Source organism: Ictidomys tridecemlineatus, chromosome X (assembly GCF_052094955.1).
Source record: "Ictidomys tridecemlineatus isolate mIctTri1 chromosome X, mIctTri1.hap1, whole genome shotgun sequence".
Lineage (NCBI taxonomy): Eukaryota > Metazoa > Chordata > Mammalia > Rodentia > Sciuridae > Ictidomys > Ictidomys tridecemlineatus.
Window position 1 is genome coordinate 63,363,138 of NC_135493.1, and position 72,089 is coordinate 63,435,226.

The 72,089-nt window shown below is 33.0% G+C and overlaps 1 pseudogene; it reads left to right on the plus strand.

Moving 5' to 3' along the window:
* Window positions 1-26,983: 26,983 nt before the first annotated feature.
* On the plus strand, window positions 26,984-50,679 carry LOC101957828 (DNA-(apurinic or apyrimidinic site) endonuclease 2 pseudogene; annotated as a pseudogene).
* Window positions 50,680-72,089: the final 21,410 nt, after the last annotated feature.

Consider the following 72,089-nt stretch of genomic DNA (forward strand, 5'->3'; position numbering starts at 1 on the left):
AAAGGGAAAGGACAAATGTACTCTCTGATATGTGGATGCTTAAACCTATAAGGGGACAAGGAGGCAAAAATAGAATTCTATTGTTTTAGACCAAGGGGAATGAAGGGAAGGGAGGGGGCATGGGAATAGGAAAGAGAAGAAAATTAATTTGACATAACTTTCCTATGTTCAGGTACGAATGCACGACCAGTGAAACTCCACATCATGTTCAACCACAAGAATGGGTTCCTAATTAGAATAAATTATACTCCATGTATGTATAAGTCAAAATACACTCTATTGTTATCTATATGTAAAAAGAAAAAATAAAGTAATAAAACTAACATTTGTAAAAAGTACAAATGATATAATGTTCTAAAAACACCTGTCTTGCAAGAAATTGTAAAAAAAAATAGAGGAAAGGAAAGTATGCAGATAAAAAATAACTTCATAAAGAAAGAAATAGCATTAGTGCATAATTAAATATGATAATTATTTTTTCTTATTCTTAGCTTATCTAACATATAACACTGTATTAAAGTAATGAAAGCAACAATTGATTGAATATAGTTTATGGATATGAAATAAATGACAACATGGTTACAAGACACTGAAGAAACCAATTGAGAATAACCCATTGTAATATACCTATAAAGTGCTGCAGTAATTTTTTTAAAGTGGACTTAGGAAGTTGCAAAAATATATCACAAATTTGATTGCAACAACTAAAAGTAATGAATAAAGAATTATATTTGATATACCAAGAGAGGAGAAAAACTGGATGTATGTGGTATGCTACATTTAGCTTGAAGAAGGCACAAAATAAGTACAAAACAATTAAAGGAAAACAAAATACATGAAAGAGAAAACAATAATAATATGGCAGATATTAATGTATTCATATGGTAGATATCAATAATCTGAATACAACAATTATAAGTAAAAATTGAAAGGGTGATTAAAAACAGAACACAACTATATGTTGAATATAAAACCTCACTTGACAGGTACAAATTATTAATAAAAGAATGGGAACATATATACCACACTAAGTCTAATAAAATTGAAGCAGAAGTGGTTATATTTATCTAAGACAGACCAAGTTTAAATTGAAGAAAGTTACAAAGAATAAACAGGAGATAAAACAATGATAAAAAGACCAGTTCTCCAAGACAAACACTTCTAAACAAGAAAGCAATTTTAATAGACAGCATCAAAATATATGAGACAAAACTTGATAGAGCTAGGAGGAGAAATAAAGCATATCTACTATTATAGAAAGTTAATAACCCTCTTTAAGTAATTAGCATATCCAGCAGGCAATATACTCAGTAGAAATACCTGAAATAAGAGTAGCATCAATCCAACTGGACTTAATAAACATTTTTAGAATACTATAGCCAACAAAAGCAGAACTCCCATTTTTCTCAGATGGTAGTAAATATTTACCTAGACAGAAACTATTTGGGAAAATAAAATGCACCTTCAAAGATATAAAAGGATATCCATTGCACAAAATAAACTCTTATAAATCATTTCAATTAAACTAGCAGCAAATAAAACTAAAATGGTTAGAAAGTCTCAAAGTACCTGAAGAGTAAACAATATTTTTCAAAACAACACATAGGTCAGAGATGTCTCAAAAGATGTGAGAAAAAATGTTTTGAATAACACAAAAAATGTATATACAAATTATCATATACTTTATGAATAAAATAATGTTGTAAAATGATTTATGTGATTAAATATATATTCTAGAAAAGGATAATGATTTTTAAAAAACAATAATCTAAGCTTCTGCCTTAGGAAACTAGAAAAATAATAACGTAAAATCCAATAAAATTAGAACAGAACCACTGAAATTTAAAACATGAAATCAATAGACAAAAATCAATTAATTCCCCAAACTGGTTATTTGTAAAGATTAATAAAATTGATAAACCTCTAACTGGACTAACTAGAAAAGAAGGAAAAGACACAATACTAAAATCGGAGATGAAAGATGGGCCATCACTACTTATCTCATGGACATTAAAAGGGTATTTTAAAAATATTATGAACATCTCTGTGCCACAATATTTACAATCTATATAAAATGGGCTAATTCCTTGAAACACAAAATTTATCAAAATTCAAATTAGAAAAGTGAATATTTTGAAATGGGCATTGATTAAATAAACTAAGTCAATAATTCATAATCTTCTAAAACAGAAAATGACAGATCCAAATATATTTTTTTTAAAAAGAGAGTATTACACTAATACCAGCATTAGACAGACTAATACACAACAAGTAAACTACAAATCAGAATCTCTCGTGACTATTAATGCAAAAATGCTTGAACAAATATTAGCAAAGGAAATCTAACAATTTTTTAATAGAGAGAGAGAGAGAGAGAGAGAGAGAGAGAGAGAGAGAGAATTTTTTAATATTTATTTTTTATTTTTTTTCGGCAGACACAACATCTTTGTTGGTATGTGGTGCTGAGGATCGAACCCAGGCCGCACGCATGCCAGGCAAGCGCGCTACCGCTTGAGCCACATCCCTAGCCCGAAATCTAACAATTTTATTAATAATGCATCATGACCAAGTGGAATTTATTATAGGTATATAAAAATTACTCAGAATTCATTTTTAATTACAATTCTTATATATATATATATATATATATACATATATATATATACCACAATTTTTCATATCTCTGTTTATATATAAAGTATGTTGACACCCAATTCAATTCTTCATATATGTACTTTGGATAATTCTGAATCAATTAATTTAATAAATCACAACTTAAAGAAGAAAAATCACAAGATCACATCAATAGATGCAACGAAAGAGTGAGAAAATAAGTTACTAATCAATAACAATAATTCATCAGTTTAGGAATAGGCGAGAACATTATTGATATGTTAAGAACATTCCACAAACCCAGAGCTTACATAGGTTGTAATGGTGAGATACTAGTCTTATCATTAGTTAGGATTTTCAGTACAATCCTAAATATCATCCAGTTTCTCACCATTAAGAAAAACATGTGACATTGTGTTTGGCAATAATATTTAAATACAACACTAAGAACATAATGTAGAAAATGGAAAATTGATTGTTTGACCTCATTACAATTGAAAAGGCTTGGCTTTCAAAAGAAAATGGAACAAAAAGTCACATTGTAAAAGTAAATATTTGCAAAAAATGTGTGATAAATGGTATTCAAAACATGAAAAAAAACACTTAAAATTTAATATTATTAAAACAAATAATGCAATTTGAAAGCAAGCAGAATACATAAACATACAACTCACCAAGGCCAATGAAAGTTAGCATATAAGTGTATATAAAGTGTTCAGTGTAATATGTCATCAGAAAATAGCATAGGAAACAACAATGTCATTACAATTCTACTAAAATGGCTAAACCCTAAAAAACTAATAATATCAATTGCTAAAATTTTTAGAGTATGCAGAGCAACAAGAACGGATACTCATTGCTGGTAGAAGGTGAATATAGTGAAGGCACACTGAAAAATAATTTGTTGATTTCTTACAAAGATAAACATATTCTTACCATATGGTACAGTTATTATGTTCTCTGTTACACAAATAATGGAAAAATATCAATAGAAATGCCTAAACATGGTTATAGAAAAATTATAATTGATCCAAATAGAAATCAAAAAGGCTATACTTTCATAGAGGAATGAATAAAAAATTAAGGTGCATCTGTGTAATGAAATATTAATCAGAAATAAAAAATGAATGAACTACCAAGTTATAAAAATGGACAACAGAATCTTCAGCATATATTGTTAAGTGAAAAAAAGCTAAACTGAGAAGGTAAAACTATTATTTCAATTATGTAACATTGTGGAAAAGGCACAGTATAGAGATGGTAAAATTATCAGTGATTGATATTTCATTCTCTTCTCCCAGGAGTTAAAGGGGAGAAAAAAGTAGCTATAAAAATGAGATATTGGGGCTAGGGTTGTGGCTCAGCAGTAGGGTGTTAGGGTGTTTTCCTAGCATGTGAGAGGTCCTGGGTTTGGTCCTCAGCACCACACATAAATAAATAAAATAAAAGTATTATGTCCAACTACAACTAAAATAATAAATATATTTTTAAAAATGAGATACTTAAGATAATGAAACTTCAGTATGATATTGATTGTTATGGTGAATAAATATCATTATATATTTGGTAAATTCATAGAATGCAAAATACTTAAGAGTAAACCCTAATATAAACTATGAACTTTAGTAAAAATACTTTATCAATAACAGAATAATAAAAGAAGAAACTCTTTGTTCTGGGGATGGAGAAAAGAGTTTACAGAAACTGTATATTTTCATCTCAATTTTTTGTAAACCTAAAACTGCTCTAAATATTTGCAAAAAATGTGTGATAAATGGTATTCAAAAATAAATTATATTAACTTAAAAAGCATGCATTATAACAGAAAATTGAAATATCATTAGCTTCTATACTAGAAACCTAAAAAACCAGATTACAACTAAAGAAAACTGAAGGAAATATGTGAAACTTTGAGTGGAAATAAATAAAATTAAAAAAAAACAGGAAACAATAGAAAATCAATTAACATAATTTTGTTTAAACAAAAAAATGAAAATTTCTAAATAGGCTAAGCAAGAAAAGAAAAGACACAAAATACATCAGAAGTGAAAGAAAGATCATCTTTACACATCACATGGACATCTAATGAATACTAAATGTATACTCTGGACAATTACACATCCAAAAATTATACAATAGTTGTAACAAACTTGTTTAAAGAAACTTAAACTACCAAAAGCTTTTTCAACTAGAAATAGGAAACATAAAATTAATTAAATAATTTAAAAATATTTCAAAATTGCTTATCCCTACCTCTCATTAGATTTTTCCATTCTAAAATATTTATTTGTCTGTTTCTAGGTTTCTCAATAAAGTAGCTTACTTTTCTCTCTCTCTTCATTTAAAACTAATTAAGTAACAAAACTATATTTTTTTTCATTTTATTCATTGGAAACAGGAAAGTCATTCTCTGTGGCAATGGGAAGTTAGTCTGGAACACTTGGAAATACAATTTAACTGAGAAAAATCGAAGAATAAACTGAATGATAAACTTGAAATAATGTACATTTATACACACACACATAATGTACAAAGGATGTTTATACAAATATATTTAGAAGTAATTGCAATATTCAGACAAATTGGCATATCTATCATCTCACATAATTATATCTTTTTTTGATGAGTGCATAAAATCAATTATCATAGCAAATTTTCAGTATATAATGTTATTTCAATTTTTTAAAAATTATTGCTTCACATTAACTGTACAAATTATTACATTCCCTTAAGACATTCCTGTACATTAATATAATGTGTTCTGCTGGAAATAACTCTCCCTAACTTCTCTCAACACCCCTCCCATCTTGCCTTAATGCCCTTCTCCTCTGAGTCCTTCTAATTTCACTTTTTCTTCTTTTCCTTTTTTTTTGATTCAACAACAACAACAAAAAAGAAAACATGTAATACTTGTCTTTCTGAGACTGGCATATATTGCTTAATAAGACAATCTCAATTTCCATCCATTTCCCTGCACATGACATGGTTTTTTTCAACTTTATGACTGAATAGTACTCCCTTGTACATATACATTTTAAAAAATCATTCTTTGTTGATAATAATCTAGTCCAACTCAGTAACTTAGCTATTCTGTATACTGCTGTGATAATTATGGGTATAAGGGTATCTATAGACACGCTGAATTTTATGCCTTTAGGCATATATCTGGATTTTATGTTCAATTATCTCTAGGTTGAGATGGAATCTCAATGTAATTTTGATTTTTATTTCCCTGTTGGATAAAGATGTTGAACATTATTTTCATATATTTATTGATCATTTTTACTCTTTCAAGGTATCTATTCAGCTGATTTATCTGGTTGTTAATCAGAATACTAGTTCTTTCTGAAGTTAATATATCTCAGTTATTTATATCCTCTGAAAATCAACTATCTGTCAGATGAATAGCTGGAAAGAATTTCTCCCATTCTATACACTGTTTATTCATGCTGTTGATTTATTTTGTTGTTATGTAGAAATGTTTCAATTTGTTGTATTCACATTTACCACTTCTTGCAATTAATTCTGGAGCAAATCATGTCCTATTTAGAAAATAACTGCCTATAACATAAAATATCTTTAAGTGTTTCTCCTTTAATATCTCTGTATTACTTTCAAAGTTTCAGATCATACATTAATATTTTTATCCATTTTAGAAAACTTTTGTATGGGATAGGAGATAGGGATCCAAATTCAATCTTTTACAGGTAGATGGCAGTTATTCCTGCACAATTTTGGAAGACCCAATACTTTCTGCATTGTATGCTTTTAACACCTTAGTGGAGAATCAGTTGGCAATTTATATGTGGCTTTATTCCTGGATTGTTTGTTCTGTTTCAATTGTCTGTCTATTTTTCTGCCAATGTCCTGCTGTTTTTGTTACAATAGTTCTATGTTTTATTTTAAACTAAGTATTGTGGTGCTTCCAATACTATTCTTGCTGAGCATAGCTTTAGATTTTTGGGAACTGTTACATTTCTATATAAATTTTATAATTTTTTTCTAATTTTGGGAAGAATGCATTGTTATTTTGATTTCATTAAATTTTTAGATGGTTTTGGCTACTGCACTTCACTTTAACACTATGAATTCTTTCAATCTACGATCATAATAGGAATTTCAATTCTCTAGCATCTTCTTCAATTTTTTTTCTACAGGGTTTTATAATTTTTATTGTAGATGTCTTTACCTACTATGATAGTTTTATTTCTAGGAATTTTTTTGAGGCTATTGAGAATGGGTTTATGTTTCTGTTTGCTTTCTGAGTGGGTTCATTACAGTTGTATAAGAAAGCTACTGATAAGTAAATGGTGATTATGTAAACTGCTACTTTGATAATTTTTATCAGTCCAAAGAATCTTTTTTTTGTAGTTTTTTTTTTGGTTCCTATGTGCAAAATCATATCATCAGTAATAGTTGATTAAATTATATCATTTACTATTTACATTCATTTCATTTCTTTCTTTTGCTTGATTTTTCTGAGTAAATTTTTCAGTATTATAGTGGATAAAAATGGTGAGATTGGACTTTTTTATCATTTATGATTTTAAATAAAATGCTTCCACTTTTTTCCTCCTTCATTATAATATTGACAATTAGTTTGATATATTTAGGAATTTATTATTTTGAGGAGTGATACTGCAATTCCTAGCTAATTGGTTTTTTATCATGAAATAATGTTGAATTTTATCAAAAGACTTCTATGCATCTATTGAGATTGTATGAGTTTTACTCCTGATTCCATTATGTGATGCATTACTTTTATTGACTTGCACATGTTGATCAAAACTTGCATGTCCAGAATAGAAATTACTTGATTGGGGTATATGATTTTTGGTGGTATGTTGAATTAGATTTATCAGTGTTTTCTTTTTGAGGTTAAATATGTTTATCAAGTATTGGGGTGTATAGCTTTCTTTTTTTGTTATTGCATCTCATGAGATATTGTTAGAATGGTAATACTGGCTTGAAAAAACGAGTTTTCAAGAGTTCCTTCCCTTTTTTATTCTAAAAGCAATTGCTTGAGGGCCATTCATATTGGTTCTGATTTAAAAGTTAGGTAAATTTCAGAAGGGAATCCATCTGGTCATAGGCTTTATTTTTGCTTAGAGACATTTAGTACTGATTCAATCTCATTGCTTGTTATTGATCAATTCATAATTTATATCTCCTTAGTTGCAATTTGGTATGTCGTGACTAAAAATTTTGCTTTGTCTACTAGATTTCCCAATTTTTCACCATATAACTTTTCAAAATAAACCCTAAATATTGTCCAAATTTTCATGGTATCTGTTTTAATATCTAATGTTTCCACTCTACTTTTGGTAATTTGGGACTTCTTTATCTTTATTTTAGTCAATGGTTATTTATTTATTTATTGAAGCATCAATGAAATAAATAGTTGGTTTCTGAAAGTATAAACGACTTTTAAAAACTCCACCTAACTAACCAAAAGCAGAAGTTTCAAATTTATAAAATTGGAGCAGAAAAATGATATAATGACACTGATACCATGAAAATCCAGAGGATCATTAGAAAATATTTTGGAAAATTATGTGCTGAGAAATTGGGAAGTCTGGGCTGTGGTTATTGCTGAATAGTAGAGCACTTGTCTGCCATGTGCTGATTTGAGTAACAGAAATATTATAGGATTATTGACTGTCAAATATTATAGGATTATTACATTAACTAACATAGTGAATGTTTTGATTGAATAGACTATAAGCAATATGTCCATGGGGTAATATGAACTGCAGAACTTAGATAGACTTAAGTTAATGATGTAAGTGTCTACAGCCAGGTTGTAACCAGATACAATCCAGACCTCACCTAGTCAACAGCTTCAAGCACAACTGAACTAGGACAAGATTTCTGGGGGCTGATAGGACTAATAGGACCCAGACAGAAAGACTGAGACCTCTGTAGCTGTTGTCCCCCCTGCATCAGACTCCTCAGGCCTAGATCGAGTTCCAGTGATCCAGACTTAAGACATGTCACAGTTGAGCACCTGGTACCCTTGGGTGTACACTCAATTAGGACTTTGAATTAGAATGTGTATCTGAAGTGTGATGAGCATTAATAAAATAGATTTGATTGAATCTAACTGCACCTCAAAATGAATCTATAGAAACTGCTCATGTGAAGCATTAGGTTCAATTCTCAGCAGTTCATACACATAATAAAGTAAAGGTCCATTGGCAACTGAAAAATAAAAATAAAAAGAAATTGGGAAGCCTAATATGACCTATTTTAGAGAAATATGACCTAAAATAGGTCAGCAAGGTGCCCTGAAGAATCTTTCCCTTCAAAAAGCTCTGCCCTGAAAAATCTGTCACAAATTTGCATTTCTGTATCTTTGAATCTGTTATTGGTTTGGCTTTTCTGTTTCCTAATAATCCCTAAAGGCATCATTCCTACTGTCCATATAATAAGTCATAGACTTCTTTTTTTTTCTGGGTGCTAAGAACTGTACCACCACTCTCCTTGTTTATTATTGTACACAGGTTCTTTTCTGGACAAACTTCTTTTTTTCATGTTTCTGTTATGTTACTTTCTGCTCCTCATTTTCATTATAAAATTGGCTAAAAGCATCCAGTAATTTTCATGTTTAACTACCTTGAAATTTCCTCTGCCAGATAAACTAGTCCATTCTCTATGCTCAGTCTTTGTTTTTGTCAACGTTTTACTGCTGGGACCACAAAATCCTGACAAAAAATTTAGAGACAAACTAGTTTATTTGAGGAAGACAGTTTCAGTGGTCTCAGTCTGTAGACAGCCAATTCCATTGCTTTGGACCTAAGACAAAACAGAGCATCATGGTTGAAGAGTATGGTGGAGGAAACTGGCTCAAGACATCACATCAAGAAGGAGGGAGGGAGGGAGGGAGGGAGGGAGGGAGGGAGGAGAGAGAGAGAGAGAGAGAGAGAGAGAGAGAGAGAGAGAGAGAGAGAGAGAGAGATATCAGAAAAGCTCCACTCATCATGAAAAAAAATATATACATACCCCCAAAGCATGACTCTCCCTAATGATCTACCTCCTCTAGTCACACCCTACCAGCCTACAGTTACCACCCAATTATTTCTATCAGAGGATTAATGCAGTGGTTAAGACTCTCATAACCCAGTAATTTAACTTCTAAATTTTCTAGCATCTTGTCACACATAAGCTTTTATGGGGACACTTAATGTCCAAACTATACCAGCCTTCCACAGAGAAAATGGCTTCCAGTTCTTTACCATGGTTGAACAAGGCTGGTCTCTATTCCAGTTTTCAGTAAAGTCCTCCTTTCCATATGAAATCTTATCAGTGTTTTTTTGACTATCTGCATCTTTGTCAGCATTCTGGTATCTCAGGGTCAACAAGAATTGCCCATTAAGCACTGCTGTTGTCACCCCTAGGTTTTCCCTAGCATACTCCTCAAAACTTTCCCAAATTACTCCGACAAGATAATTCCAAACGCTGCTACATATATTCTCAGTTGTAGCAATAACCACTGCAACTTTTTATAACAATTTTCCACGTAATCACCTTTTAACAAGTGGCTGAGGTACTCAAATTATAAGAAGAAAATGTATATTTTTGGCCCACTGTTTTGGAAGTTTCAGTAAATGATTGGTTAACTTCACTGTGGTGACACATTATGATGGAAGTACATACAGGAACAAAACAAGATTATGTGCTTTTAAGAGATACCTACTAAATGAATCAACAGTTTTCCAGGATTTCACATTCTAGTCACACTTTTATGTTTAATTTATTTCTTCATCCTGATCAACACATTACTATTAACCATAGCTTCTTTTTTTCTGTAGATAGTATATAGGGTTTAAACAAATACACATTGAGTCCATGCAATTTATGGACTTAGATTTTGTGTTGGGCTATGCTCATCAGTATGTATGCATGTATGTATGTATGTAATATTTGAGCTCCTTGGTACTTGCAGCTATCATGCTTATTCAGTTCTTGTGCTTTTAACAAGAGAGGAATATTTTGGTAATTGATGCTCATAAAGAGTTCTGTTCCACTAAATCTAATTTTTCAAGGTCCATTTATAAAAGGCTACACATGATCTATTTCTTTTGAAGTTGTGGTGAGAGTAAAGAACAAGTTGTTAGCACTAGGACAGCTAGATCACAATTATGCTTTGCTTTGTAAAGAAACCTCAATAAGGACTTTGTAGGTTTTTTTTTCTCTTTTCTCTTTCACCGTAATAATCTATTCAATTTTTTCCATGTTGGTTCTGAAGCTTTTAATTTTTTTCATATCCTTTCAGTAAGTTACTTCAGATAGTTTTTGAAAAAAGATTGGACACAACTAGAGGTAATGCATATAAAATATTTTGTAAGATATATTAATATTTACACACTAAAGTACCACAATAAAATTATGAAAACCAGGTAAGGAATCAGAGTACTTGTTCATAGATAATGATGAGAAAGCAAACATTAAAGGGTGAAGAAAATGTTTACAGTGAGTCACCACACTACTTAGCACAGTGTGGAAAGATATATTGTTTGGGAAGAGGAAAAACAAGTGAGCAAAGGAAGTTGCAATAGATAAGATTCTAGTCCTGCCGTGATGAAACACAGTGCTGAGCAGACACTCACAACCCCTACATCCTTAGGGTACATATGTACTGAACCTGTAAATCCAGTCCATTATCAAGTGGGGATACATGACTTATGTGAAATGAAAAATAGTTGTGCCCTTCATCAATACCAGCTGACTGCAGTGTCTTAAGTTTGGATGAACCACTGAGGCATACAGGCCACAGTGGCTATTTTTTTTAGTAGTATTTTATTTTTACTTGTTCTTTTTAGATATACATGACAGTAGAGTGTATTTTTAAGAAATTATCTATGACTTATCCAAATTAAGATCCCATTCTTGTGGTTGTACGTGATGTGGAGTTTCACTGGTCATGTATTCATACATGAAAATGAAAAGTTATATTCAATTAATTCTATTTCCTTCCTATTCCCATGTCTCCTACCTTCTCTTTATTCCGCTTGATCTAATTCAGTGAACTTCCTTTAGCATCCACGTATCAGAGCGAACATTTGGCCTTGTTTTTTTTAAGGGAATGGCTTATTTCACTTAGCCTTGGATCTCCAGATCCATCCATTTACCTACAAAAGCCATAATTTTGTTCTTTATGAGCAAGTAATATTCTATTCTATACCACATTTTAATCCATTTATCTGTTGAGGGGCACCAAGTTGCTTTCCATATCTTTGCTATTGTGAATTAAGCTGCTATAAATATTGATGTGGCTGCTTCACTGTAGTATGCTGATTTTAAGTAATTTAGGTATATACCAAGGAGTGGCATAAATGATAGTTCCATTCCAAGTTTTCCGAGGAATCTCTACACTTCTTCTCCAAGTGGTCACATCAATTTGCAGTCCCACTAGAAATGTATGAGTGTACCTTTTCCCTCACATCCACATCAACAGTTATTGTTACTTGTATTCTTGATAATTGCCATTCTGATTGGAGTGAGATGAAATTTCACTGTATATTTAATTTGTATTTCTCTAATTACTGGAGATTGTGAACATTTTTTTTATATATCTTTTGATCATTCATATTTCTTCTTCTGTGAAGTGCCTGTTCATTTCCTTTGCTCATTTATTGATTAGGATATTGTGTATATGTGTGTGTGTATGTATTAATTTTTTTAATGTTTTATATATCCTGGAGAATAATGCTCTATCTGAGGTGCAGGTGGCAAAGATTTCCCCCCATTCTCTAGCTTCTTCTTCATGTTCTTAATAATTTCCTTTTTATTCTTGATTTCACTTCTTGTGCTTTAGGAGTCTTATTGAAGAAGCTGATTCCTAGGCCAATATGATGGAATATTGCATGTACATTTTCTTCTAGTAGATGCAGGATCTCTGGTGTAATTCCTAAGTCCTTTGAGTTGAGTTTTGTGAAGGGTGAGAAAGATTTAATTTCATTTTGCTACGTATGGATTTCCAGTTTTTCCAGCACCATTCGTTGAAGAGGCTATCTTTTCTCCAATATATGTTTATGGAATATTTCTAGTATGAGATAACTGTATATGTCTTGGTTTGTCTCTGTGTCTTCTATTCAGTTTTGAAAGCTCTCTAGGCTGAATGAGCTTTAGATGATTCAGAATTCCAGATATGTGTTGAGCTAGCTTTAAATGTCATAGGATTTCAAAACTGGATACATTAGCCATGGTTATCTTATACTTAGAAAGCCTCTTTACATTTCAGTTGTTTCAATTGCCAAAGGGTTAGGAGTCATACCATATAATATGGTCAAATTGCCTGGATAGGTTTTTGTTGTTGTTGTTGTTGAGGATTATTTCCCAGAATCACCCAGATTTTGAAGACAGGAATGAGCACCTACTTCTTCAATTTGTAAACATTAAACTATCACCAAAATAGTCAAGAACAGACAGGGGAAAATAATGTCAACAATCATAAAATAAGGTGCCAGTGAATAAACCTGAAGAAATATATATTTTGAGAAGTGCTTCCAAAAAAATTTTAAATATATATTTTAAGATGGCTAATTAACTTAAAAAATTACAGTGAAAAAATTCAGAAATTTGTTCAAAAATGCTGGAGAGAAATTTAAATTATAGAAATGCTCAAATTTAAAAATAATGGAGTCAAAATGAAATCTAAAAAACTAAATATATTACAAGGAATATTGTCAAATTAAACAAATAGAAGACAGAATCTGTGAAATCAGAGACAACTTACTTGAGGTAAAGGAAGATAAAAGAATACAAATTATTTAATAAAACTTATGGAATCCATGGGGCCAAATTAAAAAGCCATTATACAAGTCATTGACATTCAAGGGGGGGTAGAGAAAAACAATGGCATAGAAAGTTAACTTAAAGAGAACTGTTTGTTCAGTTATTTGGCCCATTTATTGATTAGGTTATTTGGGTTGTTTTTTTTTTGTGTGTGTTAAGGTTTTTTGAGTTCTTTGTATATTCTAGAGATTGTGCTCTACCTAATGTGCCTGTGGTAAGAATTTATTCCCAATTAGTAGACTTCTAGTCACCTCACTGATTCTTTCTTTTGCTGAAAAGAAACTTTTTAGTTTGAATCCATTCTGTTTATTGATTCTTGATATTAATTCTTGTGCTATAGGAATCTTATTAAGGAAGTTGGGGCCTAATCTGACATGACGGAGATTTGGGCCTACTTTTTCTTCTAATAGATGTGGTATCTGGTTTAATTCCTAGGTCCTTGATGTACTTTGAGTTGAGTTTTGTGCATGGTGAGAGATAGGAGTTTAATTTCATTTTGTTGCATATGGATTTTCAATTTTCCAGGACAATTTGTTGAAGAGACTATCTTTTCTCCAACGTATATTTTTGGTGCCTTTGTCAAACATAAGATAACTGTAACTATGTAGGTTAGTCTCTGTGTCATCTATTCTATACCATTGGTCTACAAATCTATTTTGGTGATAATACCATTCTGTTTTTGCTTTGTAGTATAGTTTAAGGAATGGGATAGTGATGCCGCCTCCTTCACTCTTTTTCCTAAGAATTGCTTTAGCTGTTCTAAGTCTCTATTTTTCCAGATGAATTTAATGACTGCTTTTTCTATTTCTATGAAAAATGTCATTGGGATTTTGATTGGAATTGCATTATATCTGTATGTTGCTTTTGGTAGTATGATCATTTTTCACAATATTAATTCTGCCTATCCAAATACAAGGTAGATTTTTCTATATTCTAAGGTCTTCTTTAATTTCTTTCTTTAGCGATTTGTAGTTTTCATTGTAGAGGTAACAGATACTTCTCAGAAGAAGATATACAATCAATCAACAAATATATGAAAAAAATGTTCAGCATCTCTAGCAATTAGAGAAATGCAAATCAAAGCCACTCTAAGTTTTCATCTCACTCCAGTCAGAATGGTAGCTATTAAGAATACAAACAACAATAAGTGTTGGCGAGGATGTGGGGGAAAATTGAACCAATTATTTGACCCAGCTCTCCCACTCCTTGGTCTATACATAAAGGACTTAAAAAAAAAAAAACATACTACAGGGACACAGCCACATCAATGTTTATAGCAGCACAGTTCACAACAGCTAACCTGTGGAAGCAAACTCAATGCCCTTTAGTAAATGAATGGATAAATAAAATGTGATATATATACACAATAGAATAATATTCAGCATTAAAAGAGAATAAAATCTTGGCATTTGCAGGTAAATGGATGGAGCTGGAGAATATAATGTTAGTTGAAATTAACCAATCCCAAAGCAACTAATCTCAAATTATTTTTCTGATTTAAGGATTCTGATTCATAATATGCTGGGGAGGGTAGGGAGGATTAAATAAATCTAGATAGGACAAAGGGGAAAAGGGGAGGAAGGGGAAGGGAGAGGTTATAGGTGTAGAAAAGATGGTGGAATGTGATGGTCATCATTATCTAAATTAGATGTATTAAGACACAAAGGATGTGATTCTACTTTTTGTACTACCAGAGATATGAAAAAATTGTGCTCTATATGTGTAGTATGAATTGTAATGCATTCTGTTGTTATATATTACAAATTAAAATTTAGAAAAATTTAAAATGTTTACTTAAAGAAATAAAAGAAGAAATGTTTACATACCCGATAAGATCTATATCTATATATATATATAGATAGATAGATATAGATATATAGAGATATATACATAATGATGAACAAAAATCATACATCTCCTATCAGATACAGTCAAAATATGATTAACCTATGAATTATAATCAAACTATCAAAATTAAAAATTAAAGAGAAAAATCCTAGAAACAGGATAAAAAAACAAATAACATATAAGAAAGTTCCAATATTCCTAGTAGAGGACTTCTCAATACAAACCTTATAATATAGGAAAGACTAAAATTATATAAATTGCTGAAATAAAATTTGCCAACTAAGAATACTGTACTCAGCTTTCTTTAAGAAATGAAGATAATATAAATACATTCCTAGACCCTCCCCCTAAAAAACTCTTTGGAAGTTAAATGGGTGTCATTTTAATAGAAATATTAAGGAGAATTATATAAGCTGAAAGAACACAGCACTGAGTAACATAAAAATCTAAAGGGTAAGCCTCATTGGTTAAATAACTATAACATGAAATTCAGAATACTTCAGTAAAATAAAAATTTTTAAACATATTTTTGTGAAGTTTAAATGACAAAATTGTTAAAAATTACTGAAAAAGTTTGTTAATTGATATATAATATAAATAGATATAAATTGTAATACCATAGATTCTAACTATGGGAGAAAAAGACAGCATTAAAATGTAAAGTGATAAATAATATAAATAGATGTAAATAATGACACCATATATTCAAACTCTGGGCCAATGTGATGGAGTTAAAGTGTAGAATTCATGAGTTGAAATTGAAGCAGTTATCAGATTAAATAACCAGCTAAAATTCTAAAATGTAATTTTAATTTCTTTCTTTAGCAATTTGTAGTTTTCATTGTAGAGGTAACAGATACTTCTCAGAAGAAGATATACAATCAATCAACAAATATATGAAAAAATGTTCAGCATCTCTAGCAATTAGAGAAATGCAAATCAAAAACACTCTAAGATTTCTTCTCACTCCAGTCAGAATGGCAGCTATTATGAAGACAAACAACAATAAGTGTTGGTAAGGATTTGTTCCCAATTAATAGACTTCTAATCACCTCACTGATTACCAACAAGCAAAAATATGTGACAAATACACTAAATATAAAAAATAAATCAAGGAAGAATTAAAACATACTAGTAGATAATTTTTAAACAACAAAGGAAGGCAATAAGAAAGAAACAAAAGAGGAAAGAACATACAATACAAATAAAATTACTAACAAAATGACAATACTAAGTTCTTACCAGTCTCTAATAGCCATGAATGTAGATAGATTAAATCTACCAACTAAAAGACAGAGTGACTGAATGGATAAAAATAAATCCAGCTTGCTGGAAGAGGCCATAACCGTGCCCACACAGGGAGGACAATTGCACTGTGGCTCCCCATCTAGCAATGTGTGGCTTCCCCACCACCTCCATCTTGGGATGCTACAGCCACCTCCATAGTCCTTCCCACATGATAGCCTCCACTGTAGTACAATAAAGAGTGATTGGATGCAGCAACCTGTTATAACTTCAAATGTTACAGTGCTGTTTCACCAAACAGACCGCCAAACAGGTTGCTGAATGTCATTGCACAAACTGCCCTTCCAGCCCCATTTCTGAAAGTGGTTGCCTCCATCTTGGGACACTGGCACCACCATCTTGGGTTACATCCACTTTTTCCTCCACCATCTTTAGTTTTGCCAGATTCCATTTTGGAACACCAACTGGGGCCTGGAAGCTCAATATCAAGGTACCTACAAGTTTGATGCTACTCTTACCACCAACTAGGGACATAGCCACTTTCATCTAGGGACAACCAGAATCTGTAAGACCATCACCAAGGTACCTGAAGGCCTGGTTACAGCGGAATTATCCTTACTAGGTGTGCTAATAGATACTATCTTGTTGGAGAGGCAGAAGAGATCCTTGCATGGGGTTGCCTCTTTTTCTTTTCTCTCCTGCTAAGAGCCAACTTTTTTGAATCTCCTTTTACACTTCCTATAACATAATACCTCTATATTCTCACATTCTAGCTCATAACCATATCATTCTACACACCCATTCTCCCTCTGATCACCATTAAAAACTGTAAATCCTTAGACAAACTTACTGTCTATAAGGTAGATGATAATCAAACACATCATTTTTATTTATAGTGACAAAGCTATAATTGTCCAAATAGGAGCTATTTAATTTATGGCTGCATATTGTTTGCATTGGGTGGTCAAAATATTGTTTTCTCTCTTAAAGTGAGGTATTGGTAACCTGAAGGGATACTACAAGATTATAGGGTAGAAACTGTAATACCTTGGATCTGCACTGCAAGAGAGGAAGACACATAGACAACATGAAAAACAAGGGAAGAAAATGCCCCCAAAAAACCGAGATGCTACAATAATAGAATCTATTGACAGCTCAGTAGATAAAAATCTCAGAAAATGAGTGCAAAATGTACATAATTAAAATGACAATAAAATAATGACATAAGAGAGAAAATATAGGCAATGATTGATCACTCCAAAAAAAAAAAAACACAAGAGAGCAAATACAGGAAAGAATTGATCACTCTAAAAAGACATAAGAAAGCAAATACAGGAAGCAAAAGATTACTTCAAGAGAGTTTCTGGAAAAAAAACAGAAATAATTTAAATTAAGGAAACAATAAAGCAAATAAAAACTCAATAGAATGCATTACCAACAGAGTAGATCACTTGGAAGACCTTAGATAATGAAGATAAAATATACAAACATAAAAATAAAATAGGGCTCGAGATATGGCTCAAGTGGTAGCGCACTCGTCTAGCATGTTTGAGGCACTGGGTTTGATTCTCAGCACCACATAAAAATGAAATAAAGATGTTGTGTCCACCTAAAAAAATAAATACTTAAAAAAAATAAAATAGACCACACAAAGAATATGGTAAGAAACCATGAACAGACCATCCAAGAATTATTGGATAGCATCAAAAGACTAAATATAAGATTTATTGAGATAGAGAAAGTCACAGAGATTCAAATAAATGTAGGCACACTCTCTTCAATGAAATAATATCAGATAATTTCCCAAACATGAAGAATGAATTGGAAAATAAAAAAATAAGAGGCTTATGAGACACCAAATGTAAAAAATAACAACAGATCTACACCAAGACATATTATAATGAAAAAGCTTAGCATAAAGAATAAGGATAGAATTTTAAAGGCTGCAAGAGAAAGGAATCAGATTACATGGGGTGGGGGGACTAACTCGAATCTTGGCAGATTTTTCAACCCATACCTTGAAAGCTAGGAGATCTTGGAACAACATATAAAGCTCTGAAAGAAAAAGGATGCCAACCAAGAATCTTATATCCAGCAAAATTAAGCTTCACATTTGATGATGAAATACAAACCTTCCATGATACAACAAAAGTTAAAAAATATTCAACAAGAAAACCTGTACTACAGAACATTCTTGGCAAAATATTCTATGAGGAAGAAACAAAAAACAACAACTAAAATCAGCAAAGAGAGGAACTACATTAAAGGAAAGGGAAATCAAAGGAGAAACTAACTCAAGTTAAAAATAAAAAATAAACCATAGTGACCAGAAATACAAAATACAATTCAATATTAACCCTGAATGTCAACGGCCTAAACTCATCAATCAAAAAAAAAAAAAAAACAGACTGGCAGATTGATTTTTAAAAAAAGACCCAAAAATATGCTACTCATTTCACAGGAAGAGAGTCATCTCATAGGAAAAAATATCACAGAGTAAAAGTGAAAGGATGGGATAAAACAAGGTCATTACATAATGATGAAGCTTTCAACTCAGCAAAATCATATAACAATTATAAACATGTATGCACACAACATCAGAGCAGATTCTTCAAGGAATTATCTTGAATTTTTATAAAGAAATATAGTAATAATAATGAAATATATCATTCACTTTCAGCAATGAACACATCATTGAGAAATAAAAACAACAAAGAAACACCAAATTTAAACTGTAATCTAAACCATATGAACATAACAGAAATTAAACATTCATTCCATGGCTGCAAAATACACACTCTTCTCATCTGCACATGTAACATTTTCCATGATTGTTATAAAATAGGCTATACATGAAGCCATAATAAAGTTAAGTATATGTAAATCATATCCAGTATCTTTTTTGATAACTGTGATATAAAACTAAAGGTTAATAACAAAAGGAACTTTACAAATTTTAAATATATGAAAATAAATTATCATGTTCCTGAATAATTAATATGTCAATAAAGGAAATAAAAGGGAAATTAAATATTTTTAGAAAAGCAAAACTTTGAACCACAATGTATCAAAACATATTCAGGACTATTTATTCTCTCCATAAATGTTTCAGTTTTGATTAACTTTCTCCCCCCAAACTGATTACTTTATCATTTATTTTTATAGTGCTTATTTTATTTATTCCTGGCTGTTATTACATTTCTTCCACAAATTCAGATTTAATTTTCTTCTTGTGTTTTAGTCCCTTATGGTGTAACACTGTTTATTTCAGATTAGTCTCCTCCATAATACAGCTATGTATTTGTATAAACTTCCCTCCGCAAACGGCTTTTGCTGTATCCCATATGTTTAGGAAAAAAACCCATAAAATACTAATAGAACTAATTATTGAATTCAACAAATTTTCATGATACAAATTAACATACATAAATCATAGTATTTATACATGCCAATGATGAATTATCTGAAAAAAAAGATTAAACAACTCTACATTTGATAAAAGAATAACATGCCTGGTTATAAATTTATAAAAAGATGAAATAACTCTACAATAAAATTTAAAGACATTTATGAAAAAAGGGGCCACAAAGTATTGGAAAGATATATAATTGATTGAAAGAATAAATATTGCTAAAATGTTCATATATTCAAGGTGATCTATAGACTCAATGCAATTCCTGTCAAAATACTAATGATATTTTTCACAGAACCAGAAAAAGAATCTTAAAAATAGAAGACCCCAAAAATCAAATCCATTTTGAGCAAAAAAAAAAAAGAGAGGCATCATGCTCCCTGACTTCAAGTCATACTAAAAAACTATGGTAATCAAAACATCATGGTAGTGGATTAAAAATACAGAAACAAATCAGTGGAACAGAATAGAAAGTCTAGAAGTATACCCTTGCATCCACAGTCAACTGATTTTCAAGAAAGCTGCTAATAACATGAATTGGAGAAAGAACAGTGTTTACAATAAATTCTATTTGAAAATACAGATATATACATAAGGAGGAAGAAAACTACACCTTTATCTCTCAAAAGGTACAAAGATCAATTTAAATGGATTAAGCTGTAAATGTAAAATCTGAAACTGTAAAAATATTAGAAAATATTCACTAGGGACATAATTTAGGACATTGATATTGGAAAGGACTTTTTGAAAAGATCCTCAAAACATAGGAGATGAAGGAAAATATGCACATAAAATAGTAACAAATCAAAAATATTCTTCAAAGCAAGGGAAATATTCAAAATAAGGCAGAGACAAACTAGAGAATTGAAGAAAAAAATTGTTTGGTATGTATACATATAACATGGTTTTGGTATACAGAATACATAAAGAACTCCAAATAATAGCAAAGTAATAATAATAATAATAATAATAATAATAATAATAATAATAATATAATTTAACTGAACAATATATCTAAAAAATAAGTTTATCAAATGAAGACATAGGAATGGACAATAGTTATACATAAGTATGTTCAATATCACTATTCATCAATGAAAGGCAAATCAAACGAACAGTGTGAGATCATTTCATCCCAATAATAATGCCTAATATCAGCATCTGGGGATGTAATTTACTTGCTTAGTGTGTCTTGGATACTGAATTCAATCCCCACAACCACAAAATAAATAAATGCAGATATAAAAGAAAGAAGCTAAAATAAGCATGACTTACATCAAACAGCCTAACAATAACAGTTGTTGGGAATGATATGGAGAAAAGGGAGCACTTACACACACTATAAGTAGAAATTTAAGTATATTTATTATGTAAAATTGTATGTAGGTTCAACAAAAATATTAAAAGTAAAGCTAGTATATGATACAGTGATTCTACTTACATATATATGTCCAAAGAACATGGAATCAGTACATCAAAGGAATTTCTTTACCACAGGTTTATGATAGTACTATTTACAATGGACCAGAACTAGGAACAACATAAATATCCATGAGACTAATTAATAGATTAACAAATATGGAACATATACCCAATTGAATACTATTTAACAATAATAAAATAACAACAACCTCCTGTTGTTCTGACAATGAATCAGTAATTACATTGAAAACTAATATTTCAATAAGTTAGAAAGTCGTGAAGATATTGACAGGTTCCTAGAGGTATCTATGACCTACTCAAATTGAACTAGTAGGATATAAAATGTTCATAAAATGTTTAAACAGATCAATTTCAAGTAATGAAATTGAAGGAGACATCAAAAGCCTACCAACAAAGAAAAGTCCAGGAATGGATGGATTCTTAGCCAAGTTCCACCATGCCTTAAAAGAATAACTAACACCAATCCTCCTCAAATTATTCCATGAAATACAAAAGGAGCAAACTCTTCCAAATTCATTCTATGAAGATGAAGCTAGTATCACCGTGATATGAAAATCAGACAATGACACATCAAGTAAAGGAAACTTCAGACCAATATCCCTGATAGACATAGATCCAAATATTCTTAGTAAAACCCTAGAAAATTACATACAAAAACATATTTAAAAGACAGTATGGCATGATCAAGTAGGTTTCATTCTAATGATACAAGGTGGTTTCAACATGTGGAAACCAATAAACCAAATATGAATCTTTTTATATCCCCCTATTTATTACATAAATAGACTTAAAGAAAGAATCACATAATTATTTTAATAGATATAGAAAAAGTATTTCACAAAATACAGTGTCCACTCTTGTTAGGAACACTGGAAAAACTAGGTATAGCAGGAACATACTTCAACATTGTAAAACCTACATATGACAAACCCAAGACCAGCATCATTTTAAATGGAGAAAAACTCAAAGCATTCCTTCTAAAAATAGGAACAAGTGAAGCATACCTACTTTTTCTACTTCTATTCAATATAGTCCTTGAAATACTAACCAGGAAATAATAGGCAAAAGAAAAAAATTGATACAAATAGGAAACAAAGAGCTCTAACTATCTGCTGACCACATGATTCTATATGTATAAGACCCAAAACACTCAAGCAGTAAACTTCTAGAACTCATAAATGAATTCAGCAAAGTAGCAAGATACAAAATTAATACCCATAATCTTTTGCATCCCTGTACTCCAATGACGAATTTTCTGAAAGATAAATTTTAAACAAAACATCCCATTCAAAATAGCCTCAAAATATTTAGGAATCAATCTAGCAAAATGTGAATAAATTTTACAACAAAAACAAAAGACACTAAAGAAAGAAATTAAGGAAGACTTTAGAAAATGGAAAGTCCTTTCATGTTCTTGGAGAAGCAGAATCCATATTACCAAAATGGCCATACTATCAAAAGCACTACACAGATTCAATGCAATTCCTATCAAAATTCCAATGACATTCTTTATAGAAATATAAAATTGTGTCATAAAATTCACTTGGAAAAATAAGAGGCCTAGGACAGACAAAGCAATCCTTAGAAAGAAATATGAAGAATGAGGCATCACAATACCAGACCTTAAATTATACTACAGAGCCATAGTAACAAAAATAGAACAGTGTTAGCACCAAAATAGGTAACAATACCAATGGAACAAAATAGAGGACACAGAGACAAACCCACGTAAATACAGTTACCTTGTTCTAGACAAAGGTGCCAGAAACACACTGGAGAAAGATAGCCTCTTCAAGAAATGATTCTGGGAAAACTGAAAATCCATATGTAGTACAGTGGAAGTTAACCTTTCTCTCTCTCATGCTCCACAAAATTTTAAGTGGATCAAAGTCCTACAATTCAACATGTTGGAACTGGAGATCTTTATATTAAGTTAAATATGTCAGGCATAGAAATATAAATACTGAGTGATCTTACTTTTTGTAGAATAAGAAAATACTGATATAATAGTGGTTGAGATTAGAATGGTGGTTATCAAAGGCCTGGGAAAGTAAAGGGGAGACAGTAACAGGAAAAGTTGATCAATGGGTACTAAGTTGCAGTTAAATAGGAGCAAGCAGCTCTGGGATACTGGTGCAAATTATGGTAACCATACATAACAATTATATATACCATGTATTTCAAAAAAGTTAGAAGAAAGGACAATGCACCACTTCACAAAAATAAATGAAAAATGATTATGAGATAACTATTATTAAATAAATCATGTGGATACTTTCAGATCATAATGGAATAAAACCAGAATTTAAGAGCAAGAAATATGACAGAAACCACGTAAATGCATAGAGATTGAATGATTCTCTTTTACACAAGGAGTGGGCCATAGGAAAAATGAGAGGTGAAATCAAGAAATTCTTAGAAACAAATGAGCACAGTATTACTACATATTGAAATCTCTGGGAGAGTATAAAAGCAGTTCTAAAAGGAAAAATAATGTGGCATTGAGTGACTCAATCATTTCTAGCAACTGTTATCTTGAGTCTGTTAAATATAAGCCATTTTTTAAAATTTGCTAATACCTATATTGTCACCTAGAGTATGGACTCTTTGGGAAAGGTTCCATTAACTACTGAGAAGAAAATAAATTCAGCCATTTTTTGGTGAAACCTATTCTATAGATATCTGTTAGGTTCATTTGACTTATAGTGTTATTTGTATTTGTATGACCCATATAGTGGTGGTATGATGAAATCACCCAGTATTATTATATTGGATCTATTTCGAATTTAATTTCAAGACTATTTTTAATGTAATTAACTGTACTGACATTTAGGACATATATATTTACTGTTATTAGATGATCTTTTTGGATTGGTTATTATTAAGTTGATTTCAATATTATACAATACATATATGTGTCAAACACACCATGCTACTGCACTAACATTTACAAATTTGTGAATTTGTTAAAAATAAAAATATCAATTACATTATTTTTATATTATTTTATTGCTTTTATTAGTGCATTATAGTTATACATATTAGTTGTATTGATTTTTACATAATCATACATATAATTTGCTCCATTTCAGTTCCAGGGGCCTCATCTTTCTCTCCTTTCCTCCTCCTTTATTCACTTTCTTGTATGCTACAGGTCTTCCTTCTATTTCTTTGTCAATTTATTTTAATAGGTGCTTTATAGATATAAAAAAGAATTCACTGTGGAATATTTATGCATGTATTTAGCATAATTGTGTCAAATTCAATGTGTTCTTTTACTTGTGTTCTAGTAGTTTCATCATTGTTTCAATTTTTCCTTTTCTAAGGCCATCCTTGAGGTGGAACATTAGATTATTTATTTTATTTTTAATATTTTGTTTTAATATTTATTGGGATTTAGTTTTTGTTACTGTTAGCAGTATGTACTGGACTTCTTTGATTCTTCTGATTAATTTTTGCTTTAAGTCTTCTTTGTCAGATATGAGAATAGCTACTCATGCTTTTAACAAAGATATTCTTAAATGATTCTGTTATTGTTTGTATGTGTGTCTGTGTGTGTGTGTGTATGTGTGTGTGTGTGAGAAAGAGAGGGAGAGAGAGAGAGAGAGAGAGAGAGAGAGAAAGAGAGACAGAGACAGAGAGAGAGACAGACAGACAGACAGACAGAAAGAGAGATAGCGTGTGTTAGGGTGAAGGATATGATGACTGCTAATACAGTTCAGACTCACTGTCATAATTTGCTATTGGTACCATTTGTAAATGTTGTTATAGTGAAATCTTAGAACTATTATGAAATTAATTTTGACACTGCAGATTTCTGAACATGTCCAGGGATTTCCATTATTCCCTGGTCCACACTCTGTCAATATTTACCTTATTGAACTTAAAAACTTGTGAATTTATTTGATTATTAATTTACTTAAAATAGTAATAATAAATCCATTGCACACATCATAAATATCACATTTTTATTGAAAATTAGGTATTTATCAAAAATGTGACAAGATTTTACATTTATAGTTCTCTTTAACATCTGTCTTTTTTAGGAGATAAATGGTTTCTTTTATCTGTTCACATTCAATCTGTTGTGTGATATGTTTAGGATGAATATACTTACTATACATAAAATCACCTTGTAGTCTTGTTAAAATGTTAAATGCTAAATAAGACTGAAATGGGGCCCATGATTCTGAGTTTCCTAGGGTCCCAAATAATGACCACACTTTGAAAAGGCTCCAGAGTACAAGTTATTAAATGTTTCAAATGTAACTCCTAGTTGGACATCTTATATTTCGTAATCAATACAATCAGTTTTACTTTCATGCCTTTACTGGAGTTAATCTAATAATATAAATCAAATTATATGAATCATGTGGTTCTTTGAATGAATTATAAAAAACATTTAATATAATAAATACTATGTTATCTATTTACATATTTATTTTCTTTGACTTTTTTAAATGACCAAGTTGGCAAAATTGAGAATAAATATTCAAGAAGCCACAGTCTGTGAATAAACTCTTTATCCATGTGATAACCTTTCACTTTCTCTTATATTCTCAATATATAGATATAACTCATCAATCTGGCCTTACCTCTATATGTTGTTAATTTAGAGAAACAATTTTAGTCTCTAGACCAGTATTTACTAGCTAAAATAGTTGTGGAAGGATTGGAGCTGTTTGGTTAAATTTTTGTATATATCCAAAATGTGTGTGTTTTTAGTATTTAAAGTTAATTTTTAATAAGTTTTATAAAAATTATCTATGTAACAAAAATATTTTTCTAATAAACATTAAATGATTAAATTAAATGCTTAAATCTTAACATAAAAATATTAATTATGTATCTTCTAAAAATAATCTTTCAAACCACCAGTTCAAGGCATGCCATGTTTTAGGGACATTTAAGTACTTTATTCAAGATATTATTAAAATGTAAAAACTTAAGTAACAAAGCAACTTCATTTCCTTTATCAAAATCATTGGAACAGGCCGGCTGCTGAGGCTGTGGCAGAGCAAGGCGCAGGAGCCCGAGGCTGAGACTCACTGGAGGGAAAGGCGCGAGTGCCCTGCCATCATCCCTGTAGATAATTTTGGACTGGCCTAATTGCTCCTTTTCATTAAGATGAGCATGCATTCAATGGTAGTGTTAAGAAAAGGAAAAGAGGTCCACACTTTGAAATAAAAGGGGATCCAATATGGCGGCGGGTGGAGAGGCAGCGATTTCAGCACCCCCCCAGTGTTGGGGTCAGAGAGACCCATAAATATGCTTAGATTCTACCTGCGGAGAATCTCCTAGCAAAATTCCACTGAAGAGAGACTGGCCGGGAGTTACTAGGATTTTTGGAAGTGACAGTTTGCCCCAGACGACTGAATCCCCACCACAAGCCGCAAAGGTGCAGACCCGCCAGATGCTGTCCATGTGCTGTGGTGTGGCCGGTAGCCCGTAGCCACTGTGACTGGGTGGCTAGCCTCCAAGAAACAGCTTGGCAGGAAGAGGTCTTTAGCCAAGCCTTCATGAAGTAGCGAGCCAGGAGCTGAGGCCAACCCCTACCTTTGGACACTCTGGCAAGGAGCCTGGGGCCCGCCATAGCAGAGAGGTGACATCACCAGACTTCGGCCGATGGAATTCCTTCCCAGTGGAAACCACTTTAGCAGGTGTGTGACTCCCACCCCATCCAGATACAAGCAGCCAGGAAACCTCAGGGATCTCTCCCTGGCTGTGTCTGTAGGAAAGCAGAGGAGATTTCCGACCCCCAAACCCCCATATCACCAGCAGCGACTCCCAAGGTCTTAGCCGCCAGTTTACCACAGCACTGGGGCTTAAATGGGATGCGCGGTGGGGTTGCAAGTGAAACTAGATCTTTGGGGAACGGCTTCCAGTGATCAGTACCTGGCTGGCCACCTGACAGGAGGAAGGGGGAGGGGCTGGAGAAGTAAAACGGCTCTGGACTGACAAGACTGAGAGACTCCCAGGAGCCGCCTTACAGGGTGTGCTATTGGCATGTAGAGGGCAGAAGCTCGGCACGAAGGGCACAGCTCCGCCTACTGGAAGAGAAGAAAATGGATCTCTAAGACTTCAGTTTGTTTTTCTTTTTCTTTTTTTCTCTTCTCTCTCTGTTTTTTTCTCCCCTTTTCCTTCTTTCTTTCTTTCCTGTATCAAGTTTTATTGTTCTTTTCATTCTCCTCTAATCTATCAATCTCTCTCTCCTTCTTTCTTTTTAAGAGCACCTTCCTTCCCCTACTCCTCAACTTTCATCCCAAGCATTATGTCTTCCATTGCGTGTAATTGTCTAAATGCAAATAGGTGAATGTTTCGAGGCTGTCTATAGGGCTCCTAAATATCTAGCTACTACCAACACCCTGATCCAATCGCCTGTTAATATCCCCTTTCAGTAGAGCAATCTTCTAAAGTAGCCAAGACATACTAACCCTCATACCATCACAACACCTAAACTAAACATAAAGTCCTAAGAACAAACAACAAATCACTATATGCATACAGAACCCGGAAGCCTTTTATGAATTGAATGAATCAGCATTAAAGTACAATAAAACCCAACATTTCTAGGCATAATCTCCCACCACAAAGGAGAGACAACAGAGATATATCAAGCCAAAACAAATTTATAGGAGAAAGCAGTTACACAGCAGTCAAACAGAGCTGGAAAGTAACATGAACAACATGAAAAAACAAGGGAAAAAGGATTACAAACAATGCAGGACAAATTAAATCTCCATGAGGACCTAGAAGCATCAGAAACATGGACAGGGAAAGAACTCAAGGCATATCTAACTCAGATGGAACAGAATATTAGAGAAGACATGAGACAGCAAGTCCAACCAATGAAAGTATATTTTGAAAATGAATTAAACAAACAAATTCAAACTGCAAAGAACAAGCTTTACCAGGAGATAGAGATTAAAAAAAAAACAGTAATCGTAGAAATGCAGGAAACCATAAACCAAGTTAAAAACTCTTAACGAGAATATTACAAATAGACTAGATCAAGTAGAAGTCAGAACATCAGTTAATGAAGAAAAAGTTTATCCACTTGAAAAGAATATAGTCAACACAGAAAAGATGCTTAAATCTCACAAGCAATCTATCCAAGAGATATGGTATCTCATAAAAAAAACCAAACTTGAGAGTCATTGGGATAGAAGAATGTATAGAGGTTCAAATCAAAGAAATTGAAAACCTATTAAATGAAATAATCCTAGAAAACTTCCCAGAGATGAAAGATGGAATGGATTGCCAAATCCTGGAAGCCTACAGGAACCCAAACATTCAAAACCGTAATAGACCAACTCCAAGACATATAATTATGAAGATAGCCAACATACAGAACATGGAGAGAATATTGAAAGCTACGGGAGAAAGGAGGCAGATTACATTCAGGGGTAAACCAATTAGGTTAACAACTGATTTTTCACCACAGACTTTGAAAGCGAGAAGATCCTGGAACAACGTATTTCAAATGCTGAAAAATAATGGATTCCAACCAAGAATACTGTATCCAGCAAAATTAAGCTTCAGATTTGACAATGAAATTAAAATATTTCATGATAAACAAAAGCTAAAAGAATTTGCAGCCAGAAAACCAGCACTGCAAAGCATTTTGAGCAAAATACTACAAGAAGAGGAATTGAAAAATAGCGCCCACAACTAACAGTGGGAGGTATCTCAGTAAAGGGTGAGAAAAATAACCAAAGAGGAAAAACTAGCCAAACTAAAATAAATAAATAAATAAACATGACTGGAAGTACAAACCATATTTCAATTGTAACCTTAAATGTTAATGGCTTAAATTCACCAATCAAGAGACATAGGCTAGTAACCTGGATTAAAAAAACAGATCCAACAATATGCTGCCTTCGGGAGACTCATATGATAGGTAAAGACATACACAGGCTGAAGGTGAAAGGTTGGGAAAAATCATACCACTCACATGGCCCTTGGAAGCAAGCAGGAGTGGCCATACTCATATCAAATAAAATCAACTTCAAACCTAAGTTAATCAAAAAGGATGAAGAAGGACACTATATACTGTTAAAAGGAACCATCCACCAACAAGATATAACAATTATCAATTTGTATTAACCAAACAATGGTGCTGCAACATTCATTAAACAAACTCTCCTGAAGTTCAAGAGTCAAATAGACCAAAACACAATAATTATGGGTGACTTCAACACACCGCTCTCCCCATTAGACAGATACTCTAGACAAAAGCTGAATAAAGAAACTATTGAACTCAATAGCACAATCAATAACCTAGATTTAACCGACATATATAGAATATATCAATCATCATCAAGTGGATACACGTTCTTATCAGCAGCACATGGATCCTACTCACAGATAGACCATATATTATGCCATAGGGCAACTCTTAGTAAATATAGAGGGGTGGAGATAATACCATGCACCATATTCGATCATAATTGAATGAAACTGGAAATCAATGATAAAAGAAGGAAGGGAAAATCCTACTTCACATGGAAAATGAACACTATGTTACTGAATGATCAATGTGTTACAGAAGACATAAAGGAGGAGATAAAAAAATTCCTAGAAATAAATGACAATACAGACACAACATACCGGAATCTATGGGACACAATGAAAGCAGTTTTAAGAGGGAAATTCATTTCCTGGAGTTCTTTCCTCAAAAAAAAAAAAAAAAAGAAAAAAGAAAAAAGAAAAAACCAACAAATAAATAAACTCACACTACACCTCAAAACCCTAGAAAAGGAAGAGCAAAACAACAGCAAATGTAGTAGAAGACAAGAAATAATTAAAATCAGAGCAGAAATCAACTAAATTGAAACAAAAAAAACATTGAAAAAATCGATAAAACTAAAAGTTGGTTCTTTGAAAAAATAAATAAGATCGACAAGCCCTTAGCCATGCTAAGGAAGAGAAGAAGAGAGAGAACTCAAATTACTAACTTGAGGGATGAAAAAGGCAATATTACAACAGACTCTACAGAAATACAGAAGATAATTAGAAAGTATTTTGAAACCCTAAATTCCAATAAAATGGAAGATAGTGAAGATATTGATAAATTTCTTAAATCATATGATCTGCCCAGATTGAGTCAGGAAGACACACACAATTTAAACAGACCAATAACAAAGGAAGAAATAGACGAAGCCATCAAAAGACTACCAAACAAGAAAAGCCCTGGACTGGATGGGTATACAGCGGAGTTTTACAAAACCTTCAAAGAAGAATTAATACCTATATTTTCAAGCTATTTCAAGAAATAGAAAAAGAAGGAGCTCTTCCAAATTCATTCTATAAGGCCAACATCACCCTGATCCCGAAACCAGACAAAGACACTTCAAAGAAAGAAAACTACAGACCAATATCTCTAATAAACTTGGATGCAAAAATTCTCAATAAAATCCTGGCGAATCGAATACAAAAGCATATCAAAAAAATTGTGCACCATGATCAAGTAGGATTTATCCCTGGGATGCAAGGCTGGTTCAATATACGGAAATCAATAAATGCTATTCACCACATCAATACACTTAAAGATAAGAACCATATGATCTTCTCGATAGATGCAGAAAAAACATTTGACAAAGTACAGCATCCCTTTATGTTCAAAACACTAGAAAAACTAGGGATAACAGGAACTTACCTCAACATTTTAAAAGCCATATATGCTAAACATCAGGCTAGCATCATCCTAAATGGAGAAAAACTGAAGGCATTCCCTCTAAAATCTGGAGCAAGACAGGGTTGCCCTCTCTCACCACTTCTATTCAATTTAGATCTTGAAATACTAGCCAGAGCAATTAGACAGATAAAAGAAATTAAAGACATAAAAATAGGAAAAGAAGAACTTAAATTATCACTATTTGTGGATGACAAGATAATATATTTAACAGACCCAAAAGGGTCTACAAAGAAACTTGTAAAGTTAATAAATGAATTCAGCAAAGTGGCAGGATATAAAATCAACATGCATAAATCAAAGGCATTCCTGTATATCAGCAACAAAACTTCTGAAATGGATATGAGGAAAACCACTCCATTCACAATTTCCTCAAAGAAAATAAGATACTTGGGAATCAACCTAACAAAAGAGGTCTAAGATTTATACAATGAAAACTACAGAACCCTAAAGAGAGAGATAGAAGAAGATCTTAGAAGATGGAAAAATGTACCCTGTTCATGGATAGGCAGAACTAACATCTTCAAAATGGCGATATTACCCAAAGTTCTTTACAGGTTTAATGCGAGGCCAATCAAAATCCCAGTGGCATTTCTTGTAGAAATAGATAAAGGAATCATGAAATTCATATGGAAAAATAAAAGACCCAGAATAGCAAAAGCAATTCTAAGCATGAAGTGTGAATCTGGAGGTATAGCGATATCAGATTTCAAACTGTACTACAGAGCAACAGTGACAAAAACAGCATGGTACTGGTACCAAAACAGGTGGGTGGACCAATGGTACAGAATAGAGGACACAGAGACCAATCCACAAAATTACAACTTTCTTATATTTGATAAAGGGGCTAAAAGCATGTAATGGAGGAAGGATAGCATGTTCAACAAATGGTGCTGGGAAAACTGGAAATCCATATGCAACAAAATGAAGCTGAACCCCTTTCTCTCACCATGCACAAAAGTTAACTCAAAATGAATCAAGGAGCTTGATATCAAATCAGAGACTCTGCGTCTGATAGAAGAAAAAGTTGGCTCCGATCTACATATTGTGGGGTCGGGTTCCAAATTCCTTAATAAGACGCCCATAGCCCAAGAGTTAATAACAAGAATAAAAAATGGGACTTACTTAAACTAAAAAGTTTTTTCTCAGTAAGAGAAACAATAAGAGAAGTAAATAGTGAGCCAACATCCTGGGAACAAATCTTTACTCCTCACACTTCAGATAGAGCCCTAATTTCCAGAATGTACAAAGAACTTAAAAAATTAAACAATAAGATAACAAATAACACAATCAACAAATGGGCCAAGGACCTGAACAGACACTTCTCAGAGGAGGACATACAATCAATCAATAAGTACATGAAAAAATGCTCACCATCTCTAGCAGTCAGAGAAATGCAAATCAAAACTACCCTAAGATACCATCTCACTCCAGTAAGATTGGCAGCCATTAGGAAGTCAAACAACAACAAGTGCTGGCGAGGATGTAGGGAAAAGGGTACACTTGTACATTGCTGGTGGGACTCCAAATTGGTGAGGCCAATAGGGAAAGCAGTATGGAGATTCCTGGGAAAGCTGGGAATGGAACCACCATTTGACCCAGTTATTGTCCTTCTCGGACTATTCCCTGAGGACCTTAAAAGAGCGTACTATAGGCATACTGCAACATCCATGTTCATAGTGGCACAATTAACAATAGCTAGACTGTGGAACCAACCTAGATGCCCTTCAATAGATGAATGGATAAAAAAAAATTGTGGCATTTATACACAATGGAGTATTACGCAGCACTAAAAAATGACAAAATCATGGAATTTGCAGGGAAATGGATGGCATTAGAGCAGATTATGCTAAGTGAAGCTAGCCAATACTTTAAAAAAATGCCAAATATCTTCTTTGATTTAAGGAGAGCAACTAAAAACTGAGCAGGAAGGAAGAGCATGAGGAAAAGATTAATATTAAACAGAGATGAGTGGTGGGAGGGAAAGAGAGAGACAAGGGAAATAGCATGGAAATGGAAGGAAACCCTCAACGTTATATGAAATCACATATAAGAGGTTGTGAGGGGACGGGGGGGGGGACAAGGGACAGAACTGAACAACAACAGATGAGGTAGAGAGGGAAGATGGGAGGGGAGGGGAGGGGGATAGTAGGGGATAGGAAAGGTAGCAGAATACAACAGTCACTAATATGGCATTATGTAAAAATGTGGATGTGTAACCGATGTGATTCTGCAATCTGTATTTGGGGTAAAAATGGGAGTTTATAACTCACTTGAATCAAAGGTATGAAAGATGATATGTCATGAGCTTTGTAATGTTTTGAACAACCAATAAAAAAAATTAAAAAAAAACATTGGAACACATTTACACAATATGTCAAATATCTTTCCCATCAAAATATCTATAATTCTATTTTTTTGATAATTTTGTAAAATTGGTGATCATCCTCCTAGTACTCTCTTTCCAGGTAAGAATAGCAGCAAACTTTCCTCAAGCTCCAGAATGAAGAATTACCAAATGCGTTACTGTAGAAAGACATGCAATTACTGAAATAGATTGCACTGGGATAAAACACATGGTACGATGTCTCTCAGTCGATCTTTGTATGCAAAATTGACCCTTCAGTAGTTAAGGAGTTTCAGAATGAAATACCTATTATTTATGAAAGTGTTCTCTAGTTATCAATCAATAATTGAATGAATTTATTTGTAAGAACTTAATTCTTTTTAGTTTTTGAAAATTTTAAGATGGAATTTGATCATATTTCATTATGCCCTTGGAATCCATTAATTTTTGGACTTCAATTCTAACAAGAAATTTTGTTCTTGCTTTTGAAATACAAATAACAGCTTTTTGCAATTTTTGTGTTGCCACACTCTTCTCCTATGTCATTTCTCTGATAAGGAAGCGATATTTCTTTTACCTGACCAATGGAGAATAAATAAGAATGTCAATTTTTAAATGTAAAATTTGCCAAATGGGTAGTTATCAAGCACAAATGGTATGATAAGTTTTGATGTTACCCTATTTTTAAGGGTCAATATTATTAGAAATATTTGAATTACATTATTGTAAGTGTCATTTATATCTGTGTTCTCAAGGTACACCAATGTTATAAACACACTACCAAAAAGACAATTTAGAAGAAGCTTTTTTCTCTCCCTTCAGTCAGAATTTCACTTACTTTTCTTTAAAGTCAAAAATAGCAATTTATCATTTGAATTCTAGTCCTTTTCAAGAAACCGATAATATTGAATTGCTTTAAATGTAGCATAATATATATAAGAAAAAATATACTGTATTTTAGTACCCTAATTTATCTCAATATGAATACATAACTTTCTATTTTCAGTTATTATTTGAGAAGAGGATAGAAGTGCTATACAGTAGATTGTTATTTTTTAAAATATTTTTTAGTTCTAGTATGGCATTATGTAAAAATGTGTATGTGTAACCGATGTGATTCTGCAATCTGTATTTGGGGTAAAAATGGGTGTTCATAACTCACTGGAAACTAATGTTTGAAATATGATATGTCAAGAGCTTTGTAATGTTTTGAACAACCAATAAAAAAAATAAAAAAAATAAACAAAAAAAATATTTTTTAGTTGTTGATGGACCTTTATCTGCTTATTTATATGTGGTGCTAGGAATCGAACCCAGTGCCTCACACATATGAGGCAAGCACTCTTCCACTGAGCTACAACTCCAGCCCCTACAGTAGATTATTTAACCAAATAATCTGGCTAGTAAAACAAATAATCTGCCTAATAGAAGATGAATATATATATATATATATATACAACTTTCTAGTGTTTGAAGCATTGGAACAATAAAATACAACTAACATGAAAGCAATAGTGAGCATAACTGAATCTTACTTTGATGATACAGATGACATTTCAGGACTTTCAGTGATCCAAGGTCATAATTATGAATATAAGGTCTTAAAAATATTATCGAAATATGGTGATACCAGCTAATAAAGATTTCTAATTGATAAAAGACTGGGCCGACAACACAGATATTACTATACTGTGGTATAAAAAGTAGATATATTTTACATGATTCTTCCCTGTTGGAATTAAAGGGAGAATACTTTGTGGAAAAAAATATGTTTGTTGGGTAAGCTATTGCATTTACAAATTCATGTATTCAAATAAATTTACTGAGAACTCCACATGTGTTGTTTTGGTATCAGTAATGGAGTAATAAAACTGAATTTTATAACACATACACTTATATCAAGAATAAACAAAATTGCATGCTGTCTGAGGAACTGCTTATTTGTTAACTTGTTTAATATTTTCTGAAAATATAAGTATTGGCTTTAATAAACTTAATAAAGGACTACCTGGGCTAGGTAAATAAATATAATTGGACATTTATGAAAAGAGCAAGATCATCTATTGAAAATCATTAGACATTTCCTTTTTTTAAAGTCAAATTGAATTTACTATATGATTAACTGCAACATGGATAAAAAATCTATACAGTAACATTTTGCATATAAAATTTCATTTAGCTCTTTGCCACTAAAGATTTGGAAGACTGTTGACTTATGTGACAAAGATAAATGCCTATTCAATGATACATTTTGGATCACCTTTTATGTTCTTCTGACATTATTTGTTTTCCATAATTTTTGTTACACTATTTGTTCTGTAAATAATCTCTGTCTTACTTAATGATCCTTATCCAATTTGTATATTTCTTAATCTTTACATATGTGATTATCTCAAGTTCATTTAAAAGTATTTTTAGTACTAGATTCTCAGGGAATTTGTTTCATTATTATATCCCCAAATGAAATCGTAGTTTTTCCTTTCCCTTGCTAGTTATAGAAATAATTTCTCATTTCTGGAGCTCTGCATAACTCAATCCATCCTTCTAACCTGATATACTTCTAATCTTTGTATTCTTTCTAATACTGTCATAACAGAGGTTCTGTGGAGTATCATACATATTCTGCTTTTTTTTGTGATAGGGCGCAAATGAAAAAAAAGGGATGCTAAACTGAAAAAAAAAACACCTTCTCATTGATTAGTGGACTTACCCTTAGCATTATACAATTAAACATTAATTTTTGTCTCAGCACATTTTATTTTAACCATGTCACACTGAATACCTTATAGGATGAGTAAAATAGTTCTTGGTGCAGGGCACAGTGCTGCATGCCTTTAATCCCAGTGGCTTGGGAGGCTAAAGCAGGAGAATTGCTAGCTCCAAGCCAGCCTCAGCAACTTACAAGGCTCTAAGCAACCCGGGTAGACCCTGTCTCAAAATATAAAAAACGGACTGAAGATGTGGCTCAGTGTTTAAGCGTTTCAAGTTCAATTCCTGGTATTAAAAAAAGTCCTTGTTTCCCAAAAGGAATAAGGCTCATTTCAAATATTAGTTGACAATCTCTGCTTAAGATACATACAGGTAGCCCCCAATGTGTATCCTCAAGTTTCTTCATTTGTAGGAATGTGAATAATATTATCATCATTACATATGGAAAGTTGGTTCATCTAAAGGATAATCAAGGAACAAAAGGTATGTGGAATGAATTCCATGTCTTGGGTTGACAACTTCATTGTGCTGTCAGACAAATTTAGTTTGAATTTTGGAACTGCCACTTACAGTAGGATCTTGGATTAATTATTTAATCCAATGTAGAATACAAGAAATAATACAGTCATTGCCACAGACTTGAGGCAAAGACATCAGGACAAGTAGAAGAGTGAATTGTTTCCCACAACAAGGAAGAGTAGTGGAATCTAAAAATTATTCTCTTCCTGTCTGTGTCAGTTTAACTTATAGATTCAAAGAATGTACATATGTGTTCATTAATTCATACTTTCAACATATATTTATTAATAATATATTATGTGCAATACTATGGTTGATACAAATACCTAGGCTATATGAGAAATGAAGGGCAGGAATTATCCCTACTGTCATGAAACTTACAGCTTAGTGATGGAAATGTTAGAGTTTGGAAGACTTTAAAAGGTTTGACTAATCCAGTATTTTCCAAAATATTCTTTGCACAATGCTAGTTGTTCTATGATATATTAATAGCTGTTCAATAAATAAATGTATTTGAATGATCAAATTTGATAAATGATATATATTATATCACCCCAATTGGAGAATCATAGCACATGTTGGCACATCAAATACTCTGAGAAATTTTCCAGTAAACCTATTTATTTATCTAGGATTAACCCAGCATTTCCAATATATATTTGACCATAGAAACCTAATTTTATACGAAAATTGTTAATAATACATGAAATATAGATTCATTGAACAAAATTTGAGAAGCTCTGATCTAATTAAACCTTCTTATTTGAAGTTGAAATAACTAAAAATGAAAGAGCAGGACTAAGTAGTTTAATATTATCCAGTTTTTCTTTATATGAGCAGAATACTAGAGACTTGTTCCATGCTTTTTCTATATCACCATAAAACTCCCAAGAAGAACAATCTTCTTTGCTTTACTCTTAGAAAACATTTAGAAGAGATTGTACAATGTTTTTATTTCTTTTATGACTATCTAAATCATAAGCTAAACTTCAGATAATCTGAGGAATAAATTCTATGATCCACTTTAGAACTTTCTTGAAAGTCAGATAAAAAAATGAAAAATATTTTCATAATTTATTTTTATTAAGTAAAATTATGCATTTAGTATTTTGTATTATATTTGGAAATGTAAAAAAAATTATGACATAATTGCAAATTATTATAATAACTTTATCAAAATTCCATGCTGATTACCCAGAATAGATTATTTGGCTATCTTAAAACGAGGTTTTTAACAAAATAATTTTATTTTTGTGTTTCATAGAAGGTAATCTTATAGCATTCTAATAAGTTTGGTTATCTTTCTGACATCTTGGTACAAGCCATCCTCTTACCAATTCTTATAAATACAAGAAGAGTTGTAATTAGTGGGGATTTATTTTGCTTTCCTTTGTTTTGCTTATGTTCTTTTATATAGAGTGGAGAGAAAAAAATAAATGGTAGTTATTGGGTGGAAAGGTGCACAATTGAGCAATTTCTCATTCTTTGTTTTCTGAACCTCTTACCACAAATACTAGTCACAATAAGTAACTACAATTTGATTATCATTTAAAAAAAATAAATACAGAAAATAAACATAGAAAACAAAAAGAAGTGGGGATGTACAATAGCTCAGTAATAAAGAGAACAGCATCAAACTCTTACTGCTCTTTGGAAAGAGTAGTTTTAACAAAGTAAGCAAGAATCATTTTCTCTGGTTGAGTGTTGATTCCCCAGCGTGCTCTCAGTAAGTAATTAGAATGGCCCACTGAATGTCAGCATCAGCTTGTTTATTCTCATTATTTTATCATTTTAAAAACCCTCTAGGTGATGAGACATGCAGTATAGAACATAATTACCATTATTAGCATACTAATTGGACACAAAAATAGGCCAACTACAAGGTAGCCAACTGAATAATTTCACATTAATCAAACACCATAGTGAATAAGCCTATTGTTAAATTGACAGCTACCATAATTGGCAATATTTTGCAGTGAAATATCAGAATTTCCTTGTAATATCTCTCCAGCGCAATATAATTTAGTAATTTCCCCTATTCGCATCTTCAGATGTGAATATCTAACTCAGATTCTAGAAAAATTCATGATGAAAATATTAGTCTATTAACAACTGACCCAAGTGTTTAAAGAGAAACTTTCGTTCATCAAAAGATGTAAATTATAGCAAAATAATAAAGCTAGCAATTTAGAACTTCTTATTGGATATTATGTTTTGTTTCTAGATATGTGTTGTTGTAATCTCAAAAGTCTATTGACCATATTGATCCTCAGGGCTAATCTATTTTACAAAGATGGGTGGGGGAGAAGACAGAAATTATGATACCAAGCACTAATCCTTTATTTAATAATGCTGTTATAAATTCTAGTTGCTGCAGGCCAGCAGTATTTTTCCTTTTATTCAGGTAACTATAAATGATATTGACTACATTTTTTTCTCAGAATGTATAGGAGATCCCCTTCTTCTGGATTCATTTGGTATCAATTTCATTAGTGAAACTGTTTATTCAATTATCATTAATGTCCATAAATTCCTTAGGATCTAAATCTCAATCAGTTACCATTTAATTTTTCTTCAATATGATTTCAGTAGATGTTTTATATTGCTCCATAAAATAAACCTTCTGCTTCAATCAGCCAAACTTCTATATGACAAATATATATTTTCTAATTCTCTTATGCATTCTTTCTGCTCAAGATTTCTCTTCCTGGATTATCTGTTCCCATTTTTACATTTGTGCAAACCCCTTCTCCAGAAGGACTAAGTTGAATCCCTACTACATGACACATTCCCTAACTTCTGCCACCACAAGTAACTTTCTTATTTCTAGGATTCTGTATGTTTTCTACTTATTTTCATTTATTCATTCACTCAGAAAACACTGATCTATTTAATGCCAGCTAGGCTATTTGCAACAGAAAGACAAATATGGCTCTAGTACAGTTCCTCCTTAGTTTCACAAGTATGATCCTATTATTTGACTATATTATAAATTTTTGAGAGTAGGAAATCATAATAAATCTCTCTCTCTCTCTCTCTCTCTCTCTCTCTCTCTCTCTCTCTCTCTCTCTCTCTCTCTCTCTCTCTCTTTCTTATTGTACCCGCTAATCAGTGAAGGCACAATAGGTGATCCAGAAAACAATAAATGGAATTAATTTTTCTGTTTTTTTTTTTTTAGTTTCTGTAAATCTTGCTAAAGTTACCTATCATTTCCACATGGAACCTCCTTATAAAATATTTCAGCTTCAAAATTTTCTTTTCTCCCCATCCTTACTTTTTTTCTAGAGTATTAGTTTCCTATTACAATAACAAAATGCCTGAGGTAATCAACTTTTAAAGAGGAAATGTTTATTTTGGCTTAAAGTTTTAGAGGTTTCAAGCCATGGACACTTGACTTCATTGATTTGGGGACTAAGTCAAGGCAGTACATCATGTGGAGAATGTGTAGTGGAGGAAGTTGTTCTTCTCATAGTGGATAGGAAAAAAAGAGAGAGAAAGAAATTGAAGGGCCCAGTGTTCCAATATCTCATTCAAGGTCATACCCTAAATCAACTGTGTTCCAGTAAGTCCAATCTCATAAAAGTTCTGCCACTTTAGAATATCACCAAATTGGGGATCAAGCCTTCAACAGATGGGCCTTTGCAGGAAATTCAAGATCCAACCCAGAGCAATGATTCTTACAGCATGGATATTGGTTCCCCTATTGGCTTCTAGATCTTGGTTTGCCACCAAATATTCCATGCCTTCATTTTCTTATACCTTACTGTTGCCGTATCTAAAAAGGAATTGATGTTCTAGGTTATAGGACACATAAATATTCTGCAGTCCACTTTAGAATCATATGCATAGCAGTTTGAATTACAGCTAGGAATTGAATTATAACAGTGTGCCCCAATCCTGGGTGTACATTGAATTCAACAGAAATATTTTTGACAACATTCCCCAAGAATAATTTGAATTCTAGAATATCACTATTTTACTTTTGGCATTATATTTTTTAAAAAACAATAATTTACACATAAGTTTACATATTTATGGAGGTCAGTGTGATGTTTTAATAAATGAATATAGTGTACAATGATCAAGTTTAGATAATGAGTACACCCATAAACTTATTTTTCTTTTTGGTAAGAACATTCAAAATCATCTGTACTTTTTGAACCATACTATATATTAGTTAACTACTAACCAAAATTATCAAGTGCATGAGAAAGAATTATGGAATGCAGCCCACATCTACCCATAAGGAGTATATGAATTAGGATACTGACTCATCTGCTGTAATGCAGATCCAGTATTAAAATATTAGTTTATTAAAAGATATAGAAATTGGTTTTCACCTCCTGCAAAATCTAAGTAATCCAGGGCTGATATGTCAACTCAACAACTATGAAGGAACCAGGATACTGCTACATACTTGCCCCACTATTATATTTACATTCTGTATAGCTGGAAAAAGAAAAGGTTAAGGATGATAAATGCTTTTTCTCTGGAAGTCAAATAGCCCAGCTATTGCACACATCACATTTACCAGAACACATGGTCAAACATTGCTCTAAATTTGGCTTTTAAATGTAATATTCATCTGAATGTCAACATACTCAAGTAGAAATTCTAATTTATAAGAAAAGAATACATATTTGAGGAAAATTGGTAGTTAGAGGAAGCATATTCTATTTACCTGTTTAAATTTATTTCCTTTACTAGAATCCTTCCATAACTGCAGTTAAATTAACTCTTTGTTCTTTCCTCAGCTATGTTTACCACTCTTCAAGCCCACATTAATTTGACTTGTAACTAACTCTGCTATAGTCCTTCATACAAACTCTTTTTGCTTCCTATTTTGTTTTTCTATTGTTTAATAGCAGGAATAACTGTTAATTATAAATTAGCTGATGTTAATTGTACAAATTATTGGGATTCACTGAGATATTTTATATATACATATATCATACATATATTCTGTGTTGATCATCTCCATCCACACCTGTTCTGTCCTTCCTCATTTCTTACTTGCCTCTGTTACCTACAGGCCCTTTTTAGTCCCTAATTCCTCACCTACTTTCAGGTAACTTTTTTCCCCCTTAATTTCCACATATGAGAGAAAATATGTTTAAAATGTTTTTCCGTGTCTTTATAATTTCACTCAATATAATGTCCACCAGTCTCATCTATTTCCCTGTAGATTATAGAATTTTATTCTTCATTTTGCCTGAATAATGCTCCACTGTGTTTGTGAATGTGTACACACACACACACACACACACACACACACACACATATATATATATATAAGTTTATTTAAGCAGTCATCTGTTGACTTGCACCTGGAAAGATTTCATGTTATGGCAATGATTTACTGTGAAAGACTTCAAAAGCACAGGAATCTCATGGGCAAATGAATGTTTTAATTTCCTCTCTGACTTCTTGAATGACCTACTGTTCATTAAAAAGTGTTTTGTTTTGTTTCAATCTCCATGAAACTCTTCCTTTGGAGGCAGTCTATTTTTCTTTATCTGTTATTTTTTTAATATACATGACAGAAGAGTATATTTTGACATAGTATACTTACATGGAATATATATTATTCTAATCAGGATACCATTATTGTTATTGAACATGATGTGGAGATTGGTTGTGGTGTATTCATATATGAACATAATAAAATTATTTCTGGTTCATTTCACTGTATTTCCTATTTCTTTCTCCCTTCCTTTCCCTTCATTCTCCTTGGTCTGACCCACTAAAATCTTATTCTCCCCTGCCACTTCTTGTGTCTTAGCATGCATATATCAGAGAAAATATTTAACCTTTGGTTTTGAGGTTGGCTTATTTTACTTAGCCTAATAATAATCCAGATCCATCCATTTATCAGCAAAATCATGATTTTTATGTTTGACAAATATTCCATTGTGTTTATCTATCACATTTTCATTATCCATTTATCTGTTCAAGAGCACCTATTTTGGTTCCATAGTTTTGTTATTTTGAATTGAGCTGCTATTAACATTGATCACATCAATGCATCACTGTAGCATGCAAATTTTAAGTCCTTTGAGTGTATCTGGAGGATTGGTACAACTGGATTAAATGGTGGTTTCATTCCAAGTTTTATGAGAAATCTCCATACTGCTTTCCAGAGTAGTTGCAACAATTTGCAGTCCCATCAGCAATGTATGAGTGGAGCTTTTTCTCAATATCCTCACCAACACTTATGGTTACTTATATTCTTCATAATTGCTATTCTGACTAGAGTGAGATGAAATCTCAGTGCAGTTTTAATTTCATTTTAATTTGCAGTTTTAATTTGCTAGAGATGGTGAACATTTTCTCATATATTTGTTGACCATTGATATTTCTTCTTCTCTAAAGTGTCTGTTTATTTCCGTTACCCATTTACTTATAGGGTTATTTTGGGGTGTGTTTAAGTTTATTGAGTTCTTTATATATCCTGGAGATTAATGTTCTATCTGAAGTGAAGGTGGCAAAGATTTTCTGCCCTGTAGGCTCTTTTATCCCTCTCTAGATTATTTGCTTTTTGGTGAAGATGCTTTTTAGTTTGATATAATCCCACTTATTGATTCATGATTTTACTTCTTCAACTTAGGAATCTTGCTGAGGAAGTTGGTTTGTAAACTGTCATGATGGAGAATTTGGTGGACATTTTCATCTAGTAGGTACAGGGCTTCTGGTCTAATGAAAATTCATTGCAATCTAATATTTTATGAGTATCTCTATCTCCTATATTTGGAGCTTTCAAGTTTATTTAACTTGTTTTCCTATATGGTTGGGAGCTATGATATAAGAATCTGTGACTCTGAATAGACAAACTAGTAAAATGAAAGTTTTTAACAGTGCCTATTTTTTTTCAAAAATCTTATTTCAATAAATTTTAAAAAATAATTTTAAATTTTTAAAAACATTTCAATACTAACAGAAGGAAAATTGTCATCATTATTTATAGTAACTTTACTTTCTCAAACCCTTGAATATATGATATTCAGATCATTCCCCTTACGTGATCCTGGTCTAATATAGTACACAGATATCCCTGTAATATAGTCTCCAAATGTAGAGATAAAGAACTGGAGCAAATGGAATATGACACAGTAGTAGATGAAAACTATATATGTTTCTCCATTCCTAAACACATTCCTACATAATAGAAAATCTAGTGATCTATACTTTTCCAATGTACATGAAAATTCATGAGTATCATGTGCTCTGTCAAGTTTTCCTCTATTGAGAATGATATTGGTGTTTCAGGTAACCATTAGTTGTCATAAGAAGCTGGTAGTATTATAGCCATTTCAGATCTAGTAAAATAAAATATGCCAAGAAAAACAATAACAAAAAATACCTAGGTAAAGTATCTGATACAATTACTCTATGTATGTAACCCAAAACTTCAGTATGTCCAAGAGCAGAGCAGCTGACAAAAACTTTATTTACTTAGACATCTTGGTGTAACTGAAAATATGTTTATGTCAGAGTTTCCTCTAAACAATAGTCCCCTGTGAGATATTAACAAGTGGTCTCAAGACAAGAAAGTCTTCTGTGAACAAAACTTTGAGAAATGTTAGGTTAAATTCTGTACAGTGGCTGGGCATGGTGGCACATTCCTGTAATCCCAGTAACTCAGGAAGCTAAGGCAGGAGGAAGACAAGTTTGAAGCTAGCCTCATCATCTAATGAAACTGTCAGCATTTTGATACCCTGTCTCAAAGTAAAACAAAAATGACTGGTGATGTAACTCAGTGGTAAAGGGCCCTTGAAGTTAATCTCTAGAGTAAATAATTAAGTAGATGTGTATATACATACATACCATACAACAAGTTTTCCTTACTATAGTATTTATCAGGAGATATATAATATGTTAATCTGTGATTCAAATGCCAAATTTGGGACTGAATTTTGCAGATTTTTCTGAAATGGATTTAGTGATCATATTTATTATTCCCCAAAATACTTACTGTGAATCTATGAATAATATTTATTGTGAATCTATTAATTACAATTATGCTCTAGTGAACATGATTTCCAAAACACTTTTTATGTGGTTATAAACATAGTATATTTCTCCTCTGAAATGACTGGCTTTCTTTTTGCTGGGGAGAAAGAAATCTAGAGTGATGTTTGAATTACCCCCTCAATAGGGAATCAGAGGATACAAGCTGACATTCCCTTCTGGTCACTTTTATCCATAAATACTCAGAGGTTACTGTGGTGGAATATCTGCAAAACATTAAGAGTTTCCTATGTTTTAATGTTGTTCCTTCAGCCAATATGTACAGTTTATCTTATTTTTTCTTGATTTAGATTAACTTTTGACTTTCTTTCAATAAGAAAATATAGTGGAAATAATTCTGTAACAGTTCTAATCCCAGACTTTAAGAGCCTGATTCTTTTACTTTGCTCTTCTTCAAAGCCAGACATTGTGGAAAAAAATTAAGATACCATGATTGAGAGAAAAGCTATTTCAAGAAAAATAGTCTCTTAGGGATTAGAGACTACATTGTCTTGTGTTCAAGGTATCCCACAGCCATTCCACCCAATCCACCAGAGTCACAAAATATATGAGTCAGACCATCTTATATCTTCCATACAGAGTTGAACTATTATAGCCAATACATCTGAATCACAAACTGACTCTTCTGAACCCTGTTCACTGTCCAAAATTACAAATCAATAAATGTTTTATTGTTGCATAATTCTAATTTCTGGGTAGATATTTATGCTGCAACAGATGGCTAAAATAGTTTCATTTCCTCAAAGAAAATTAGATGACTCATCAGGAACAAGCCCTTTAAAATATTCACTGCTTTAGGATCCAGTACATACCTTAAACTTCTATAATGCAATAATTATAAATTAAATAAGGTGAAGAGTAAAATGACTTCTTTAATAGGATATTAATAGAGATATCATTCAATGACAAAAGGACATGTTTAAGTGCAGGTGTTGGGGATAGGCATAGAATCATGATTTATTTGCATGCTACTAAAGTTTAAAACACTTACCATTTAGTTTAGCCAAGAACAAACAAAAATTTAGACTTGTAAATACACACACACACACACACACACACACACACACATACATACACACACATACATATACTTGGCAGTGAATCTAGGGGCCCTTAACCACTGAGCCATACCCATGGCTCCTTTTTCCTATTTTATTTAGAGACAGGGTCTCACTGAGTTACTTAGGGCCTCATTAAGTTGTTGAGGATGGCTTTGAACTTGTGATTCTACTGCTTCAGCATTTCAAACTGCTGGGATTACAGGTGTGTTTCATCATGCTCAGCTAGACTTGAATTTAACATGTGAATTTCATGGCACAAGAAACAAAATTACTGGATCCATGTCCTCAGATATTTTTAAAAGTGTGGAGACTGAGTGAAAACATAATTAGAAAATATTCCTCCAATTAAATGTTCTACCTGATATTTTCAGTTTCCTAATAGCTCAAATAAGTTGTAAAGTCAGTCTTATTCATTATTTCAGCAAGTTATATTATCAAAAAGCAAAATCTAATGACATTGGGAGTTTCTAAAATGTGATTGGGCCAAAATAATCATCTCAATACACTTACTGGCCTACCACCAGTAGGATGATGATTATAAATTTTTTACTCTCACCTCTCCAAAGCATCTATCCAGTCAGCAAAGGATTCTTATCTAATAGGATAAATAAGGACTTTGGGGCTTGTAATTAGATAATAGTCTTTTTAGTTTTACCTTCATATTTAGAAAATGAGAGGAGATTATTTCTTGTATATGGACAAGATTTGAGTCAAAAAAGTATTAATGATATTTTAGAGCTCAGGTCATCAAGTGTCTCTTTAAAACATATCTGTCAATGTAAACACTAGCTTGGAAATTTTTTTTTATAAATTTCAGTGAGATGTGATATTACGTAATATATTTTTGGTTTTCATTCATGGTTCCTTATTTCTAAATGACTAGAACAATAAGTATACATTTTGTTAAAGCATTAGTACTTTTCTCTCTGGTTCTTAAAGCATCTTTAGAATAATTTTAGAACAATAAAGAACAAAGATGGTAACTTTGTGGCACTGTAGGCCTCAGGAAGCAAAATCAATCAATCAATCTCTCTCTCTCTCTCTCTCTCTCTCTCTCTCTCTCTCTCTCTCTCTCTCTCTCTCTCCCTTGCTTTCACCTGATCCTTTTCTCCACAAAGTAGGCTATAGTAACTAGAATTTCTCTTTCACAGGGTTGCTCATAGGATTTCTGACATTCATCTTCCTTTCCATCTTAGATCTCGTCATAAATTCTCTAGTATACATTTTATGATAAAATATCATAAGTCTTCCATTTCAGAAAAGGTCCTGTCCCATACTCAGAATTAAGAAAGTGTTAGAGAGAGAGAGCTGAAGAAGATTTTAAACAGGCAGATCTTTCTGAGTTTCGTCAGAGTCAAGTTAGCATTAGATTATATATTTTTATCCAATAATACCTATATATGGTTGTCTATGCTTCATTCATACCTATGCAATGAATGCTCCATAAAATTGCAAAAGGATAGGGATTTTTCCATATATCTGAGCACATGGAGGTACCTAGAGGCTCACATACCCAAATAAATTGGAGAAACTCCATATCCCTTTCTTCCTATATTTTCCTATCCATGTCTTCATCTATATTCTTTGTAATCTCCATTAAAGAGAAGTAAGTATTTCTCTGAGTATTGTGAACTATCTGAGCAAATTAATCAAACTCCAAAAGGAGATATTGGATGCCAGTTTATAGCTAATGTCCGAGTCACATGTAAAACAATCTGAGGCTTGTGACTAGCAATCTGAACTGAGAGGAAGTCTTGCTTGGGGAGTAAGCTTTCAACCCGTGGATGCTATCCTCAGGTTCAAATGTGGTCTGGTGCTACAGAGTGAATTGTTTTCTTGATTTATTGGAAAACAACCCACACATTTGGTGTCAGAAGTGATTTATGTTGTGAGAGTATAGTAGGAGAAACTAGATTTGAGTTTGTTTTATCTACTCAGATTGCAAAATACTATAAAGTATTATGTTATTGAGAAGTATTTCTGAGCTGGGGCTGTAGCTCAATGGTAGAGCACTTGCCTCACACATGTGAGGCACTGGGTTCAATCGTCAGCACCACATAAAAATAAATAAATATTGTGTTTATCTATAACTAAAATATATATTTAATAGTTTTTTTTAGTTATTGCTGAATACAATATCATTATTTTTTTATGTGGTGCTGAGGATCAAACCCAGTGCCTTATGAATGTGAGGCAAACGCTCTCCCTCTGAGCCAGAATCCAGCCCCTAAAAATATTTTTAATAAAGTATTTCTGAAGCATTTTAAATTTTATGAAAAAAATTTACAATATAATGACTGATAAAAAAATAGAGATGGGAATCTACAAATACAATATAATATCAATATCTTGCATACACTAGCTTTGTGTATATGTTAAAATTTAACATCAACTAAATTGTGACAACCTCTACATGATGAAAGTATGAACAATAAAATTAAGTAATTTTAATGAATTTTATTTTTATTTCTATATATTTACATAGTAATTTGGTTGCATGGGTTGAATAATAATTTTTATGCATACTCTATATAGATAGATAAATAGATAGATAAATGAACTTAGAAGGACAAATCCCATTCCAAGAAATTTTAACTCTATAATTCTAGATGAGTCTTCAACATCTATGTATCTTTATGTCAAAAATATACTCTTTGATTCTGATGCAGAGATAGTGTTGGCAGTTTTAACATTGTTCAATGGTTGGGCATGGTAATTAGTGGGTATCATTTGTATCATTCATATATATATATATATATATATATATATATATGAATATATAAAATATAGATTTATTTTTTTTACTCATCTTGTAAATAAAGCCTATTCTGAGTTGAGGGAAATTGGACAAAGAGAGACATTTAATGTGTCATTAGCATTGATCCCAGTATCCACTGTTGAGTTCTTGTATCTCACTCCTGATAATTTTTGTCATTTTCTTGGAACTCATTTCTTCAAGACCTCACACTCAATTGTTAACAAAATTGGAGATTATTAAGTGGATAATGCTCTGTGCTGGGGTTTTCTTATGATATATTCCTTATTAGTTATACAGATTGTTGTTTATGAACATTACATTATAAATTGTTTCAATATGAATATGTTTGAAGAATGCTGAGTTCAATAAAAGAAGTAAAAATGTTCATGTACTGAAAGTTTCCTAAAACTCTCAAGGATTCATTATGCTAAAGGATCTTGTGAGTCTTGGTAGGGGAATAAAGTCTGGGATAGAGTGTACAATGTTTCCAAATGTACTAAACAGTGAAATTCCATTTTTTTCAGGATAATCTTGAAGTACCAGGGTTGCAGAGACAGCAAGTAGTAAAATATTAATTTCTGCTATTCCCATTTTCTCAAAGACCCTAATTTCATTAGAAATTATGGAAGGCTATAAGATTTCATACCATAAAGGAATAAATGTGCCACAATAGAATTTGGGACCCTGTGAGATGCTGTTGAGGAAAATTTTACGGACAGGAGAATTTCCAGCTACTGTCAGAATCATACCTGGAGCTGAGCCACCTGATTTATACAATCACATATGGTATTTATCTGTTTTAGTCAGCTTTTTCTCTCCTGTGACTACATAAGGATTTGACCAGAACAAGTACAGAGGAGGAAAAGTTTATTTGAGGGTTCACAGTTTCAGAGGTCTTAGTCTTTAGAAGACTGACTCCATTTCTCAGGGGTCAAGATGAGGCTGAACATCATGGTGGAGTGTGTGGCAGAGGGAAGCAGCTCACATCATGGTGGTCAAGAAGCAGAGAGAGAGACTTCACTCTCCAGATATATATATCCCAAAGTCACACCCTGATTCTCACATTCCCCAGCCTCACCCTAACATTTCAGTTACCACTCAGTTAATTCCTATCAGAAAATTAAATCACTTATTGGGTTAAGACTCTTATAACCCAATCATTTCTCATCTGAACCTCCTTGCATTGTCTCACAAGTGAGCTTTTGGGGGATACCTTACATCCAAACCATAACATTATCATTCACCTGCAATCTAAAAAATGGCAGTCTTTTTCAAATTGATGCAGTCAACCTAGAATGCTTTGAAGAGGATCCAGGGCTCAAATGGTTGAACAGTTTCTTCAGTAACCTGGAGTGCCAGGCTGGATCCCATGTAGCGGCCTTCATTGCTAGCTACCACCAAAGCCAGAGGGGGCCTTCACCTGCTCTTCAGTGGTTAGTGGCACTTGCCATCTCAACTATGGTCCCTGGCTTGACTATGTGCTGGGAGACAGCACATAGTAATAGAAACCTCCCAGGACTCCTTCCTTCTACCTGAGGTGATAAGCTCTGACTACTGTTCTGTGGGTGCCACCTTGAATGTGTCCTCTGTTCCTGCAAAACAGTGCCCAACTCGGTGCACCTGGCTCCTCCTGTGTTTACAGGCACCCCACTCAAGATTCTCTGCTTCCTAGTTCCTCTTGAAAGAACCTGTATTGGAGCAGTCAGCGCTACAACTTAGCCATTAATCATAGGTAGATAAACAGCAAAACAAAGTCTGTGTGCACTGAACTAGGCCTTGGCCAGGTAAGGCTGGCCTCAGAAGAGGCCAAACAAACGTGATGAGCTAATTCCAGCCCTATTTCAGCCATTCCAAAACTTCTCCTGTCTTGCAGCTGCGTAACCTGCCTCAGGTGAAATACCCCATAACCCCAAAGACTCTAGAAGAGGAAATGATGGACAGAGAGGTAGAAGAGCAGGATAAACATTCAGAAGGTAAAGATGAGAAGGAATTACAGACTTCATTCTGGAAGTCTGTACTGGGGGACCTTTGCCCATGCCCCTCTACAGTGGCCACAGGGAACAATGTGTGATGTGAATTATAAAGAAGCCAGGACCCAACCTGTGCCCCTGCTTCTACATGTGTGCCAGGCCTCAGGGTCCTCCCTGTGAGACCTTCTGCAATTTCTTCTCTAGAGCAGGACCAGCTGAACCAATGAAAACTTAGGGATATCTGGCATGGCTACACCTGCCAACTCCCCATTCTCTGCTGCTTTCTTTGCTAAGGCCTCCTACCTTCTCCTCCTCTTTCTTCTTTGTCTTCCTTCCCATTCTTTTCCTTCCCCAAGGTGTACCTCCCTCTACCCTAAATTCCTCTTTCTCCTTCAAGTCTCTATTTTTCTATCTTCTTGCCTAACTTCCTTGTTTGTGAGCTTCTTGTGCCTTAATGCTGTGACCCAGCCCCCCACCCCACTTCCTACCTTCCTGTCAGAAGTACATGAGAACCAGCTGTCCTAGGTAGTTGTGAATTAAAACCCCTTCTTTTCTTGATGGGAAATTTATTATTTTTTTCAAAAACAATGTCTGTGTTTTGTTTCACTATTACAAAAAGAAAAAAAAACTGTCTGCAAAAGAAAAAAAATCACAGTCTGCACCCTAATGAAATGCTTACATAGAAAAAAGTATGTTGTTGTTTGCACTCAAAGCAACATTCCTGTAGAATTCAGCTTCAAAAAGCTTGCTGCTCACATTAAAATCCATATTTTGGACTTGAAACTTAAGACTTTAAGTTCTAATTCTCTGCCAGATGTATCTGAAGACACAAATGAAAACAACTCTTAATTGTCCCATGGTGACAAACGTCTTCGGGAAAGAGAGATAACTAAATCTAATAACCCTGAAAATTATTTTATTGCATGGCTTTACCAAAGGTTTATGACTTTCTATAATTATTTTATAGTTTTACATGTCAAGTTAGTGAATTCAAGACTTGTATTCAAGAAATGAAAACTGGAGTGAATATTTTTTGTCAGGGTATTTAAACACATTAAACGTGTAAATATTTATGTATTTTTTTGCTTGTGTCAATAAGAATTATATATCAAGAACTATGTAATGTTTTGAACAACCAACAATAAAAAAAGAATGATATTCCTCATATTTTTTTCTGTCTTAGCATTTTAATCATGGATGACAACTTAATCAGGGAAAATAATTGTTCATTTACATGTTTTGTCACTAGCAATGCATATGTAATCAATTTTTTTTTAAATTTTTTAGTTGTAGTTGAACACAATACCTTTATTTATTTAGTTTTATGTGGTGCTGAGGATTGAACCCAGGGACTTGCTCTACCACTGAGCCACAACCCCAGCCCCATATGTAATCAAACATTTTTTCACATTTCTTTAAAATATCCAGAATAATTCTATTCTCTCTAAAATAAAAAAAATCTTACAAATATAAAAATCTTTAAAATTACATCTTTTGAGCTATTCTGACAAACACACACACACACACACACACACACACACACACACACACATATATATATATACTAGAAAATGATGTACTGTGTAAAATATGTTATGTGTTCTATTTGACTTATGGATAAGTACAATCAATTGCTTTTCTTTGATTTGATTGTCTTTTGTCATTTTCAGAAATTTGCTGAGAAAAAAATAAATTAAACACTTTATAAAACAAAGCCAACCATTTGAGAGAGGTCAAAGCAGCTTATCCAGAATTTAATGAAGGACATAAAAAAGAGAAAATTGTCCATGGTAGACATTCTGAGTTTAACAGCTTTCAGGAAGTATGATTTTTTTTCAGGTTGGCAGAAAGTATTTTATTTTTATAGGTAGCTAAATTCTGTTTATATCTTCTCAAAGTTTGCATCCTATTAAAATAGATTCTTGCTAAGTCTTGAGAGACTGGCTAAGTATTCAGTCCTGTTTCTTCTTCTATGATACAGGAAGACTACATCCTTCAATTTTCCTTGAAGATAAACTTAGGCAATGTGACTACTTTATAGCCTGTCCCAGATAAACTTCAGGCTGTATGGAGCCATGAGTAAAAAAATAAGATAGGTTTCTGAGGTAAAGCTTGAAGGAAAACTTTCTGAGAGCCCACCACCTGATGTGAAAAGGAATTAAACTTATTTTATATCAACTCACCAAGTTGTGTGGATTTGTTTTTCACTGAAGCTCCAATTAACTAGGAATAGAAGCCAATTAATTAAAGATCCAAGTAAAAACTGAGGCTGAGATGACTTCTTAAATTTGAGAACTTGTTAGGTAACTACCATTGCTAGAACTTTAGTAGCCCTTTTTACATACATTGGATCTGAAAAATGGCATAGCATGTAGCATGGTTATTAAGACATAGATTGATTCAGAGCTTTTGAATTTTTTTTATAATCCACATTATTCAATTTCATGGAACAGAACATAAGGTATACACATGCATATTATACACACACACACACACACATATATATATATATATATAAGTCTCTCTCTCTCTCTCTCTCTCTCTCTCTCTCTCTCTCTCTCTCTCTGTAAGCTATGCAAGCAGTGAAATTTTTAGGCCAGGTCAACAGATTGAAAATTCATGGAGGAATTGATGATAGAGAATGGAATCTTGATTTTTTTTTTTATTCTCTACGGAATTTCAATTTTGATCTTAAGGCCTTTTAAATAAGTAGATATGGCTGTTACCTATTATTGAAGCTCATCTTTATTTTAAAATAAAGGAAAGAAGAGGTAGAAATCTCATGATAATAGATGGGAGATTACTACAGTATATGAGAGGCATGGGGGGGAAAAGGGGAAAATAAGAAACAGGGGAAAACACTTGACCAAATTATGCTATGTAAAAACATAAATACAGCACTGTGAATTTCACCTTTATGTATATCTATAAAGTACTAATATATATGTATATGTTTGTGTGTGTTATGGAAATTTGGTTATAATCTACTATATTAATAGAATATCCACTATATTAGTAGAGTAGAGGAAGGCAACATAACAGGGACAGGATGGGAGGGAAAGGAGATGTACTTGAGACTGATGGAACAAACTATATTCCTTGCATATATAATTTTGTCAATGAAACCCAATATTATTTGTACCAATAATCCACTAACAAATGCATAAGAAAGTAAACTAACCATGCATACTAGCTGTATCTAAAACATATCTTCAGACAAACATTTATTTATATTAGTATTTGATTAAACAACTGTGTACTATATCCTAGCAAAGTTCACACAAAAAATAGCCATCATAGTCTCATATGAATCTCCTTAGAACATTTGTAAAATAGGCTTATGACTTTGCTTCCTAATCAAGTGATCATAAGAAACTTTACATGAAGTTATGGGAAAGCACTGGGTGAGAATATAATGTGATGGAAAGGAAGACAATGAATGTTTTGGACAAGTTCTTAATGTAACATATATTTCTCTGAGATCTGCTTGATTCTGATTTTGTGTATGCCATTTCCATTTGATGACAGGATATTGTTGTGCTGGCCCAGCTTTATGGCTTCCTGGGTTAGGCAACATGCAGATTATGGTAAAAAAGCAAGATTACATGGTAATTTGGGGATCCAAGTTTAAGCAATTAATCTTCACTAAGATGCAGTAACAAGTCAGAAGCTATTTCTCAAAAGGAAACAAGTTATCTCTGGAGGATCACAGGACTTCACACCAGAAATGTTGCTTTGCTTTACTTAAGATCTGTGCTGTGACTCATATATAGAGGCCTACTAAATCTCCAAATACCATCTCTCTCTCTCAGCCACTGGTACTTTGAGAAACATTGGATTTGCTAGATCATAAGATCCAAGTGGTAGAGTAGGTTACACAGAATTCTGAGAGGGCTATTTCAGAGCTCTTTCTTATTTTGGGATCCACTCAAAAGTAGCAATTATTTTTGGGTCACTTAGCAAATGGGGTGAAATAACTCACCAAAATAATTCCTAAGTTGCTTCCAAAATTCAAAGAGCTACCTTAAATATTGTGTCCCTTTTTAGTGTAGGTTGGGTCATATGCAACAACATATTTTGACCTTAGAAAGGAGAATTTGACATGTCACATACCACAAATTTCACTGAGGTGGAAAGTCCATGATTTTTTTGGACTTATTTCCCCACTTCTAAAATATACATATCTTACCAATAAGTTTAAAATAGCTGCTACCTCTTGCTCACTATTCCCAATCAGCTTACTATCATCAATGTAACAGATAAATGTGAGGCTTTATGAAAGGAAAAGTTGCTCAAAATCTCTGAGGAATAAATGATGAGATGATACTGGAGATTCTTATATTTAACTTCCTCTTTCCCTCTCTTACTACCCCAGTTTCCCTTTCTCTACTCCACTTCCCTTCTGTTTATTTATAGCTTTCTAAAATGAGTGCTTTACAGATATACATAAAGGTAAAATTCACTGTGTTATATTCACATATGTATACAGTATACTTTGGCCAATTTCATTCCGCCATTCCTCCCTTGTCCCATCTCCTCTCTCTCCCTTGCCAATGACCCTTCTCTATTTTACTGATCTTCCTTCTATTTTCATGGGATACCCCTGATTTTCCTCCCTTATTTTAAAGTAAAGATTAACTTCCATAACCACTAATCTACTTACCTGACAGTCCTTAATATCAAAACTGAAGTTCCCTAGAGAACAAAATTCTGTTTCAAATCTGTAAATACCTAAAGTAGGACAATGTATTATATTTTTATAGATTCCATAAAAAGCCCCATGTGCCAGGAAGAGTGGTGCACTTTTATAATCCCAGTGGTTTGGGAGGCTGAGGCAGGAAGATCACAGTTTAAAGCCAGCCTCAGCAACTTAGTGAGGCCATACGCAACTTAGTGTGACTCTGTCTCTAAATAAAAATATAAAAAAATTCCTGGGGATGTGCCTCAGAAAAACAAAGAAAGAAAGAAAAGAAAAATCACCACCACACACTAGGTGGTTTAGCTAATGACTATTTATTTTCTTGCTATCCTGGAGACTAGACATCCAAGATCAAGGTGCCAATAAGTTTAGGATCTTCTGAGGAGAAAGTCCTCAAAAGATACCAAACAACTTTCACATGACTTTTTTCCCACTGTGGACTCATGTGTTCTTTCCTCTTTCTGCATGTATTCCTGGTTTCTATTTGATATACAAATGTTCTCTTCTCCTAAAAAATCCAGTCAGAATGAATTAGGGTGACCATAAGGAACTCATTTTAATGTAATTTTTATAGGCTTTGCCTCTAAATGTGATAACATTCTGAGGTGTTAGGGCTTAGGACTTCAACAAATGAACTTTAGGGTGAAACAATTCATCCCATATCAGACAGAAAAGGAAGTATAGCAACCTACTTCTTGTGACATTTATTAGCAAGCATTGAAAAAAATTATTTAGGATGATTGGGAGAAGCAGAAACACTAGGATACATACACACACACAAACACATGCATATAGTGAGGAATTGACTCATGCAAGTATGACAGCTAAAATGTGTCATTATCTGCTGTGCAAGTGGGCCACTCACCAATATTACTAGTGTAATTACAGGACAAGTCTTAAGGCCTAAGAACCATGGAAGTCTTTAGTACAAATGCTAGTCCAAGGGCAGGAGAAGACCAATGTCTTAGATTGAATGAGTAGACAGTAATCAAATGGGGAGCACAACTTTGTTCTACTAAGGCCTTCAAAGAATTGAATTATACCTACTAGTATTGGTGAGGGATATTTTCTTTACTGAATCCACCAATTCAAAATAATTAGTTTAATATTATACCATCAAATACCCTCAAAAATATACACATAAATAATGTTTAATTTGAGCATCTTGTGATTCAGTTAAGTTACCACATAACGTTAACTGTCAAACAACCACTTTTCAATTTGGCACACATATATGACCCCTTAAAACATAGTATAACCTCAACTAAAGAACAAAGTCATAATCCTGCCCAATATGATACAACTATACTTTGTAAAATTGCAAATCCATTTATCCTTTCTCCAAAAGAGGCAATGTTTTTGAGTGGTGTATCTTCTCCTCCTTTATATCCTATAACTTAAATGCTATGATGTAAAATTGACATTAAATACTATAATAAAATGTTAGTACATGTTATGATATATGGTAATGGAATAAGAGGGGAAAGAAAACAAAAATAGATGCATACATATGCACATAAATGCATTCAGAGAAACAAAAGATAAAGTACTTGTGGAAGTAAATTCCTAACTAGTCACATAGTCATAGCTTGTAAATGAAACTATCTCTTTCCAATACCCATACTGCATTATTTTAATGCAGTAAAATTCTACGTGGTAATCAGGAAAATCACCCCCTTCAGCATCACAACTCTCTCCATTATGCATTGATTCAGACAGAGACATACATGAGAAACCCCAAAATGTCCAATTGGCATAACTAACTTCCAGTTCAATGGGATCATATTTGCATTTTCTGGTGAAAACATCCCTTCTTCTGTCACCAAGACTGATAGATCAAAAAGGCATGATACTTCATTTACAAGATAGCAAAAAATTTCCTAGTGGATAACTGGATAACTGGTGTAATAATGACTGATACCACTTTAATTTCATCTGTTTATTCCTGATAGTGTAAGTCCTAGATATAAGTAGCACTATATCTTAATTTTGAGCATAGAAAGCCATCTGAAAATGGTATTGGAAATGAGTTTTATAAAGGACATTCATTCAATAATTCTATCAAGCTAGCTGATACAGGATAAATGGGGAACATGTTAAGATGTATGAATTCAGTGAGCATGAGCCTATTATTCCACTCCTTTTGCAAAGAACTGAGATTTTTCATCAGACAGAAGTTATGTTGAATGAAATGCCATGATTGAAGCAAAGGAACTCCATAACTATGCAGTTCATAGTTTTGACAGAGGTCTTGCATGGAAGGAGGGCAATTTGCTACCCAAAAAGTGTTTCTTTCAAAAAGAACAAAAGACAGCTTCTTACATGATGGAAGCAGTCCAATATAGTTAACTTGATGCCATGTATCAGGCCAATGGCTCTGTGCAATAGTGTCACATTGTGGACTCAGTGTTAGTCTTAGCTGGTTTTCAGATTTGTCGCTCATCAGTAGCCATTCCACATCAGTGTTGATGAGTGGAACTGCATGTTGCAAAGTCAACACATAACCTCTATCCCAGCCATCATAATCACTTTTCTTGTGATTCAATGTGTAATGACAGAGGTGTCTCAGGATTGAGGCTAGCTGATATCCACAAAATATGTCATACTGTCCAGTGACTATAAAAATTCTCCTATGCTAGTGTAGCCTTTCAGGGAGCATTTATATAAAACACTTTAAAAAAATTTCCCCTTTTAAGTTGGCAAATATACCTCTATCAATACAATTCTCTTAATTAATTAATTAATCATTATTTATTTATTTTTCTTTTCTTTTTTTTTTCTTTTCCTGTTCCTCCACCTCTTCTCTTATTTTCTTCTCCCCTTCCTCCTTCTCTTTCATTTTTTTTTTGTTGTAATGAGGATTAAGCCCAGGCCCTCACACATGCTAGGAAGGCTCTGTATGAGCTATAGCCCAATGCATTTTGAGACTAGGTCTTGCTTACTTGCCCAGATTGCTGGTTAATATTTCTACCTCAGATGCTTGAGTAGCTGGGAATAAAGGTGTACGCCAAAACACCCAGCTTTTCTCCAAATTTCTTTGTCAACAATTTTCCAATTGTGTTTCATCCAAGTGCCCAAATGTTTGGCCATACCATGAATCAGAATATAATCAGATGTATGGCCTTTTGTCCTACAGGGCATACATAAAAGCAGGTACTGCTGGAACTTCTACCCACCTTAAGGATTTTCTTTTACTGCTTTCCTTCTGGGATATCCCACAAAAGTGGATACCTTGTGGCACTACAGTTGCATCATTTCAGGTAGAGCCTGCATATCAAGCAAAAGCATAAATAAGGCCTAAATACTTTCTTCTTCTGATAACTGATTTTAGGGAACTCTCCATGAAGCTATGAATATAGGCTGGGAGAGGCCTGCATAGCTGGAATGGTAACCATAAGCATTTGGGAAACTTCTTTATATAACTCATTTGTAACTTCATGGTCTGCTTTTATCCAATTTGTATATATATATATATATATATATATATATATATATTTTTTTTTTTTTTCCTTTGATGATAGAGTGTACCCATACATGTCCAATTTTATGGCTTGGTGAGTCAGATGACACTTAATTTTTGAAAGGTGTTCCCCAGAAATAGTGTTTAACATAGAGGTTATGTGTTGACTTTGCAACATAAAATTAACCATCACACCAGATTATGAGCTGCATATTATATTATACACTTGGGAATGGGTTCCTTTACTGAAGTAATGAAAGTACAATTGGAACAACCTGTGCAATTGAAGTCAACACCTCATAAAGGTTATGATAATTCACTGTTATTCTTTCAAAATCTGTCTAATTTCTGCATGGATAAAATAGAGAAGTTGAATGGAGGATGTAGTGACAATACTCCAGCATCCTTCAGGATCCTTAGGGTGGCCCAGTGTTTGCAATGAATCCTGGAATTCAGTATTGCTTTTGGGTTACTATTTTCTTAGGTGAGGCTGTTTTAGTTGCTTCCTTTGGCTTTTCTTACCATAGAGCCTGCATTCTACAGGTCAGAGGAGTCATGTGGAGATTCTCCAAGTTGCTGATTGTCAATTCCAATTAGACATTATACATTGCACATCTGGAGAAAAAAATCAAGGACCTGTGATGTGAGGTGGACCTAATTTAAACTCAACTGATCATCTGGCATGTATATTTACCTATCCTGACTGTTGTAGATGTTTAGTCTTCTGGAGTTAGAATCAGTTTAGAAACATTGTTTAGAAATCCCTGAACAATTTCATTTTCCCCAATACACTGTAACCCCGGGAAATGGTTGTATTTATATTTGTGGAATGATGGGAGAAATAATGAGAATAAATTTATGGAAATTTGGTGAAGCCTTTTTTTTTTTTCAGGGGACTTTGTTTTCCTTTCTGTGAAGGCATTGTAGGTTTATAAATTGTCTGTAATATGAACATTAATTAAGGATCCCTGCCATTATATTTTGGTGATTTAAGTTAGCCTTCTGTTTATTTGACCAAGAATTTTTGTATGTGTGTGTATCTAGATCAATTTTGTTCATTTCCAACCAATATATCATCTAGGCACATTGGGATCAACTAGTCAATTCCGTATTTCTCTGAGAGTCATGCATTTTGATTATTATTGTAGCTGCTATACATTTCAAAAAACAATTTATTTTTGTTCATCTTTGTTGCACTTGGCTTTTTAACCAATTACTCCAATTGCATGTAGATATTATGATTCCATGGCAGCAGTTACCACTGTATTTTCTGACCTATAGGAAAAGAAACACCAGAATCCTTCATGAATGCTGCTTGTCTCCTCAAATTTCTTTCAATTATGACTTCCCTAATAATGCACAATAACCCTGGGAACAGTGAATGATGTGATCTATGGGCCCATTTCAATATCCCTAAGTCTTTGGTTACCTTCCTGTATAGTATGAAAAAGGTAATCTGACATTTCAGCTTCTATTATTGTGAGAAGATTGTTATTGCATATCTCAGGCAACCAATTGTTTTAGTAAGCTTTTCTGCTGCTGTGACTGAAAGACCTGATTAGAACAATTTTAAGAAAAAAAGTTTATTTTGTGTCTCACGGTTTTAGACATTTAGTTCATAGACAGTTGGCTCCATTACTCAAGGTAAGGCAAAACAACTTGGATGAGAATGTTGGTGGAAGGAAGCAGCTCACATGGTGAACAAGAAGCAGAAAGATATTCCACTTGCCAGACACATATATACAGCCCAAATCCCTACTCCTACAATAGCACCCTACATGCCTTCAATTACCATTCAGTTAAACCGCATCAGGGGATTAATTCACTGATTCGGTTAAGGCTCTCATAACCCAATCATTTCACCTATGAATGTTCTTGCATTGTCTCACACATGAGCTTCTGGGGGACACATTACATCTAAACCATAATACTTGAAAAAAAAACATTATGACTTTTCCTATTCCCTCAACACTAATATTGAATAAAGAAAATCTCTGTTCAGGAGGCACGTATCAATAAAATCAGGCTCATCAAACTTTAAGTTCCTTCTGCCATCATACAAAATGCCTAATACCTATCCTTATATATATTTTTCCACATTTATGTCTATTCAGTTGAAAATATCATGCTATTCCTCTGAAGTGTAACAAATTTCTTCATGGAAACTACCTTACACCTCATCCTTTGGGAACTGCTGGAAGTGTCTTTAAGCTGTAGGGCTAGAAAAGAAGTCTGTTGCAGATAGGTCCTGAGGAGAATCAGCAATAAGTTATAAGGAAAATACCTCAGGAAAGACCAGTACAATTTTTTTTCAGGAAAAACATGGTTGACCACCTCAAGCAAGGTAAAAGTTAAGCTTTATCTGGCAAAGGAGACTCAGCAACATTTAGTATTATAAGATGCCCAGTTTCACCTTCTTAAACAATCTCATTCCAAATTTTAAAACTCCATTCATTCCCAATCAATTCTATCAGTTTAAAGGATGATATCCTTTGAAGTTTGGAATTCAATTTTCATTGTAATTGGCACATAGAGTATATGATTCTTTTTTTTTTTAGCAATCTCTGCTCTGAGGTTATAAGAGATAAAGATTTCTTTCAGAATAGATATATAAACTTTCATTTCAGTTTTGCAGAGCTTGAGCTATGAATATGAATCTCTGAGCTCATTGTTTTCTTTCCCCATATTTTCTAGCATATTTAGAAGCAATCAGAAAAACTTACTGTATTCATTAGTTTGCCAAAAATGTTCTCAGATATTAAATACCTTGCTTTTTTGATGATTTGGTAAGAGATATAAACTGATAATACTTTGAGTATCTCTATTTTCCCATAATATCTTGGGCTTTCAGCACATTTAATTCCTACCAGAAATAGGATCATTGGTGCCTTTAAACCTGACCAGATTAGAGAACCAATTCCATAGTCTCAAAAACATTTCTTCAAACTCATTTTTTATCTTGTTTCCCAAAACCATTCTTACTATCAAAATCTCTCTCTCTCTCTATTGTCTTTTTTTTTTTTGCGGGGGTGTGCATTTAATCACTGAGCCACATCCTCAGCTATTTTTTACTTTTTTTAAATTTTAATACAGGGTCTTGCTATGTTACTTAGGGCCTTGCTAAATTACTGAGATTGACCTCAAATTTTCAATCCTCCTTCATCAGCCTCTCAGAGACTGGGGTTACAAGTGCATATCAATGAAGCAAGAATTAAAGACAGGCAGTCAGTGTAGATAGATAATTGGATCAGATGGAGAAAATGGAGGCCAGTTTGGGTCCAGGAAATTGAAGACTGCCTCCGGGAGATTGGACTGTTAGTGCCTAAAGAGCCCTTAGGTTTCTGAGATTACTTGCCTATACTGCCCCTCCCAAAAGGTTGTTAAAGAAGCACCTTCTGACAGACAGGAATCTGCTATTTAATACCATGGGGGCCATTCCCTTCCTGCCCTGATCAATCCACCTTGTCCTTTCCAGCCCACATGATTCTCATCCTTTGACCATCCTACCTGCATTTCCTGAGCCTAGTCACACTTACAGAAAGAAGAGAGATAAGGGGGAAGAGCACAGGAGAACAAAGAAAGTCTAAAATTTATAAAAAGGACAGGATGCTCTCACTTTTTGGGATTCCAGGATAACAGCTGTTGCCCCCTTCTGCCTTCTGGGAGAAGTCTGTGCTATTATTTTTTTAATAAAACCTGCTTTCTACGGATTTGCACTGACATCTTCTCAAATGTTCAGACTTCAATATTTTAGGAAGCAAAACTTGTAACTGACAAGTGGTGGTATTACCACCACGCTTAGGTTGACCATGGTTCTTAAAAGGAAAATAATCAATCATATATATATTTCAAACCTTCATGTATACACACACGTGCATACTCTATATAACCTGTTATACACATAGCTTCTTATTGATTCCAAATTAATATATTATATATTTATATTATATAACACTGCAATATGTATGAATATATTGATATATCATACTGATAATATATATTATATATACATATATTTGTATAATGAGATACAGATGTAGGGCAGGCCAATAGACTGGAAATTCAAGCACAATTGATGATCCATTTTTGCAAAACCTCCTTTTGCTCTTAAGGCACTTTCCTGTTTTTACTGATTGGATGACACCAACCCATATAATTGATGATATCTTCTTTACTTACAGTGAGCCATTTCTTAATGTTAAGTACATCTACATAATGACTTCATAGTAACATCTAGATTTTTGTTTCTTCAAACACTAACTAGTATGTCTAGCCTTAATTTATACTAAAGTTATAATACAAATACACATTGATATTTCTCTGATATAAGGGGGTGACTCAAAGTGGGGTAGGGAAGGAAAGCATGGGAGGAAGATTATTTCTATATAGGGAAGAGGAGTGGGAGGGAAAGGGAAGGGGAAGGGGATTAGCAAGGATGGGGGAATGTGATGGTCATCATTATACAAAATACATGTATGAAGATTTGAATTTGGTGTCAACATACCTTATACAAACAGAGATAAGAAAAACTGTGGTATATATGTGTATTACGAATTGTAATGCAAAAAAAGACTGCATGTATAATGGCATAATTTTGACGTAACATACTTTATATACAGAGTTATGAAAAATTGTGCTGTAAATGGATAATAATGAGTGTAAGGCATTTCACTATTGTCATGTATGTAAAAATAAATAAACAAATAGATAGAAACAAATACACATTTATTTTTAAAAGTATTTTGGTTAAGATTGAATGAATTGATACATGTGAATTGTTTTGTAAACATCATTTAATAAACTGGAAAACTGCAATTTTCGATACTGAGAGGGATGGGGTGTGTGAAAAAAGATCTTTCACTTCAATAGTCATTTGTCTTCCTACCCCTTTATCCCAAACATTTTTTCAGTATCTAGCTTATCTTCTCAGGTCAGATAGTAATCTCAAACTCTACAAGAGTGTAGGGACAGTAAGAAAGGTATGGATTCTCCTTGAAGAAAAGAATCTCACTAGAAAAAAAGGTAGGTTTCCTAAAATCCAATGAATAGTCATATCTTAGCATTTATTTTATTTTAAAAATGCTCTCATTGCTGCCCACTTGTTCCTTCCCTTTCAGCTCTTCTTAGTTCTCATGTTTACTTGTGCAGGAGGTAGCATTTAAGTGCAAATGATCTGAAACACCTCTCTTTACATATTGATAATTTTCTTGTTACAGTGAGGATGAATAGAAGTATTAGCAAAAGCAAGCAGGGGGTGAGATCACAAAAGGCCAGTGCAATGGTTATTACAAATCAAAAATTTGAATTTGTTGATGATAGTATTGCCTGAAATGTTCCCCCATTTCTTTGCATTAGAAGGGTTCATCAGGTAGGTTTCAGTAACAGTGTATGAGGTCCCAGTAAGTATTATTTTGTTTGCAATAACACACACACACACACACACACACACACACACACACACACACACACACATATATATATATATATATATATAATATCTTAAGAGAGTCAACAATTCTATACATTCAGAATTTGCAAAGAAGAAAAATTAAGCAAACTTCTTTATTTCCCATATCTATTCAGTCAAACATACTTCCAGAGAAGTGATGGATATCTCAAATTTAAGACAACACTTCCATTTTTTCACAGACTAGTTTGACATTGAGAATTGAGAGCAGCATCAGTCCACTTGGTTTTGCATCCAGAGAAAAAAAAATCAAAAGGAGACTGAGATCACAGCATGGTTTATTCCCACATTTCTGACTACCTTCAACCTTTGTTCAGACTCATAACACAATGTCTGGAAACATGGTGCTCTGGTATGCTGAGTAGTTTGAATTAAAGGAAATTGGACTCTGAAGTAAAGTTATGTGACTTTGAGCCCATTCCTTGCTTTTTAGCCCTGAAGCAATTAAGGTGAACCAGAATTCCTCCTCCACAAGGCAGGGTACAGAAACCAGATCCCCTTACATCCACAATAAGCCCTGAGAGGGAGGAAGGAAATCTTCTCCCTATTCCATTCTCCCTTGAAGACATCATCAGATGGGTCTACCTGGGTTTCCCCATTCAGACTATTACCATTAGATCATACTCTGTTTCAATCACATTTTTACATCAATGTCCATTCTTAATAAAAACACAGTTTTCCCCGGGTCTAAGAATAAGTATCCTATCTCTCTACTTCTACACCTTTCTTCAGCACTTAAAATTCACCTGAAAAATAAAAGCTCTTGTCATGAAAAACTATGGAGGAGTATAAGCCCTTTCCAAATAAAAAGGGCATTGTGGACTTCGAATTTGTAAACAAGATGGTCAGAGGTTTAAAACTTGGCTCTAATAAATGTTAGTGGTAAAACCTTTGACAAGTGGATAAACTGAGCCTCAATTTCATGATTGAATAATGATAATTTAGTGCTAGGATTGTCAGAAATATTATTTTTCATTGATATTTCCATTGTTCATGTATTTATTTATTTGTTACTTATTAAGTTTATAATAATTTCTATAAGCTCATTTTTAATTTTTTTTCAGTTTCTTGATTTTCCTGAAACCAATCAGCCATATTCTATTGTTTTTATAATAGCTTTCATAACTTCATTTTTCTGACCTCTCTTATTCCTTGAAATTTGTCAGTTTGTTTTTATTCCTCCTCTATGCTCTAATAATTTTGTAAGTTCATTTTATGGGGTAATTTTAAGAAGACTATGATATCTACAGTTTATTTGAGACTATGGTGAACTACCAAGATTTTTGCATTCTGCAGGGCAGCTGTCTTACTGTGTATGATATTATGCTTCTCATTTTTTGTACTTTCTGCTCTTTTAAAGTAGTATTCTATAAATCCTGTATCATACCCATGTATTTGAATTGAGTCACATGAATGAAGTAAAATTCTCTATCCCTTTTAAGATGCTAATATTTAAGCTTGACAACATTTGTGTCTCCCTTAAGATCCAAGGTGGTGTGTTTCTTTTAGACAATTTTTTCCCTTCTTTTTTACTCATCACCATGTTTTTAGCACCTATCATGATATCTGACATACAAAGACATATTTTTTAATGAATGAAATAAAATGATATCCCATATCTCTTGGATGTTTTTCTCGTGATTTTTAACCAGCCTTTCCAAAAATTAGGAGTTCATAACCCACTTGAATCTAATGTATGAAATATGATAGGTCAAGAGCTTTGTAATGTTGTGAACAACCAATAAAAAAAAAAGAAAAAAAAAGAAAGAAATTGAATGAATAAGTGACTGGCAGTGCTCAGCATGCTACTTTCTGTTAGTCCACAATGCTTGGCTTTTGTCAGATAGTTTATATAATTTGTGCTTCTAGTTTTAACCAGTTTCTTGGTTCAATGATTATGGAGTTTTTTCTCCACTTTTAGTTTTATTCAATGTATTTTAAACAGAGTGAAGTGTTATAAAAACTCCTTTACCCCTTCGAATTTTGCCAGAAGTTTCATTCATTTTACTGATAGAGCATTGAAGAATTAGCTCTATTAACATCCAATGATATCATAGTGAGGTATTTGTTATTTTTAGCCTTTTTTGTTTTTTTCCTAATATTTTAATTGTTCTGAATTTTAATTTGCCTCTTTACTTTTCTAATGTGATTTATTCTTACCTGTGCTTTCTGATTATATGTATCCATTTATTTCATCTTCTGTGTTTTGATTTCCTTTAATAGCTTTAGTCCTTGTGGATTCCATTAGTTTGTGCTTATCTTAGAAAGCTTTCATCTATTGTTTTGATTATGAAAGATAGTTTTACTGTATACAACAGTCTAGGTTGATAGTTTATTGGTAGTTCTTTTCTTTCTTTTTAGGCTTGAAATATACTATTTCATGTCTTCCTGGCATTAGATCTTCTACTTTAGATCTTCTACTGGAAGTTTGTTCTAATAAGACAATTCCAAAAAAAATAAGGTACTTTACCCTTACAGTTTTTGTTTTTAGTTGTTGGTGGTTTATTTTTTATTTGATTAATTGATTAATTAATTAATTAATTAATTTTTAGTATTGGCGATGTTACTACCCAGGGGCACCACCAAGATATATCCATAGACATTTTAATTATTTATTTATTTACTGTGACGGGTTCTCATTGAGTTTTTTAGGGCCACACTACATTGTTGAAGGTCATTATGAACTTGGGATCCTTTTGCCTCAGGCTCCCAAGCCCCTGGAATTATAGGCATGTGCCACCACTCCAAACATCCCTTAATTAAAATAAGCCAATTCCAAAAAAATTAAGGTCAATTTTTGCACTGATATGTAGAAGCTAAACCATAATAAAGGTGGGGGTTTGAAGAAGAGAAGTTCAGAAGTATTAAAAATTCTTTCTTCATCTGAATCTTTGTCATTTTAATTATATTGTAGAAAAATTGTTTCTTTATTGTTTTTTTTAAGAGAGAGTGAGAGAGAGAATTTCAATATTTATTTTTTAGTATTTAGCGGACACAACATCTTCGTTTGTATGTGGTGCTGAAGATCGAACCCGGGCTGCACGCCTGCCAGGCAAGCACGCTACCGATTGAGCCATATCCCCAGCCCCTTGTTTCTTTACTGTATTTTGAGTTGTAAATGCCTCCAGTAACTGTATATTCATCACCTTTTCAAGATCAGTGAAATTTTGTATATATTGCTACTGTTTTTACTAAGTAAACTTTCTATGCCATTAGTCTCTATCCCCTCTCCTTCCTCAAAACTTATGGTTCTTATGCTTGGCATTTTATGTTGTTCCAGAGTTCTTGTACATTCTGTTCATATATTAATATTTTAATTATTTTGGTATTATTATTGAGTAATTTAATTCCTGCACCTTATCATCCATCCATGATATTCCTTTTTTTTTTTGTTCTTGTCTAATGTTGAGACTCATCATTGAGTTATTGGATTAAATTTTTTATTTCCAAGATATGTCTGATTCTTTTATAGACTTTATCTTTATTTAAATGTTCTTTGTCTCCTGTTTTTTCTCCCTTAGTTTATTATTTTAACATTAACTTCATGAATTATTTGCCCAAGCTTTCTTCTCTTCAATATATCAGAATATAGTTGTTGGTGAGTTTTGAGCTTTTGGTGGCACTAATTGCCTTGATTTCTCATGTTACTTGTGTTCCAAATTATAAAGAGAAGCAGCTGACTAAAAAGATCTAGTGGATGGCTCTAGTATTATTATGTGAGGATCTTTTTAGTCAGCTGCTTCTCTTTACAATTTGCCTCAAAGTAGAATTTTATATTAGCCTCAATGCACCCAGTCAGTGAGTTCAAGTTCTATATTTGGTCCTTAGCTCCATTTTGAAGGAGTGAATAACCATCGGTAAGACCACAGCTTGAAAGCAAGCTACATATCAATATACAAGAAATATTTATTAAAGTTAATCTCTAATACTCCATTAAACAAAGAAAAGAAAGGGGAAGTGATTAGAATAGATAGATAATTAGGTAATAGTGAAAATAAAATTAGTGTTAAACTTTATTGAGCATAGAGGTAAAATGTAAGAAATGAAAAAGTAAAAAATGAGAATAAAAAAAACAGTTATGTGGGAAGGGAGAGGAATAAAGGAAAAATCTAGAAGAGAATGAAAGGTAAAAAGAAAAGACAATATAAATGAGAGAAGAAAATGATGCACAAAATCTAATATACATATTTTTAAAAAATTATTAAAATAATGAAATAACAATTAGCAACATGAAGTAAAACAAACATATAAGAAAATACAGGGGAAATTAAAACACACACACACACACACACACACACACACACAAAGACTAATAAACACTAATAGTTTTCCTTGCCAAAGTGTTTATCATGCATAGACTTTTCAGGCACTTTAAGTTTTGAAATCAATCAGGTATTAGAGGCATACATAGCCAATGTCCAGTACTTGACTCCAAATCCTCTGATTGGCTGTATGTGCAGAGGCAGTGTACAGACCTCTAGGGTCCATGTCAGCTTTGGGGATTGGGCATTTATTTTTCCCTATGTCTATTTTGGGTCCTTGCTTCACAAAACTCAGTGGTGTTTACTATACTTCCACTGCTCAACCCATCCCCCTCCTGTTTCTTGGTATTCTGCTGTAGACTGTAGGCCACTAGACTTCTTGGGAACTGTGTTGTTCTCAGTTCAGTATCTAAATCCCTTCCTGTCACAAGTGGCACTTTTGTATGCTCTTACAGTTTTCTTTTTTTTTATATGGGGAAGCACTATAGACCATGCTTTACCTCAATGAGTGAAATCCACCCTCTAATGGTGGAGACTTAGATGGCTCTGGAGATTCCATAGCTCTCCTGGGATGTTGTAGGTCCCATGATTTTGATTTTGCAAAACTTCTGGTATAAGGCATCCCCTACACAGAGGTCTAAACCCTCTCTTGAATGGGTGTGACTCTTTGTGTGAAAATATGTGACTGTGTTGGGCAAGGACAAGTGCCTTGCATGTGGGTGTCAGAGTGGGCCTAGCTCTATCCCCTTTGCTGAAGAACATTTTGCTGATTTTAGACCTGAGCAAACTTCACTACCATGATCAGCAATGTTGTGTGCTCTTGGGGTTTTCTTAGTGTTCAGGGGGGGAAACTGGACTAGGGTTGACCACTAACATTTATTTCACATTCCTCCTGTGAGGTCCTATGTCGCTCAGAAAATTCAAGAACACGTAGCTCTCTCATATTTTTGAAGGACTGGTACCAGATTGGCTCTTTTCCGGAGGAACAAACCCTTTCAGATATGGGCAAGGCACTTTATATGGACCTAGGAGTTTTTGGTGTACATGGAGAGGTACTATGAGTTTGCCTTGCTCATTCACCTCTGCCATTCAGTGTATTTCATTGGCTTTTGTTTAAAACAATCTCACCATATAAATTATCCTTATATCACTATCAGCTCATTACTCTGAGATACTATGTCCTGAGATCTCCAGGGAAGATGAAGCTGCAGAGGACTATGAGTTCCTAAAGTTTGGGCTTGGAAAATAAGGCTTAGGGAATCCTAGTAAGAACGATACCTGCCACAGATCTTTGCTTATAAATTGAAAGTGGAATACTGTGTTTCCTGCTGCCCTCTAACAATTCCAGTATCAACTGAATTCAGACTGGCTTTCCCTTCTTCTACTGTTCCTGTAATAATTGTGTCATAAATCTCTTTTACTTTCCCTCTGAACGACCATCTCCCCCTGATTTGTCCTAGTGCTTGTCAGTGGTACAGGTACAGAACCATTTCAAACTTACTTACCCTTTGTTCCAATAATCAGAATCTCAGAGTCTCTCTACATCTCTTTGTCCATTACTGAACCTCAGTAAATTCCTTTAGTCACCTACCTTACTGAGTCACCGCTCTCCAGCTCTTTCAATTTTGAACTCCAAATGAGCTAGGGCATGCAGGTTGCTTCTACACTACCATTTTCTAAGCCCCCAAGTGTGTCTTTTCTCCAGCAAATGATCTTGGTATCCTTGTCAATGACTAAGGGTACATATGTGAAGGCTTAATTTTGAACTCTATTCTATTCCATATGTCTATGTCTGTACTTATTCCAGTAACTTAACATTAATGGTATTATAACTTTAGGGTACATTTTAAAGTTGGCAAGTGTGTTTTCTTTTTTCTTAACTTTCAGGATGACTTAGGTTATTCAGGGATCTTTCTAATTTCATATGAATTTGATGATTAGCTTTTTTATTTATTATAAAAGGATTGTTAAAATTTTGGTAGAAATTTTATTAAACCTGTAGCTCCCTCTGGGCATTACTGACATCTCACCAATGCTAAGTCTTCCAATCTGTGAACATGAGATGTCTTTCCATATCTTTCAGTCTTTAATTTATTTGAGGAAAATTTTGTATTTTTTGCCATGCATGTGATTTAAGTAATGAAAATATACTCAGCAGCATGCATAGCTGAATATGGTTATGAGATTATGGTGTATGTGTGTGTGTGTGTGTGTGTGTGTGTGTGTGTGTGTACTCCTATTCTTTTCCTATAAAAAGGATAGTGTCATATGCAAAAGAAAAAAATCTAAATTTACCTCTATCTTTATTATTTGCATGGTTTTCATTAACTTTTCTGGTCTAATATCCTGGCTGGAATTTCCAATACAACATTCAATTGCAGTAGTGAAAGCTAGTATTCTTGTCTTTTTCCTGATAATAGAAGGAAAACTTTTATTCTTGAATATAATGATAGAGAGTAGCAGGTTTGTCATAAATACTATTTATCACATTGAGAGATTTTCTCCTCTATTCCTAATTTTATTGATTGATGTTGGACTTTGTTAAATACATCTTCACCAATTGAGATGATCCTGTCTCTTTTTTTTCTTTGTTCTATTAATAGGACTTATTACATTGATTTTGGTATATTGAATCACTCTTACATCTCTTAAATGAGTCATTCTTAGTTGTGGTAGATAAGCCATTTAATATGTTGTGGAATCTACTTACTAATATTTTTAGGTATTTTCCAATCTATATTCAAAATGGACATTGGTTTGCAAATTTTTATCTAATATCCTTATCTTTGGTATCAAAGTAATGCTAGTTACATAGAATAAGTCAGAACATTTTGACTTCCCTTTAATATTTAGGAAGCATTTGAGAAAGATTAATGTTAGTTCTTTTTCAGTGTTTGGTAGAATTCAGCAGCAATGTAATCCTGTCCAGGTCTTTCCTTTTTTGGGAAGTTTATGATTACTAACCTGATATATTTACTTGTTATGGGTTTATTGAGGTTCTCTGTTTCTAGTTGAGAGAGTTTAGTTTATGCTTTTGAAAAATATATCAATTTCTTCTAGTAATCTAACTATATAGTACTAATCATGGTATTATTTGAAACCCCCTTTATTCCTGTAAGGCCCATAGTATCATCCAGCATTCATTTTTTAGTATTATTAAGTTTATTGTATTTAAAATCTGCCCAGATTATTGAATATGGACATATTTGTACTCAACCGAATTCTAAAAGTTTTCAGTAATTATGTCCTTGTTCCTTTCTTTTTCCTTTTTCTCCTTCTCTTCTCTTTCAGGTATTCTTACCATATATATTTGGTAATTTTTTCTTTCTTTCTTTCTTTTTCTCTTTCTTTCACTTCTTCATTCTTTCTCTTTCATTGTCCTTAAATTTTGATGATTTTAGGCATCCTAACTTCAACTCACTAACAATTTCTTCTGCTTGATTTTATCTCCACTAGTGTCCCACCAGTTTAATTGTAATTTCAGGTATTCTATTTCTCAGCTACAGAATTTATATAGTATTTATTTTATTATGATTATATATTTATTCATATTCTCATTTTTATATATTGTTTTTCTGCCTTTGTTCATGTTTTTCTTTAGAAATTCTAATATCTTTTAATCAGATTTTTAAAATTTGATATTTGGGATTCTTCAGTTACTTTTTGTATTAATTTATGGTGTTCCCCTCAATGGGTCGCTGTTTTCTGTTTCTTTTTATTATTTCTATTTTGTTGTCATTGTTGAAAACTGAGTGTT